This window comes from Lycium barbarum, chromosome 8 (genome assembly GCF_019175385.1).
Source record: "Lycium barbarum isolate Lr01 chromosome 8, ASM1917538v2, whole genome shotgun sequence".
NCBI classification, from domain to species: domain Eukaryota; kingdom Viridiplantae; phylum Streptophyta; class Magnoliopsida; order Solanales; family Solanaceae; genus Lycium; species Lycium barbarum.
In genome coordinates, this window is record NC_083344.1 from 90,076,958 (window position 1) to 90,149,046 (window position 72,089).

The window sequence follows — 72,089 nt, forward strand, 5'->3', positions numbered from 1 at the left end:
TGATCGTGGAGTTTTGCAGGCTAATGGCAGATGGGTTAATTGCTATGCCTTTCCTAGCATATCAGAGGCTGAGGGTTCCGATGAGTCATTACAAGTAACATCTCAGTCTGTTACCGGATAGTTTCTGTGTTGTTTGATTCGAGTTCTACTTTCTATTATGTGTCCATGTACTTCTCTATAAGTCTTGATATGATTTGTGATTTTCTTGATGCTCCTATTCATATATCTACTCTAGTTAGAGACTCGGTGGTTCTAGATAGAGTATATCGGTCTTGTACTGTCACATTTATAAGTTATGGTACGTGGGTTGGTTTAGTAATTCTTTATATGGTAGACTTTGATGTTATTTTGGGTATAAGTTGGCTAGCTCCTTAATATGTGATTTTGGACTGTCATGCCAAGACAGTCATGTTAGCTATGCCGGGTATGTCTAGACTTAAGTGGAAGGATACCCCTAGTCCCTCCCCAAAGAAGATTATTTCTTTCCTTCATGCCAGGAAGTTAGTTGATAGAGGTTGTTTAGCTTATATGGCATATATTCGTGATACTAGTGTTGATGTTCCATCGCTTGAGTCAGTTCTTGTGGCGTGGCATGCCAATTTGCAAAGGTATTTCCTGCGGACTTGCCAGGTATGCTGCCCGACCTTGATATTGATTTATGTATTAACTTAGAGACAAGTACTTGCCCTATTTCTATTCCGCCATATCAGATAGCACCAGTAGAGTTAAGAGAGTTGAAGGTGCAGCTTCAGGACCTTTTGAGTTAGGGGTTTATTAGGCTGAGCGCCTCTATTTGGGGCGCTTTTGTGCTTTTTGTGAAGAAAAAGGATGGGACTATGCAGATGTGCATTGATTACCACCAGTTGAACAAATTTACCATTAAAAATAAGTACATCATTCCTCATGGTGATAATCTATTTGACCAGCTTCAAGTGACTTTTGTGTTTTCTAAGATCGATTTGAGATCGGATTATCATCAGTTGAAGATTCGAGCGGAAGATATTCCTAAGATACACACACACACACACACACACACACACACACACACACACACACACACATATATATATATATACATAATGACCATGCTATAAAACCACACGACCCACGTCGAGTATCTACGAGCCTCTAAGAGATGACATCTACAACTGTATACAAAAGAATCATCATAGGCACCTCCGGGACAATGGAGGGATTTCAGTCAGCTAGCAGCCTCTAAGAATCCGGAGCGAGATCTCCTCCCTGTCTACCTGTGGGCATGAACACAGCGTCCAAAGAAAAAGGACGTCAGTACGAATATTGTACTGAGTATGTAAGGCAGGAATGAAACAAACAAACATAATAGAAAGATCATGAGTCATGGGACAAAGATATAACCTGCACAAATGTCATAGGCAATCGTATTACTTTCATATCTCATATTTTACATAATCATAGTATACATGTTATCACATCCCATACATCATCACGTACGTCATCATATACATCATCACAACATAATCTGTATCGTCACCCGCGTCCGGGTAACCCTCATACGCCGCCCACTAGTGGTGATCATGCCCGGCCCTCTCGGCTCGGTGTAAACATCGCAGCCCGCATTAGCGGTGACATGCCCGGCCATATAGGCGTGGTGGAATCATACGCAGCCCGCATTAGCGGTGACATGCCCGGCCGTATAGGCACGGTGGAATCTTATCATCACAAAGTCGATCATAACACATCACTATTACACATCTCATAACATAGCATCATCTTATCATCTTATTGTCATAACATACATTAGCATTAAGAGCATTCATTAGGATTTAAGACAACCATACTATGTCGGGGTGACGTAAGGTCATGAACCCCCCGATTGTATTATGGACATTTATGAGTATCATGCCTCGCCTTGAAGGGAATAAAACATAAGGCGAGTGTTAACAATAATAACATCATTAGCATTGTAGGAACATCATGCCACAATTTCTTGAGTCTCTAGACTCTAGCTCATTGTCATCACTATCATGCTCATAGGGGATTTAATATATAGAAGGACTCTTAAGCTTCATCTTATAGAAGGATTTGTGGAAAGCTTGAAGGATTCATACCTTTTGAAAGAAGAGTTAAGCCTCACATACCTTTCTCGTTTAAGCAATTTAGCGTTTGCTTATTCTCCTTCAATGTCACGCCTCTACCTTTAAAAAGAGGATTCGTACGATCGTTAGTTAGCCAACTATAAGAATGCACTACTATTTCTAGAGAAAATTGGGCAGCACTTCCTTTGTTTATACTACTTTTCCCATGTTCTATTTCAACTCCCAACATTTACAACAACACTCATAATATAGCAATCACAATTATCATTCATATACAATGGCCATGATCTACCATTTCTCTTCATTTTTCCCCACATTTATGGTTTTAGGTTCGCTACCGTATTTTCCCATGTATCACACTTATCTCATAGTCTACATGTCCTTTATAACATATTCATACTCACAACACACTAACATTCATAATTCAATTCAACTACCACTCACTTATGACACTATTCACTTTTGAATGACCCATTTGCTATGTTCTTCTACAATTCGGGTATCTTAACCTTCCAATACCTTAAACAACATGAAATGGTCATGAAACTTACCTTGGATGATGGTTGAACAAGTCTTGAGTGGAGTTCTCCCTCTTTCACCAAAACTCTATTTCTCCTCTTCTTGGTTTTCTTAGTTTGGATGACTTCTACTTGAGTTTCATAGACTTTGATTCATGGATTATGTGTTATTGATCTTAGTTTCCCTTGGGTTTCTCTTGTAGTGGAGGAGTAGGGAAGGTTCTACAGGTCTCTTGAAGTATAGAGTGAGGAGGGAATGTAATATGAAATGAAAAAGACCCCTCATACTTCAACTTAAAAGCTGCCCGACCCTCACTATACGGACCAACATACGGTCCGTACTATTTATACGGACCGCATGTATGGGCGTACATTTGGTCCAGAATGTTATCTTCATTTTGGCCAATTATACGGTCCAACATACGGCCAGTATAATTTATACGGTCCGTATGTTTGGCCGTATAATGCCAACTGAAGCGACTTATGTTTTCGTCGACTCGCTTGATCTCCGATCCTTATGGAACCTTCTTAACACTTGTTTAACACCTCGATACCCATCTAAAGGACGTTATTTCTTATTCCTAAGGCCTCATTATGCCATCACTAAATCGTTGCTTGTTATTCTTATCCGATACACAACGTATGATTCATTTTCCTTAGCAACTTTCTTTCCTTGCGTTGTATGCCTTTAGAATCTCGTCGAGGGTCATCTAATACTCTTTATCACTCATCAAAACATTGCATACGCTACGCTCTTGGTTAGCTTATTCACTGTACATAGATGGGGAATTTTCCAAGGTGTAACATTCTCCCCTCCTTTTGGAACATTCGTCCTCGAATGTTAAACACTCGAGATTCTACAAAAATTTCGCCAGAGTTTCCCCTGTAACTTGGCACTACCAACCTGTCACAACAACCCATAATATCATTGCCTCACAGGGCTACACCACAATAGCATCATATCTATGGCCACACACGACCAAAAACATAAAGATAAAGCATACATACCTTATATTGTCGGCGTTTCATTTTGTATCTCTCCTGGGAGTTGGAATAAGTGCGGATACTTGGACCTCATCTTCTCTTCTGCCTCCCAAGTCATTTCTTCCCGATTGTTTTTTTGCCATAGGACTTTGACTGAAGCTACCTCTTTATTTTGAAGCTTTCGCACTTTCCTATCCAAGATGGCAATATGCACCTCTTCATAAGTTAACCTTTCTGTTATCTGCACATCGCCTATCGGGACAATCCTTATGGGATCTCCAACACACCTGCGGAGCATCGAAACATGAAAGACTGGATGGACTGATTCAAGCTCCGAAGGGAATTCCAATTCATATGCTACCTGTCCCACCTTGCGAATGATTTTGTAGGGTCCGATGTACCTAGGACTTAGCTTCCCCTTCTTGTCAAATCTCATTATCCCTTTCATTAGCGACACTTTCAAGAACACCAGATCATTAACTTGAAACTCCAAGTCTCGTCGGTGGTTGTTCGCATAGGACTTTTGGAGACTATGGGCTGTTAACAACCGATCTCGAATCACCTTGACCTTTTCTACTGCTTGTTGGATCAATTCAGGGCCCACTAATTGTGTTTCTCCTATTTCGAACCATCCTATTGGAGATCTACATTTCCTTCCATATAACGCTTCATACGAAGCCATTTGTTTACTAGAATGGTAGTTGTTGTTATATGCAAACTCAATTAATGGCAAATGATCATCCCAACTATCACCTGTTACACCCCGCGTTTTCAGAGCAGGAGTATGACATTTACCTCACCGTAGTAAGGGAGTGTCGGAGACGTCCCATAATGTTTTGAAAAGCACAAGTCATGGAAAGTACGTAACAACGAAGAAAGAGGGTGAATTACGATCTCGTAAGTCGTAATCGGGAAAGAGTATTTTGAAACACGAGAACATGATCATTATTAGTATAATAAGTGATAAATATCATGTATGGAGAGTTTCGGAATATTTCGAGATCGAGCAAATTGAAAAAAATAAGTTCGATGAAAATTTGAGAAATGCTGGAAAGATATTTAGTCAAATTTGGAGGGGTATATCTCCATGTATATTTGGAGTTTTAAGGCGTTTCAAAAGCCTAAAATGAAGTTCGTCGAGTCTAGTTTGTAATGCAACAAACCGCTCATCGATAGGGCGTCGGAGTAGAGAATTATAGACGTTACAAACTGAACTGTCGCGCAGAAACAGAGCTGCTACAGCACTGCTACAGTACCGCTACAGTACTGCTACAGTACTGTAGCTGCAGTACGTCGGCCCACCCTCTATAAAAGGGCTAAAAACCCCCATTTTGATCACAAAAAATGCTACAAAGTTCCAGAAAATTCAGCCATTAAAAGGCTCTTAATCTGACATAAAAGTGAAGATTTTGGGCAAAAATTCAAGCTACGAAGTACTAATCGAAGTCCGGGCAACGCATAGTCACAAATATGATTTCATTTTGGAGTTGGAGTGGCTTGGAAACAAGTAAATGTTGAAGATTTGGCTACCTTCATGAAAAACAAGGTATGAATTTGTTGAATCTCTTTCTCTATCAATATGAATTAAGAAATAATGGCAAGAACAAGGTGATAGTTTGTTGTATTGATGTTGTTAATTTGTGGGTTGAGATTTGAAGAGAAATTGGACGAAATATACATATATCTATCTTGTAGGATGTTGGGGATGTTATTATTGATGTTGTTAGTACTAATTTCAACTTCTTTACGGAAATAAAGTTATTAAATAGTTGTATCACAAGTGGGTTGGTTGAGAAATTTGGAAAATAGTGTGTGGGTTGTTTTATGGCATATGTTGGTGTTGGAAATGATATTACGACTATTGGTATTGTTGAAGAATAATGAGCAAGTTATATTTAGTGTTTTAGTTGTTGTGTTGTAGATTGCATATAGCAAGTAAAGACTTGATAAGTGTGGTAAAGTATTGGTAATTGGAAGATTATGTATATTGAAGAATAATGTTCTTGCATGGATAGTATGTAATGATATTGGTATGATGTCGTTGGAATATATACTATAAGGTTGTTATCGTGTTCATTGGAGTCGGAAGGTTTTGAAGAAGGTAATAAATTGAAATCATGCATCTTGGATGAAATATGTGAATTGCTAGTGCGATTGTTGATTATGTTAATAGTTTGGCCGGGTTTGAATTCCCGGATTGTGTTGGTTGAGAATTTGGCTATGTTGAATGTTGAGGATGGTATATTTACAGAGGAAATGCTGCCGAAATTTCGGTAGCCAAGTGTTTCCTTAAGATTTCAACTCTAAGTATACTAATGAGAGTTTTGGTAAAAACGACCAATTTGCAGATTTTAACGAAATTGTGACGTGAATTTGGAATAGCAAAAGGAGCGGAAAGAGGTATGTAAGGCTTCACCCTTCTTTCTATGGCATGTCTTAGGTGTAATAAGTCGGGTACGAGCCTCGGGGACAACTCTGTTCCCCGGAATCCGCACCTAAAGTTTTCTCCTTTTTGTTCAATAGTATTGAATTAGAAAGTGTGCCAATTGTGGGAAAAAACCTCCTAAACCCTTAGCACTTGTATAAATGGGACCCGATTACCCTAAGATCCTCACAATGTAACGCTATGACACGTAATATATGTAAATCGTATACGCTACCTCATCCGTCCCGAGGTGGGCCCGTTACTCTCGGATTTTCCTTATAGTCTTGCTTGACTTACTTGAAGTGAATCTAAAGGGAAACTTTAATCCCGATTTCGTTACCAAATGATAAGTACTATGACTCCTCTAACGAGGGTACTTCCATGACGATAATGATAACAATGATGTTAGATAAGAGGATATGCCTATGATACGTCCTACCAGAACGACTCTATGACTAAGATGACTAAGCTAAGTATCTTATGTAAACATGAAAATGATAAACTAATTTTCGAATCCTATTTATATTCCCTAGCTATGACTTCACTTTTTAAAGACTTCCAAGCCTATGAACTGTCATCTATGACGCCCACGATTTCATTCTACGTTTACTTTAATACTATTCTCCGTTGACCATCTCATCTTAAAATATTCGTCCCTTCGAGGTGAGACAAGAGCGATCATGAGTATTCCATAATGTACTCGGAGGTCACCGACCTTACGTCACTCCGATGGCTACATGATTTTCCCTTGGGCTCCCTTGTGTGCTTATATGATGTATATTTATATAAAACATGTATATTTATATAAGATATGTATATATATATATATATATAAAACATGTATATGTATATAAGATATATATAAGTATATAAAATATGTATATGTATATAAGATAAGTAAATGTATATAAGACATGTATATGTATACAAGCTATGTATATGAATACAAAAATATGTGTACGTATATAAGATGTGTATATGCATACAAAGTACATATATGCAAGCTATGTATATAAACCTGGGCTGGGGGGAAGGGATACATGGGGGAAATGGGAAGAGAAACATGTTTCATTGCTACCTGATCAGCTGGCTTATCATCCCAGACGCAGGATATATGGGTGAGCCGGTGTATATCGGCGCTATGTGGGTGAGCCGACATTGCTCGGCGCTATGATATGACCTACCATGTCATGACCAGACATGCTATGATAAGATATGCTATGGTAAGCTATACTATGACATGATATGCTATGATCTACCACGACAAGACATGATATGACAAGCTATGCTATGCTACGATACGCTATGACATGCTATGCTAAGGTGAGACATGCTATGACACGCTATGCTATGACACGACACGCTATGACATGCTATGCTATGATATGATGAACTATGATATGATATACTATAGCCTGACATACTATGACACGATATACTATAACGCGATATGCTACGACAAGACAAGATAAGATATGATACGATATGATAATACATGACATGGTATAAGTTCTATTTTCTATGTCCTATGACTCCATGACATTATTAATTATACACTATGTTATTGCTTGTGTTATCTTCCGTGTCTTAAATACTCGGTACACTATTCGTACTGACGTCCCTTCTTGTGGACGCTGCGTTTCATGCCGCGCAGGTCAGCAGACAGGTGGACTTGATCCTTAAGAGCTCTACCAGCGGTACTCTACAGCGCTCCAGTTGTTCCGGAGCCTCACTTCAATGGTACTATTTTGTGTATGTATTCTCGGGCACGACAGTACTCGGCCCTTTCTATGTATAAGCGTACTATGTCTAGAGGCTCGTAGACAGATATGTACAGTCAGTCAGGTACAGTTAGATATATGGTGTTTTAGCATGTTAATGTTGTTGTATAAAGTGATAACGAAGTTTACTAGTCTATGTTCATAATGACGCTGCTAATGTTAATGTTCAAAAAAAAATATGGCACCGTTCATACGGCTTGCTAAGAGGTAAAGGCAAAACGATAGACAAGGGGTGCTCGGTACAAGTATCGGGTACTCGTCACGGCCCCTAGTTGGGTCGTGACATCACCGAAATCCAACACACACGCCCGTAGCATATCTTCTAATGTTTGAATGGTACGCTCGGCCTGCCCGTCAGTTTGTGGATGAAATGTCGTGCTAAACTTCACTTGCGTGCCCAAACCTTCTTGAAAAGACTTCCAGAACTTAGCTGTAAACTGTGCTCCTCTATCCGTGATAATAGACAATGGAATACCATGGAGTCGCACAATTTCCTTGAGATACTGTCTTGCATAGTCTTCTGCTGAGTACGTGGTTCTAATTGGAAGAAAATGGGCTGCTTTTGTCAATCTATCCACGATCACCCATATAGAATCATGTTTACCACGGGAACGAGGTAATCCCACGATGAAATACATGTTAATCACTTCCCATTTCCAGGTGGGTATTTCTATCGCTTGCAATAAGCGTCCTGGCTTCTGATGCTCAACTTTTACTTGTTGGCAATTTGGAAATTGTGCCACAAATTCTGCTATGTCTCTCTTCATGCCATCCCACCAATACATCATCTTGAGATCATGATACATTTTGGTTGAACCTGGGTGAATAGAATATCGAGAGCAATGTGCTTCTTCTAGAATTCGTCGGCGCAATTCCGCCACAGTCGGCACACACAACCTGCCTCGGTATCTAAGAATTCCATCACTAGAAACTTCAAACGGAGACTTTTCCTTTCCATGCGATGCGTCTCTATAATGACATAACTGAGGATCTTCATACTGCCGTTCCTTCACTTCCAGATCCAAGGACGAAATTTTGGAATCTTTGATACTAATACCTGCATCACCTGAATCAATTACACGCACTCCAAGATTAGCCAATCGATGAAGTTCTTGAACCATCTCTTTCCTTTCTGGAGGGATTTCACATAAACTGCCCATTGATCGGCAGCTAAGTGCATCGACTACTACATTCGCCTTCCCGGGGTGGTATAAAATGTTAACATCATAATCTTTTAATAATTCTAACCACCACCTCTGCCGCAGGTTCAACTCCCTTTGCTTGAAAATGTACTGGAGGCTCTGGTGATCTGTATAGATATCAACGTGCACACCGTACAAGTAATGTCTCCACATTTATAAGGCATGAATGACCGCAGCCAATTCGAGATCATGCGTCGGATAGTTCTTTTCATGTTTCCGCAATTGTCTCGAGGCATATGCAATAACCTTACCATGCTGCATCAATACGCATCCCAATCCGACACCTGAAGCGTCACAATACACAACATAGCCATCTGACCCTTCTGGAAGTGTTAAAACTGGAGTTGAGGTCAACCTGTTTTTCAACTCTTGGAAACTACGTTCACAAGCGTCATTCCATTGGAATTTAGCCGACTTCTGGGTTAACTTCATCAATGGGGCTGAAATAGATGAAAAGCCCTCTACAAACCTTCTATAATAGCCTGCTAAACCCAGAAAACTACGAACTTCTGTAGGCGTCGTAGGCCTTGGCCAAGTCTTCACTGCTTCAATTTTCTGAGTGTCAACTCGAATACCGTCATTGGAAATAACATGGCCCAGAAATGTCACAGAATTCAGCCAAAACTCGCATTTCAATAATTTTGCATATAGTTCCCGAGCTCGAAGAATACCAAGAACGATCCTCAAAATGATCTGCATGTTCCGCGCGAGAATATACCAGAATATCATCAATAAATACAATCACAAATAGATCCAAGAGAGGCCTGAATACATTGTTCATCAAATTCATAAATACAGCCGGAGCATTAGTCAACCCGAATGACATCATTCGGAATTCATAATGTCTGTATCTCGTTCTGAAGGCCGTTTTAAGAATATCCGCTTCTCTAACTCTCACTTGATGGTAGCCCGACCTTAAATCTATTTTTGAAAACCACTTGGCACCTTGCAATTGATCGAATAGATCATCAATCCTTGGAAGAGGGTATCTATTCTTTATTGTCACCTTGTTCAATTGCCAGTAGTCGATACACATTCGTAGAGATCCGTCTTTCTTTCTCACAAACAAGATCGGTGCTCCCCACGGCGATGAACTGGTTCTAATGAATCCCTTCTCGAGCAAGTCTTTCAGCTGCACCTTTAGCTCTTTTAATTCTGCCGGAGCCATTCGATAAGGGGGAATAGAAATAGGCTTTGTGTCCGGCAATATATCAATAGCGAAATCAATTTCCCTTTCTGGTGGAAGACCTGGAAGTTCATCTGGAAATACGTCCGGAAACTCATTCACCACCGGAACTGACTGGAAAATTGGTGGCTTTGCCTCGGTATCATGAACCCGAACTATATGATAAATATAGCCCTTGGCTATCATCTTCCTTGCCTTGAGGTAGGAAATAAACCTACCTTTCGGAGATGCTGTATTACCCTGCCATTCAAGCATGGGCTCTCCCGGAAATTGGAATCGAACCACTTTTGTGCGACAATCAACATTTGCATAATACGAAGCCAACCAATCCATACCCATGATTACATCGAAATCTACCATTTCTAACTCAATCAAGTCAGCTTGGGTCTGACGATCGCATATCACAATAACACAATTTTTGTACACTTGTCTTGCTATCACAGGATCACCAACTGGGGTGAGTACCTCAAAGGGTTTAATTGACTCGGGTTTCACCCCAATACAACCAGCAACATATGGAGTAATATAAGAAAATGTAGAACCCGGATCTATCAACGCATACATATCACGGGAAAATATAGACAATATACCTGTGACTACATCCGGAGAGGACTCGAGATCCCGTCGTCCCGCTAAAGAATATACACGGGGCTGAGTGGCACCCGAAGTAGATGCTGCCCCTCGGCCTCTGCCTCGGCCTGTTGTCATTTCAGGAGTCTGCCCTGCGGGGCATGCTGATGAGGAACCCGCTGCTGAGCCTGTGGGCTGAACCCCACCTCTACCATATCGCGAGGGACAACCTCGCATCAAATATCCAGTCTGCCCACAAACATAACAACCATCAGTGTCTTGACGACACGGCCCTGAATGTAATTTGCGGCACTGACTACATCGCGGAACTGGCGGTCGTCTCTAACTGCAATCACCCCCAAACTGAGAACCCGGAGCTCTGACCTTGTCCCGACGGAAAAGAGCGATCAAATCCCCTGTCCGCGAACCGGGGAGGTGCACTAGTCGCTGACTGGCCTGAATGCCGGGAATAAGCCTGCCTCGATCCCCCTCTATAATCACCACCTGTGCCCTCAGATCTAGCCCTTTTGTTTTGCCTCCTATCACTGTCGTGATCGCCTCTTTGTTGTCGTTGTCGCCCCTCTAAATTCTGAGCATGGGCCTGTATCCGGGAAATGTCCATCCCGTCTTGCAAGGAAGCCGTCAGAAAATCTCTGAATAAATGCGGTCCCAGACCACTCACAAATCTATGTACCCGATCTCCCATGTCGGCCACCATAGTCGGAGCATATCTAGCCAAAGAATTGAATTGCATGATATACTCCCGGGCACTCATGTTCCCTTGTCTCAAATTCGGAAATCTATCTGCTCTAGCTCGACGGACCTCGGGTGGAAAATAGTGGCGAATGAAAGCATCTACGAACTCTTGCCAAACCGGAGGAGGCGCATTCTCCCCTCTTGATAACACCCAATTGTTGTACTATAACACCGCCACATCCCGGAGTCTATAGGATGCCAACTCCACGGATTCGGTTTCGGAGGCATGGACAATCTTCAATGTCCTCAATATTTCATCAATAAAACCTTGTGGGTCTTCCTCCGGCTTTGACCCGAAGAATTCCGGGGGATTTAGACTCATATAATCACGAGCCTTTGTACTTGGTGCCCGGTCACTTGAGCCCACATGTTGTCGTTGTGCTTGTGCGGCAACCAATTGGGTCAATAACTGAATAGCCTTGGTCATTTGTTGACCCAAAGCAGCTGGCGGAGGAATTGGAGCTCGGGCTCCTCCTTGCTCTTCCACATTAGGCGGGGTAGAAGAAGTATTTGACAAGGCCTCGTTGTGCGATTCGCTTTCCTCTATATTCATCGGAGGCTCTCTTTCTACCCGTCTCTTTGCTGTAGGCTTGCCCTTCTAGGCGGCTGTAGCTTTTCCCTTTGGCGGCATTCTGAAATCATAACACACTATTAGAGAGGATAACATCGTATACACGACTCTATCGCACGATCTCATAGAAGAAAGATGGTCATTTTTCCTAAATGCCCCGTAGCCTCTTGTTTATTGATGTGGCGCGCTACACACCATAAACAAGACTCTACTAGACACGGCTCGTAGACACTTCCTAGGAACGAACTGCTCTGATACCACTTTTGTCAAGACCCGGCTAGGGGCCGTGACGGGTACCCGGGGCTAACCACCTAGCACCACTCGAGCCATCGCTTATTAAGCTTATTTAGCAATCATTTATTCAATTCATGCTTAATTTATAATAAAATCCATTTTCCTTTAGAAACGAAATGATTTTATACATACGAGCCCTTAGGCTAGCAAAATAATATACACATATATATATTTATACATAATGACCATGCCATAAAACCACACGACCCACGTCGAGTATCTACGAGCCTCTAAGAGATGACATCTACAACTGTATACAAAAGAATCATCATAGGCACCTCCGGGACAATGGAGGGATTTCAGTCAGCTAGCAGCCTCTAAGAATCCGGAGCGAGATCTCCTCCCTGTCTACCTGTGGGCGTGAACACAGCGTCCAAAGAAAGAGGACGTCAGTACGAATATTATACTGAGTATGTAAGGCAGGAATGAAACAAACAAACATAATAGAAAGATCATGAGTCATGGGACAAAGATATAACCTGCACAAATGTCATAGGCAATCGTATTACTTTCATATCTCATATTTTACATAATCATAGTATACATGTTATCACACCCCATACATCATCACGTACGTCATCATATACATCATCACATCATAATCTGTATCGTCACCCGCATCCGGGTAACCCTCATACGCCGCCCACTAGTGGTGATCATGCCCGGCCCTCTCGGCTCGGTGTAAACATCGCAGCCCGCATTAGCGGTGACATGCCCGGCCATATAGGCGCGATGGAATCATACGCAGCCCGCATTAGCGGTGACATGCCCGACCGTATAGGCACGGTGGAATCTTATTATCACAAAGTCGATCATAACACATCACTATTACACATCTCATAACATAGCATCATCTTATCATCTTATTGTCATAACATACATTAGCATTAAGAGAATTCATTAGGCTTTAAGACAACCATACTATGTCGGGGTGACGTAAGGTCGTGAACCCCCCGATTGTATTATGGACATTTATGAGTATCATGCCTCGCCTTGAAGGGAATAAAACATAAGGCGAGTGTTAACAATAATAACATCATTAGCATTGTAGGAACATCATGCCACAATTTCTTGAGTCTCTAGACTCTAGCTCATTGTCATCACTATCATGCTCATAGTGGATTTAATATATAGAAGGACTCTTAAGCTTCATCTTATAGAAGGATTTGTGGAAAGCTTGAAGGATTCATGCCTTTTGAAAGAAGAGTTAAGCCTCACATACCTTTCTCGTTTAAGCAATTTAGCGTTTGCTTATTCTCCTTCAATGTCACGCCTCTACCTTTAAAAAGAGGATTCGTACGATCGTTAGTTAACCAACTATAAGAACGCACTACTATTTCTAGAGAAAATTGGGCAGCACTTCCTTTGTTTTTACAACTTTTCCCATGTTCTATTTAAACTCCCAACATTTACAACAACACTCATAATATAGCAATCTCAATTATCATTCATATACAATGGCCATGATCCACCATTTCTCTTCATTTTTCCTCACATTTATGGTTTTAGGTTCGGTACCGTATTTTCCCATGTATCACACTTATCTCATAGTCTACATGTCCTTTATAACATATTCATACTCACAACACACTAACATTCATAATTCAATTCAACTACGACTCACTTATGACATTATTCACTCTTGAATGACCCATTTGCTATGTTCTTCTACAATTCGGGTATCTTAACCTTCCAATACCTTAACCAACATGAAATGGTCATGAAACTTACCTTGGATGATGCTTGAACAAGTCTTGAGTGGAGTTCTCCCTCTTTCACCAAAACCCTATTTCTCCTCTTCTTGGTTTTCTTAGTTTGGATGACTTCTACTTGAGTTTCATAGACTTTGATTCATGGATTATGTGTTATTGATCTTAGTTTCCCTTGGGTTTCTCTTGTAGTGGAGGAGTAGGGAAGGTTCTACAGGTCTCTTGAAGTATAGAGTGAGGAGGGAATGTAATATGAAATGAAAAAGACCCCTCATACTTCAACTTAAAAGCTGCCCGACCCTCACTATACGGACCAACATACGGTCCGTACTATTTATACGAACCGTATGTATGGGCGTACATTTGGTCCAGAATGTCATCTTCATTTTGGCCAATTATACGGTCCAACATACGGCCAGTATAATTTATACGGTCTGTATGTTTGGCCGTATAATGCCAACTGAAGCGACTTCTGTTTTCGTCGACTCGCTTGATCTCCGATCCTTATGGAACCTTCTTAACACTTGTTTAACACCTCGATACCCATCTAAAGGACGTTATTGATTATCCCTAAGACCTCATTATGCCATCACCAAATCGTTGCTTGTTATTCTTATCCGATACACAACGTATGATTCATTTTCCTTAGCAACTTTCTTTCCTTGCGTTGTATGCCTTTAGAATCTCGTCGAGGGTCATCTAATACTCTTTATCACTCATCAAAACATCTCATACGCTACGCTCTTGGTTAGCTTATTCACTGTACATATACGGGGGATTTTCCAAGGTGTAACAGAAAGGACTTTGTGGTTTATTGTGATGCTTCTCATTTTGGGTTGGGTGCCGTGTTGATGCAGGGAGAGAAGGTTATTTCTTATGCTTCCAGGCAGCTAAAGATTCATGAGAAGAACTACCCTACCCATGATTTGGAGTTGGCCGAAGTTGTATTTGCTCTGAAGATTTAGAGCCACTATCTCTATGGTGTCCATTGTGTATTCACCAACTATCAATGTCTTCAGCATGTGTTGACTCAGCGGGATCTTAATTCTAGGCAGTGGAGATTGATTGAGTTACTTAAAGATTACGACATTACCATTTTATTTCATCCTGGCAAGGCAAACGCGATAGTAGATGCCTTGAGCAGAAAGTCAGCTAGCATGGGTAGTTTGGCTCACTTTATTGCTTTGGAGCGTCCGTTAGCCATGGAGGTTCAGACTCTGGCTAATAGTTTTGTGAGGCTGTATATGTCCGATTCGGGTCGGGTGTTGGCTTGTGTTGAGGCGAGACTATTGCTTCTGGACTAGATTAAGGCAAAATAGTTTGAGGATGCAATATTATGCGAGATTCATAACAAGGTGTTTAGTGGTGAGGCCAAGAAGGCCATGATTGATAGTGAAGGGGTCTTGAGGATCAAGGGACGTGTTTTCGTTCCTCGTATTGATGACTTGATTCAGACGATTTTATAGGAGTCCCACAGTTCTAGATATTCTATTCATCTTGGTGCTAACAAGATGTATCATGATCTAAGGCAGCATTATTACTGGGCTAGGATAAAGCGTGATATTGTTGAGATTATTTCTTAGTGTCTGGATTGTCAACAGGTTAAGTACAAGCACAGAAGACCCGAGGGTACACTTCATAGGATGCCCATTTCTGAGTGGAAGTGGGAGAGGATAGTTATGGATTTTATCGTTGGTCTTCTAAAGACCTTGGGAAAATTTGATTCGATTTGGGTTATTATTGATAGGTTGACTAAGTCTGCTCATTTCATACCAGTTTAGATTACCTACACTGCTCAAAAAGCCCATATTTATATCTGTGAGATTGTTCATTTGCATGGGGTCACTATTTCCATCATATCTGATAAAGGCCCACAGTTTATGTCCTGATTTTGGAGGACTTTACAGGCTGAGTAAGGTACTAGATTGGATTTGAGTATCGTTTTTCACCCTCAGATAGATAGTTTGAGCATATGATTTAGATTCTCGAGGATAAGCTCCGAGCTTGTGTGATTGACTTTGGTGGTCATTGGGACCAGTTCTTACTATTGGCAGAATTTTCTAATAATAACAGTCACCATTCGAGCATTGATATGGATCCATTTGAGGCTCTTTATGGGAGGAGATGCCGATCTCCTATAAGATGGTTTGATGTCGTTGAGGTGAGGCCGTAGGGTGCTGATATTTTGAGAGAATCTTTAGATAAGTTTAAGGTGATTCAAGATAAGATTTTAGCAGCTCAGAGTAGACAGAAGGATTATGCGGACCAAAAGGTCCGAGATCCTGAGTTCATGGTTGGGGAGCAGGTTTTGTTGAAGGTCTCACCTATGAAGGGTGTGATGAGGTTTGGGAAGAAGGGAAAGCTCAGTCCTAGGTTCATTATTTCGTTTGAGATTCTTAGCCATGTGGGTAGCTTTTGAATTGGCTTTGCCTCTTGATTTTTCAGGTGTTCACCCGGTATTTCATGTGTCTATGCTGAAAAGATACCACGGTGACGATTCTTACATCATTCGTTGGGATTCAGTCTTACTAGATGAGATCTGTCTAATGAGGAGTAGCCTATTACCATTTTAGATAGAGAGGTTCATAAGTTGAGGTCTAAAGAGATAGCGTCGGTGAAGGTTCAGTGGAAGAATCATCCAGTTGAGGAGGCTACTCGAGAGACCTAGTCTGATATGCGTAATAAGTATCCCCAGCTTTTCACCCAGTCAGGTACCTTCCCTCTTGTTTCTTCCCTTGTACGTTCGAGGATGAACGATTGTTTAATTGGTATCTAATATAATGACCCGTTAAGTCGTTATATGCGTTTTGGCTATTTTACTCCTGCTGAGCCGTTTCTAAGACTAGGAGCGAGTTTAGTGAAAACTTAAGGAATTAGAATCCTTGAGTGAAGGAATTTGACCAATAGTTTACTTTTGGGTAAATAGAACTTGAGGTCCGTAAGGTCAATTATGACTTGGCGGGGTGGATGGTTCGGTTTTGCGAGATGGTTGATTGTATTTTGTGCACTTGTTTTATTCTGTTTGGGGTTGACTTAGTAAATTAGACCTCTGTTGGGAATTCCGAGGCCACGAGTGAGTTCGTAGCACATTTTTTTTACCTATGTGTGCATATCAGGCTTGTGTATGTGGGGCCTCAGATTGATGTTGGGATTTTGGGAAATTTTGATGAAAAACCAAAAGTTTTTGGTTTTGGTGTAACCGCCGTAGCGGGCGTGGTGCCGCCATAGCATAGTGTTGACTCCCACCACGGTGAGTTGGGTTTAGGGGAAGTCCGCCATAGCGGGTAGTGGGCTGACATTCTACGGCGCAATTTGGACCGATATGCCAAGCCGTGTCTTTTAATGAGGGCCGCCAAAACGGGTGGTATGACCGCTATAACGAGACCGTTAGGACGAAAATATCGACTGCTGGAGCGATCGTCTGGAAAAAGTAACCCATTTTTATATTGCTAAGTACGAGTCATTAGCCATAAACACCCTAAACAATTCCCAAAGCAATAGAGGTTATTCATTTCATTACTTTGGTGGAAGCATCCTTGAGGGTAAGTCTTAACCATTACTTTGTTCACTTTCATTCCTCCATTAAGTTCTTATGCAAGTTCTAGGTTCTCTAATGGTGTAAGAAAATTCTAGAACCCTAGATTCAGTAAACCCTTGTTAAAATAGTGGATTATTGACTATATTACTGTTCATATTATCTAGAAGTGTAGGTTGTCACCTTTTAGGATGGAATTGCTTAATTATTTGGGATTATATGTTGAGACTTAGGGTTTCACCTAAATTGGAGGGTTTTTGCCTAAATTCTGATTAAAGAGTTTAAAATGACTAGAAACCTACAAATTGGAGGATTATAATTGTTTGGACTGAGGGTAGGATAAATTCACCCTTAAATTTTGGTTTCTCCCTTTTGGATGGTTAGGGGCATTTGGGTATTATTTCCCAATACTTAGCATTATATTGCTAGACTTTGAGCATTCCAAGGCGTTACGCAAGGGTAAAGCTCACGAGGAATAGCTTGCGTTCATTCCGGCTCTGCATTGAGGTAAGTTATGGTTTACTTGAGTTAGACTTTGATTAGTAGCTTGTATATGTAGAAGAACTGATGGGAGAAAGCATGATTAGGTTTTCGGGCATGCAGTGTGGTTGGATACTACTTAAGTTGGTATGACTTTTGATTATGTGGGCTTGTCGCCATTACTTTATGTATTGAACATGTGGCGCATTTGTTGTGAATTGGAAGGAAGGGATTAATATATACTCTTCTTGATATTTCAGATAGCTTGTATGATCATGCTATTGTTGAGTTGATTTATCTGATCTTGATATGAATTGTGGCATGAGGACTTGTATTCATTGACACTGACATTATTGATTGATCATGCTTCATATTGAGTTCTGGACTTGAACCTTGTTGAGATTCATCTTGTGATCGGATACAAATATATATATATATATTACATGGAGTGAGGATGTGGCCTGTTTATAGGCTCGTGATTCAAGGCCAGTTCCGGAGTAAGTGGTACATGGACACCATGGGTCCCCTGCAAGTCATGACTATTGTGCGAACAATGCCCTTAGCATGTGTGTACGGTTGAGATACTATCATTGATTGCATTGTTTTGGACTTAACTCATTCTTCTGACATGTTGCTTCCATAGTTTTTTTTATTGAATCCTAGATTATTCATGAATTCTTGTTCTTCTTCTCCAATCAGGAGTAGCTAAACTCTCTTATTCTAGGATGGTAGCAAAGACATGATAGTTGGTTTGACGACAATTTCTATTTGTTGAATTTCCATCTTTTGGGTTGTTTATTTATTCTTGTGCTTAATTGTTTAATTACTTGATCATTAGTTAAACACTATCTGTGGCGTGTGAATTGAACTTGGGAGAGAGAATTTGCATAGGTAATAAGAATAAATAGGGCTTGTTCGAATGCACTTTAGGACAATCATTTCGCTATTGAGGATAGAGATATACCCTTTAGCCTTGCTTAGTTGGTTATAGAGATTTAAATGAGTTTAAGTTATTTTCTAATGATCATAGAGATATAGACGCTAGAGTAACTTGAATAGATTTGTGAGCAATTCCAGAGATACTCATAAAGTAAATATCAACCCGTGAACTAGTAACCCAGGAAATAAGATAGGTAGAATTATCAGAAGGCTAACTGGATTGTCGAAAACCATGACCTAGAACTCTTTCTCATCTGATAAATCAAAAGAAATTTGTCCAGTCTTATTTTATTCCAAATCTCTTGTTTTATTTAATTACTTCAAATAGTTACTTTAGTTACAGAAAACATCTTGATTCCACTCTCCTGAATACTTACGATTGAATTTGAATTAGTAAACAGTAGAAAAGTATAAGTTTCTATGGATACGATATCTGAACTTAAATCTTATATTACTTATTCGACCACGTATACTTGCGTGTGTGTTTGGGAGCAACAACCTTTGTCGTCGCCATCTTTTTGACTTAATGATAAATGCTTTAACAAAGTTCACAAGGAATCTACGGTGGCTACTGTTGGCATGTGAGGATTTTGGTAGAAGAGGCTTAATGATGAAAAAATTTTATGAAGTCCATGTTAACTTTTTGGTTTTTGCATGTCATTTCAGAATAATTACTCCACAAAACTTTTATCCTCGGAACTGATAACTTTCTACTATTTTTTACCGCAGCACTACAAGTTTAAGTCTGTGCGAGTGACTCGTATGGATCAACTTCTTATAAATGGAAAAGCACATTCAACAAGCTAGACTGGAGTTGCAAGAAACACAAAAACAACTCACATATCAATGTACTGAAACTCTACTGAACAACGAGAAAGACATCTTGCAAAACTTAGAAAAATGGTCTTTACTTGAAGAAAGTGTACTTAAGCAGAAAGCTAAAGCTACTTGGATCAAGCTTAGGGATTTAAACACTAAGTATTTTGCTGATGTAGTCAACGAAAGGCCTCATAGGAAACAAATTAGTGAACTCACTTCGCTGGCTGAATTAAGGTTGACAGATTCCAAAGATATCACTGATGAGATATTGTTGTTCTATAAAGGCTTAATGGGAACTGCAACCACAACTCTCCCTGCTGTTAACAAGATCATAATGCAAAAGGGTCCTATGCTCAATGAACAGTCTTTTGGCACCCTCTGGATGTTCAGCCATTTTAATAATTGTTGCCAAATTTCATTAGAAATGCTACACCTGCAGAAAAGATGGTCAATAGTCTTATTTTCTTATTCAAATAGTGGGCAAGTTTAATTTGTTGTCACCCCCCATTAGTATGGTCTGTCCCTTATAGCAAGTCTCCTATGAGCAGCAAGTCTCAATATGAATATCCATTGAGGCAGCCCAACGTTTTTACTAACTAATTTCCTCTATGTCACTTTTGGGAACTGTTCCCTGAGCCTGATGTAAAGTTGTTTAATAAAGAATGTTTCCATAGCCATCACCTCAGCCACATCATATCCAGCATTTATAAAGTACTTTGTAGCCTTTAAGATTTTTTGAGTAATCTATGAGGCTTGTTTGGGTATGTCTATGAACATGAACATGTTATTATTCCTTCCATAATAGCAATGTATCCATTTTACCCACAATTTGTCTTTTTTGGTACACAAGTTCCATAATAGTTTTCCAATAGCAGCCTTGTTCCATACAGAGATATCCAATATATTCAGGCCACCAACAACCAAAGGATAACACTATTTCCTAAGCTAGTAAGGCCTTCTTTGACATTTCAGTACCCCCAGTCCATAAGAAGTTTCTGCATGTAGCTTCAATTGTTTTGACAACCTTCTTGGGTAGCACAAAAATCAGAGCCCGAAAGACTTGGATGGAGAACAACACTGATTTAATTAATTGGGCTCTACCAGCATATGATAGAAATTTTGTAGTCCATGATTTGATTCTGCCTAGCATTTTTTCAAGAAGGGGTTGGCATTGCACAATTGAGACCCTCTTAATACTTTATGGCACCCCCAAATACCTTATAGGTAACACGCTACTGTTGAACCCTAGTACATCAAGAATATGTTGTTGCACCTTACTTGAGATACCCCCACAAGAAACTAAACTTTTGTTAAGGTTTGCAACTAATCCAGAGCATTTGGAGAAGTCTTGAAATTTTTCATATAACAACTGTATTGAAGTAATATCACTCCTGCAGAACAATAAGAGGTCATCTGCAAATCCCAATTGTACGAGGTTTAGTCTACTACACTTAGGGTGGAAATTGAATTGTGGTTGTTGTCCCACTGCTTCAGTAGTCTATATATATATACACACACACACTTAAATACTCCATAGCCATGACAAAAAGGAAAGGAGACAGGGGGTCACCTTGTCTTAGACCCTTCTTTGCCTATAAAGGTGGAGCTGGCTGCCCATTAATCAATATGAAATAGGACACTGTTTTGACACAATTCATGATCCAGTCAATGAATTCATCAGGAAAATTCAATCCAATTAATACCTACTCTAGAAAGGGCCATTCCAAGGAGTCATATGCTTTTTGCATATCTATTTTATGCATACACCTTGGAGATATCACTTTTCTCCCATAGCCCTTCACTAGCTCATGACTTAGAAGAATGTTGTCTGTGATCACCCTGCCTGGAACAAAAGCTGCTTGACTGTTACCAATAATGCTATCCATGACTGTTTGTAGTCTGCTAGCGAGCATTTTAGAGATCAGTTTATAAAGTATGGTATAGCAAGAAATAGGTCTGAACTCCTTCACAGTTGAAGGATTTTCGACTTTTGGATTAAGTGTAACTATTGTACAATTGGTAGCTCTGTACATCTTCTTGTTCAGAAAAAACTGCATCACAGCTTCACTCACTTCTTCACCAGTCATAGGCCATGCCTTCTAAAAAAAATAAGCATTAAACCCATCACACCCTAGGGCTTTTATCTCATCAATAACATTCAAGGTTGAGATAATTTCATTCCTGTTTATAAGAGCCTTGAGTACTAGCTGTTGTTTTCTTGTGAGTGTGGGTCCATTGTTCATGAAACTAGGTTGAATCCCAGGTAATTCACTAGCACAAGATCCCAATAAAGTTCGGTAGAATTCAATGATCTCACCCTCAATATCTTGAGGGGTTTGAAGTAAACTACTAGTAATCGATGTCAAACTTTTAATAGAATTGTGACTACCTCTATTCTTCATTTGTGCAAAAAAAAAAAAAAAAGCAGAATTTAAGTCTCCAAGTCCCAACCGTTGGACCCTGGATTTTTGTCTCAAAATACTTTCGTCAACCAAAATCCATTTCTCCAGACTTGATTTCAATTCTTTTTCTGTGTTAAATATGGTGGAATCGGTTAACTGAGTTCTGAGCTGGCATTGAACATCCTGCAGTTGTTGTCTGATCGTTTGGATTCTTATTTCTACATTGGAAAATTCTTTTGGAGTTTAATAGTTTCATACCACCCTTCATGTGCTTAAGCTTCTTCCACACTCTAGCCATAGGACTCCCAAAAACTTGATGTTGCCATCTAAGAGCTACTGTTTGTTTGAAATCAACATGATTTCCTATATGGTTGAAAAATTTGAATGGTCTGGCACCTCTGTTTTGCATTTCTACCATAGGTACACATAAGAGGGAATGATCTGAGAAATGTGGATCCCTCACTTCCACCTCCAGATGAGGCCACAAAGTGATCCATTCTGGGTTAACCAATACCCTGTCAATCATACTAAGGACATGCGAATTAGTCCAAGTATAGTGCCTCCCAGTAGATTTGAGTTCAGTTAATCCTGTATTCAGTATCATAGTCTCAAAGTCAAGAATTTCAGCATCCATTACTAGAGTACGTCGATCTTTACCTCTAAGAATAGAATTGAAATCCCCCTTTTTCAACCAAGGTTGTTGGACCATATCATGCATATTTTCCAAAGCAGACCATAGTCCTTTCATAGTGTCTATAGTATGAAACCCATAAATAGTAGTAAATTCAAAGGACAATCCCCTACACAACTTTGTAACATTATAATGGATGATTTGATCTTCAGTTCTGATAATATTGACACCCACAGCCCCCGGATTCCACAATAGCCAGATTCTGCCTTTATCATTGGACTTGTAGTTGTCATGCCATTTCCATCCTGGTCACACCTTATTTATGATTTGTCTTGATTTTTTTCTGGTCACTCTGTGTTCTACATAGCTATAACTCTTATATGTTCCTTCTTAAATATTTTGGGGAGTTCTTTGTGCTTATGCAGCTTATTAAATCACCTTACATTCCATGTACTTTCATTTGGGATGGCGTTGAGGAATAGGACTATTCAATCTAACACCTTTACTTCCCTGTCCTTTGTCCACTAACACAAATGCAGCCTGAATCATGTGTTGTAATGTGTTCTCCATTACAAGATTAGCACAACTAGTGGATGCTACAATCATATCTTCAATTTTTACATCACCAGCAACTTTAGAAGGAGATTTACCTCTCGTCCTTCCTGGAATAGTGGGATCGGGGCCATGTTGTGGTTGTGGAATTTCCTTCCTTGGTGTTTACTGAGCCGGTTGATTACCTACTGGTTTGTCACCTTTGCTCTGCCACATTTGTTGAACCTTCCCAAGACCTGCTCTGTTATTTAGAACAACTTTAGTAGGTGCAGCCTTATTGGTTGGAGCATCTTTAGTAGGAGCAGCCTTCATATTAAGATCAGGTTGTTTAGTCTGCTTTTGAGCTTAGTCCTCACCACAACTGTTTCCAATGTTGCAGCATTTAGCACAATAGTGGGGCCTCCATTCGTAGTTAACCACTTGCATAAACTCTTCATCCTTAGGACTAAGCACCTCCACTTCCTTAGGCAATGGAATAGTAACGTCCATTTCAATTAAGACCCGAGCATACGAGATCCTTTCCATCTTCGAAGTACAGTCATCAGTACACACTGGGGTTCCTAAGCAGCTTGCAATCACACTTAGACATTCCATTCCCCAATAATTTTTTTTTTTTTTTTTTTTTTTTTTTTTTTTTTGACTAGCACCGGGTGTCCGAGTCTCTTTGAGCCCCGACTAATCCCGGGGGTGCACAGGCCCTCGGCAAGGAGTTTCCCGCAAGTGCACCACGGTTAATTCAGGGTTTCCCCAGTCCGATGGCCCCCAGAAATTGTTTGCACCCAGCGGGTTTCGAACTTGAGACCTTGAAGGGGAGCACCCCAAGGCTCAAGTCAATTGCCACCAGGCCAACCCCTGAGGGTTCCATTCCCCAATAATTAAGAGGCAGATTAGGGAATTTAACCTATAATGGGATTGTTTTCAGGACCTCGTCATTAAAATTGAACTTAGCACTCCATGGTCACATTATTACAGGGTTATTATTGATCGTATGAGGCCTTGACATCCAGTTATCATCCCTATCTTCCACCCTATGAAATTTCATTACACAGTACCCGTCATTGTGATAGAAGATTTTAGGCTTGTTTTCCAAACTCTTCAGGCCTTCAATGAATCTAGAAATTGCTGCGATGGTTGGTTCAGCACCAATAGCATAAAATATCATAGCTGCTTTCCATTATCAGGTTCACGTTCAATTTCCTCCTTACCTAGCTTCCTAATTTTAACTCCATCCTTGATAGTGAGAGGAACGAATCGTAGCTCCATTCCTTTTGATGCCATCTGATTACCCTCGAATAAATTGACCCATGGCTTGTCTATCATTTTGGGTATGTTCATGTTCAATCGCTTTTGCGCACCTACAATAACTGGTTCCTGCTTTGTTGCTCCTCGCACCCCAACGACTACTTGAGACTGGTCCACCGGAGTTTTGGCAGCCTCCGGGTTCTGGGTATCCACGATTTCTGCAGCCTTCCCTTCCAATCCACTAGTCCTAGGGTTTGGGGGCGGGGTATCATTCGCTCTAGAGCCGGAGGAATTAGGGGTTTTCGTAGTGTTGTTCGTCGTCAGTGGCGTGACAGCAGTAGCTAGGTCTGCACTTACCACCGTAGCTGGTGGTTCCTCAGCTGCCTCATCTGGTTGAGTTGGGGATTTTACCTTCAAATTGCTTGCTCTTGCAGTTCCACGCTGACAGTTTTTCTTTTTATTAGAGTTCGATTTGTTAGCATTTCTTCTCGGCCGTCCTTTCGGCATGCTGATGGCAACGAAAGCTTCACCACTAATGGGTCGGTGTAGTTATTATTGGTGTTGTAAGTTTATCGTGTTGATAATGAATTCTTTTTATGGATTTCAAATTAATTATGATATTCTAATATTTGATATTTAAATTTTAAACTATGTAAGAAGAATGAAACACGTCGTACATTTGTCATTCTGATATAAATACTAAATGCGAGTAGCACTTTATTTTCTATAGAGAAAAGATATAAATTGTCCTCTCCAACTTGTTCGCTAAACTCACTTTATCATTGTAATTTTATAGGCGTTTAAGTACCCCTTAAATAACTTTCAAGTGAATTTAATACCTTCTCATAAGATGATATGACAAGCAAAGTGGTTCCACTCTCCACAATCTATGACTATATCAGCTACAGTTGATAATTAATTCCAAACTCCATAGTCGGTCTAATTACGCAGCTCAAATTCGGCCCAAATCCTTTTCCAATTTTAGGATTGATGAATTAAATTCAGCAAGCAAATTATCTGTCGGATGAAATTATATTCAGCAGCAAGAAGATTGGAGTATGGAGTGGACCTGAATCAACAAGACCAACACCGGCAAACTCCAACAGATGCTCAACAACCTCGATAGTGGGGTTTTTCAGCTGGGGTAGTTGATGGGTTGTTTACGTGGTTAGCAGTGGAGGTCAGCGGTCGTTTCTTATGAGGTGGTGGTTCTCTATCACTACTACAATGTTCTTCACTTTGTAAATCCCTATATACTATACACTCAATGAAAAGAAAAATATGGATATTTTGCTGCTTCAACTTGTGGGTTGTGGGGAAGACAATGGCTGAGAGGAAAAGAATTTAGAAAACATAAAACATGACTATTTTGACATGTGGAGGTGCATGTGGAACACATCATACCATAAGAGGGGTTTTGTACTTTTGGAGAGGTATTAAATTCACTTGAAAGTTATTTAAGTGCTAAATTAAATTTTGCGGACAAGTTTGAAGGGAAATTTATGTCTTTTCTCTTTTATGTATTATGTTCCTCTTTATGTGAATCTTGTATAGTTTTTATTAAAAGCCAATTACAATTTTACTAAAAATATATTCAGTAGGAAATAAGAGCAAATTATACTAGTGACTTTTCATCCCATTTGTTTTAATAATCAAGATTTTGCCTTATTTGGTTAAAGAAGGTACCACTTGGTTTGTGCTTTTAGTTTTTTCATCTAATGTTCGATAGTCAAGATGTTGAGTTATTTGTTTTAAAAGATATCTTTTCCTTTTTTAATTTCTCATTATACACCCGCTTTGAAATCTCAACTGAGAAATGATAAGGTTAATTTGGGACTGATCGTGGTTTATTGCCATGTGGACTGAGAAAAAAAAATCTATGTGGACATAAAATGTCATGTCATATATTTTGTTGATCAAATAATTATAGGGTGACTTTTGATAGGGTTAATTTGGGTCTGATCGTGGTTTATTGCCATGTGGACTAAGGAAAAACAAAAATCCATGTGGACATAAAATGTCGCGTCTTATATTTTGTTGGTCATATATTAATAGGGTGACTTTTGAAGTGATATAGATAAAGTTGAGGTGTTACCAAAAATAAAATAAAATAGAAACATGACTTTGGTAGATAATTATCCATAGTCGGCTGACTTAGTATCTCTACTATATAATGTCATATGTATATCACATTAGACACATAAGTGAATTGCTTCTAGTTCTACAATTTGTGATACATGTATGGAGAAGCTATAACAAAGAATAACTGAAAACATAGAGGAAAAAAAAACAAGATTGATCCTTATTGTATCATCAACTGGATTTGCTACCCCGTTCAGAAAGGAATCAATGAATGTTTTGTATAGCTGGTGAAAACAATATCCCGAGATACGCGAGTCAACAGTACAAGCCTCTTCATGTTGGGTATCTTCATAGTAATAAGCAAACATTTCTGGGATGATAACTCTGATCATCAGCATAGGCTGGTTGCAAGTGCAGGGTCAAAATATTGCAGAAATTCCTAAAGACCAAATCTCACGACTAAACTCCAAGATATTTTAAATTCCACAGGTAAAACTTCATAATAGGTTTTTTGATGTTTCGCTTGTTATACATGACATTATAGGACAGTAACCGTCAAAATGGCTTGGCCCATAAGGCCGGCCAAATCCAAACGTCTGAATTGGTGAGGCTAGACGGGCAATTCGCACGAATGCCTCTATTTTGGGGTGGTCTTCAATTTTCTCTCCTCAAATTGTTGTCTTTAATTTTTGCCCTTCGACGCTTTAAGTAACAAAAAAGTGGCCGAAAATATTCCTGATATCGAAAAATAAATTTATGACCTAATTTCGCTTAGAAAATTTGCCTTTTCGGGTAAAGTTACATAGAAAACTATGCCTCGTCTGACATAGTGGCATAGTTATGTAAAAATTAAGTTATCTACAGAACTTATGCAGGAAAAGGTATAGTTTTATGTAACTTTTCCTGAAAAGGCTCAATAAAACTTTGTCTTGCAAAATTAGTTACTACACAACTTATGCCAAATAACTTAATTTCTACAGAACTCTACCGAACAACGCATAGTTTCTATATAACTTTCCCTGAAAGACATAGATTCTATGAAACTTTCCGAAATTATTATTTTTTCGACTCTACTGGGGATCGAACCCAGAATCTCTGGTTTCATAGACCAGCGAATAAGGATACATTGGCACACAAATTTTTATTAAATGAGAAGCAGAGGCAAAAATTAAAGACCAACGATTTGAGGGGAAAAAATTAAAGACCAGTCCATATGAAGGCCAATCCGCGCAAAAAAAAAAGGGGGGGGGGGGGGGGGGGGGTTGAGAGGCTAGACTAGGAATTTTCAACCCATTTTAGACCTAAGGCTATTAAGCCCAGCCCCATTCAGTCCTCCGACCTCATGAGGCTGGGCTGGGCTGGCCCTTGAGGCCAAACATAAATAAAATAATTAATTAACTTTAACATGAAAAATATTCTTCCGTCCGAATTTTTAAGTGTCTTAGTTGATTGGGCACAAAGTTTAAGAACTAAAAATAGGACTTTTGAATTTTGTGGTCCCAAATTAAAAATGTGTAATGTACTAAAATGTCATTTAAATTTTGTGGTTTTATACATGTCATGTAGAATGTTTGAATTGTCAACTTACTAAATATAGAAAGATGCATTCTTTTTGAGACATACCAAAAAGAAAGTAAGACACTTAAATTGGGACGGAGGGAGTATAAAAATAAAATAAGATTAAGGAAAAGTAAAAATATATTTTTCGCGCGTAACAAGGTAGGTTCTTATAGAATTGGATTTTTTTTTCTATTTTAAGACTTCTAACTATTAGCCAGACATGTACTCTTGACTTTAGCGCTCTTATATATTTGACCCTATTAGTGCTTCTTATTTTAAAGTATGGTTGCATAAAACTAATGCAGGGTTGTGTGTATTATTTGGACAAACTGGAAATATATAGTGGCTTGAAAATCATATTCATTAATCAATATCATGATGAATTCAAAAAAGCTATATTCTTTCTTTGCATAAAATTCTGTATTTACCTCAAGCTCCTTTAGTAAAGTTGACGCATCGTAAAATTCTTATATTTACCAAAAATACTAAAGTTCACGCGCTATCAAAATGTTCAATACTGCAGTATAATCAGGAATATTTAGAGAAAAATGTGACGACTTTAGCTTCTCACATGAAATTAAAATTACAAATATAAGTTTTAGCACATTTTGTTATTTAATCTTTAAGAATTTTTTAAAAAAATATATAAATGTAATTCACATCTGACATTTAAAAGTTTTTCTTCCTCCGAAAAAAGTAATTAGCGGACCAATGGAATTATTTGGTTTTTAGCTCACCAAAGATATTTACTGTTCCGTGCAGATCCTTTTACTAGTACTACATCGTATCTTGTGTGATTTTGTTCGAGGCTTTGGTTGATTCGAAACAAGATGAACCAACCACATGTGCTCGTGGTGGCAGATCATGTTTTTTTACTTATGTTTTACTTCGGGTTGCCTCCATGTTTTTCTTTGTATTTTGAGACTCTTTAGATGTTCATTGACAACGTATATTGGGTTATGGTTCGATTTCTTTTTTGTACATTTGACTTACGGTTTGCTTCTGCTGTTATTTAAGATATTTGGAGACTTGTTTATGCCTTAATGATTACATACAAGATGAATGGGCCAATTACTGGGTTCACGTAACGTGTAATAGGTCTTTAAGTGTCGGTGGCGACTCATAAAAATTGATCGTGACAAGAATGTTATAGATTTTATTGTTTACTTGTGTATATAAACCTCTTAACTAATATTCAATAAAGAAAAAACTCGTCGATCAGTACACTGCTTATTTGATGGACTAACTGTTGATTAATGAAATTACAACCCCCATAAATTGGTCCTCCTTTCACTCATTAGGTTTGTCGTATATTTTCTACATGTATTCCATTACTGATGGTAGTGGTAACTTGAAGTTAGGGTAAGGAGATAGGAACTAGTTTCTCAACTAATGCTTCCGCTCACTTTTGTGATAATCTCTTGCGTTTCAGGTATGTTTTCTCTAACGCTTCTCCACAAGATTATCATTTTTAAGATCTTGATTTGTGATTTAATTTATGTATAGCAAGAATATATATGCAAAAGGTATGTTTACACTTCTAGCTAATTTTTCGAAGACTTTAGTACATGAGATTTTTTTGGATGGAGAATTTCCCACATGACTTGTACATGAAACTCACGATTCTTTTGTTTTGATTATGTGCTTTGATCATGCATGAGTAAGAGAGTTGACATTTTGATGAAAAAATAAGTTTTTTTAAAAATTATACAACCCAAAACAACATGTTGCACTCACATAACCATATTTTCAGTTTTTTTTGCGATTTTCAATTTCTTTTCTTGTTCAAAACCAGAAAAAGCACCTCCAAATGACTTCAAATATTTTAGACAACCCCCTTAAACTATTTTCGACAAGTTTTAGAACAACACCTTGCTCCAAATTTCTCACAAAAAAAAAAAAAGATTCAAAATTCAAACTCACTTCTTCAAGGTTGTTCAACAATTATGAATTACCTTTCTAATAGAATTTTCACAACCACGATTTGAGCTCCAACTATAACAACAAATCAAGTTTGTTAACTAACAATCAATAAGACTCGCAATTTTCATATTCAACTTTGAAGATGTGAACTTAAAATTTTCAATAATGGATTGTTTACCCTGAATTTAGGTAATCAATTGAATTTATAAGTGAGGTATAGGATATGTGGATGAACTTTAATCTATTTTGGGTTTATGAGAAATATTCATGGATTTGCGTGCTATAGCATATGTGTGTGAATATATGCGTTAATGAGTTGAACAAAGATACAGGAATGTATGATTAAGCTGATTATATTGGATGAATAAGCATAAAACACCAATGGTCCGGACCAAAAGAGAGAGCTTCAATATATATTATCTATTACAATGTTCTTGATCTCAAAAACGTTAACCCTTAAAAGTAGGGAAATGCCTCTTATTTATTGTTTTGCCTTATGGACATTGCATACAACATAAAGCTCCTTTAGAATAAAGAAAACCCTAAAAGGATAAGGTTGGGTCGTACGGTTTGACACCCGTACGATTAGCAGTACAATGTGGCAGAACGGTCTTGACTCGCGGCAATTTTGTAACTGATCACCCGGACTAACGGCCACGATCAACTCGGCCATGGAGAAACCGGACTAACGGCCACGATCAACTCGGCCATGGAGAAACTGGACCAAACGATTTCCTTCACTTTCTTCTGATCAACCACTTCTAGTGCAATACCTCCAGTCCAAAAGAAAGCCTTCATGCTCGTGCTTGTTTCTTTCTTCCCTCGATTCCCGATCTCACCGGTTTAGCATAAATCTGATTTTTACCGTATACAGATAGTCCCCACACTTTCCGGACCGTAGTTTTACCGGAGTAATGGGAAGCGGATGAGTCACGAAACCGGTGGTTCCATAAGCTCGTTCTTATCTTTTCATTTTGGCGGGAACAGTTGCGTCACGTCCCTCTGCCATCAGCCACGTGTCTCATCCCGAACGACCAACTTTGGAAACCGCCGTAATGCACGTCGTTTCAAATGACTTCTCATTAATTGTGGGGCACGTGGCATCCCCCGGTTGGCTGGCTTCTGTAACCGTTTCAGTCCCCATGCCTATATAAGGCCTTTAACCCTCTCATTTTACCACTTTCACTTCTACTTCTTACTTCTCCACCTCTGATCGTCTTCCTCTTCCATTTTCTTACTTATTTTTTATTGCCAAAACAGATCAACTTTGTCAACTTCTCCATTGTTGTTCTTTGATCGAAAGTGCTATTGCGTTTCTCCTCTCACTTTGCTATTTTGAAAATCTCTCAACTATCTCTTCACTTTTATTATTTTTTGTAACTTGTTCCTTCTCCCTCGTTCGAGTTCACCGAACCTTCTTTTTTTATTATCTAATTCAAATGCCTGCCAACACCGAAACCACCTCCTAGGATGTTCCCTCGGTTTCTTCTCAAGGAACCGAGCCAACATCACAACCCAAAGGAAAAACCATCGTTGAGCCCACTGCTTTGGACATTGTACCATCCAAACCCAAGTATAACAAGGAGTTTGAAGTTGAGAAGCCTCCTCCGGTTGCTGATAAAGGGTTTGATGTAAGGCGGTACCCGTCGTCCATTACCGAGGACAAACTTGATCAAATCTGGGCTGATTGCGAATGGGATAACCGTCCGGTGCAAGTGTTCGCCCCCGGGCCTGACGAATCTATCACCGACCATAGGGAAGGCTTCTTGTACGTTTACACCTATCCCTTTACGCTCAAGCTCGACCCTCCGATCGACCTGGTTATTTTGGATATGTGCCGGACATATAATGTAACCTTGGCCCAGATTGGTCCGATAGTCTGGAGGACCGTGGCATGCCTCCGGCTGTTGGCCAACAACGTAAAGAAGGAGTTTACGATGGCTCACTTCATCTGATTATATTCCCCGAGGTTGTTCCGAGGGGGTGTGATAAAGCTCGCCAAGCGAAGCCGGAACTCGATCTTTTCGAAGATGGATGAAGACAGAGACCGAGATTGGCTAGAGCGATACGTCCAGGTGAGGACCGCGAACATTATTCCGGCCAACTATATGCCCTTTTTGGAGAGGTGGAATAATAATCGTAAGTTTCTCCATTCTTTTAATAGTTACCCTTGAACGCTTTGTCAAATGCTTGCCCTTTCGTATTAACACGATTTGTCCCCTTCTTTATACCAGCCGTGGCATGGATACCTCCGGCTGTCCGGAACATGAATGAATTGGTTGATGCTCTCCTTAGCCAACACACCCACGAAGCACGGACATGGGGAATCCTGTCGCGCGGCCGATGGATCGCCCAAAACCACGATAATATTTTGCTTGATTTGGAACACATTATATGCTCATCCTTTTCTTTTCCCTTTTATAACATCTTCGGTATTCAGGTTTACCCAAGGGCTCGATGGACCCAAGACCGGAGCCAGCAGCCGAGCTAGCTGCGCCGGCTCCTGAATTTGATTCAGCGGGTACATCCTGTATCATTTCTGCCGCCAACAAAAGGCGGAGAAAGCCTTCGGACAAAGGGCAAAAACCGAAGAAGAGGGCAAGAAGCGTCGTTCGGACTCTAAGAGATGAAACAGAGCCCGATTTCCTCGTTCGGAGGATTGGTGTGACCCCTTCCGTTGCTTCTGTTCCGGAGGAGGATACCACCATTCCACCACTTCCTTCAGCCGGGGAAGGACCGTCAGCTCCGGCATTGCACACAGGTGGGGAAGAAGTGTTACACCTCGAAAATTTTTCCGTTGATGCACAGTGAATAGGCTAACGAAGAGCACAAAGTATATGGTATTTCAATAAGTAAGGAATGACATTTGGTGACCCTAATTTATATTTCAAAGACATTCGAGGTAAGAGGAGAAAGTTTGCCAAGAGAAGGCAAGGCATACGATATGTATCGGAAAGGATTTACGAGTAACAAGTTAATGATGCTTTGGAGAAGAGTTATAACATCCCTTATATTATTAATGAGGTGCTAAACAAGTGTCAAGAAGGTTCCATAAGGATTGGAGATCGAACGAAATGACGAAAACCATTTCAGAGAAGTGGAGTTACACGACTAATTATACGGTCCGTATAAGGGGTCCGTATAACTCCCAGCAGGGAGATGATTTTCTGGTTGGTGAACCACGGCCACTTATACGGACCGTATAAGTGTCCGTATAGTACCCGACGGGCTGATTTTTAGTTTTTGTATAAATAGATGCCTTGGGTTCTTTTACTTCATTTTTCATCTTCTACAAGTATTGAGAGCTCAAAACCCTTCTCTAAGCACATTCCACTCAAGTTCAAGAGAACACAAAGATCAAAAGACTAGAATCAAGTGTTTATGTGTTAGAAAGCTTCCAAGGGTTAGAGGACCACAAAAGATTCCATTGGAGGTGAACTAGGGTTTTGGTTCAAGTGAAGTATTTCCACTCAAGGTTCATTACTACACCATCTAAGGTAAGTTTTATGGTATTTCTATGTTGTTTAAGGTATTGAGACATTTAAAGACTTGGATTGTAGAAGAATATAGAAAATTGGTCTTGAATGTGAGAATAGTGATGTTTGTGAGTAGTAGCTTGGGTTGAGTAATGATTCTTGATATGTTATGATTATAATCATGTTATAAATGATATTGAGAATATGGGATAAACATTGTATATGAGCGAATGTAATAGTGTGCTATGACCATGGATATGGATGATTGGAAGTGAATTGACAAGTAAGGATAATGTAGGTGAATAAAGACCATTGTTATGATGTTGTGAATGTTATTATTGATGTTTGGGAGTTGATAAATGATATGGAGGAAGTCGTATAAATAAAGGAGATGCTATCCAATTTTCTCTAGCTTTAGTCATGTATGCTAAGCTATCGATTTTCTAATGATAGTATAATTCTAATGAAGGTAGACACATGAGCATTGAAGGAGAACGTGCAAGTGATAGAATAGTTGAACCGAAAGGTATGTAAGGCTAACCCTTCTTTCATAAGGCATGGTTCCTTGGCCAAATATCTAATCTTCTATGAGCCTATGATGTCCTCCAAATGATTCTATCTTTTCATATAAGCTCATGATCCTCGATATGTTACGATTGTACTAAATTCCTCCTATGATGAGTAATCCTCTAGGGATAGATGTAATGAATGACGATAGTAATGATGCTAAATATGCTTATGGGCTTTTATGTATATGTGCCTATGTATGGCTATTATGAAACCCCGAGCTTATATGGCCGGGTAGAATATATATATATATTGCGCGCGCACCACTGCAGTTGGGTACGGACAACCCTGAGCCTTGGTAGGGCCAGGTATGTATGACCCTGAGCCTTAGTAGGGCCAGGTATGTGAAACACCGAACCTTCATGGTCGAGTATGCTATGTAAATAATATGTATATGAATATGAATATGTACATGAATACGAAAATGGATATGAAATGTAAATGAGTACGGAAACGGATACGGATGTATGTACACAATCACGCATTAGAAATGGAAAGTCCCTATGAAAAGAAAGTAAGTGTTTGTGACGATGATACTACTATCTCCCATCCTATGATATTTCTTATGTTGTCTATTATGCTTTCATAATGATGCTGACCATGCTTTGCATACTCAGTACATTCTTCATACTGACGTCCTTTTATTTGTGGACGCTGCATCATGCCCGCAGGTGGCCAGGGAGACAGGCTTGATCCATAACCTTATTACTCAGGGACTGCATAGCAGAGCTCCATTTCATTCGGAGCTACAGCTTTTGGTATTTATTCTTTTGTGTACATATTTATGGGCATAGCGGGGTCCTGTCCCGCCTATATGATATGACATACTCTCCTTAGAGGCTCGTAGACATGTGTATATGGTTAGATGTATTTGTCCATGTCGGCTAGTTTTGTTAGCCTCGTCGGCTTATGTACATTGATATAGGCATTGTATTTGATGGTGATACATACATACACACACACACACATATATATATATATATATATATATCATTGCCCAATGGGATTAGTATGAATAATGGATGGAAAGTATGAATTAGCTATGTGGCTCACCTAGATGTAAATGTGAAAGTATGATAAGAGGTGCCCAGGTGGGTTAGCACCAGGTGCCTGTCCCGGCCCTCCGATTAGGTCGTGACAAGAAGTTCTTTACCCGACTCCTCTAAGGTCGATTGAATATGTTGATTTTTCAGGTGATGTTTCATCCGAGGAGGCCCCCTACAAAAGACCAGAAGGTCCGGGCATGCACCAGCTGCCAAAGCCGATCAGAGGGCTGAGCTGGTCCCCGAGACCGAGGCTCCAATGGATGCTGGTCCACTGCCCAGTGACGAAACTGTTGCGACCTCCGAGGTCCCTGCCTCTACCGAGGCTGCTGAGGCTGCTCCGACTTCTCCCACTCTAGCTTCGAGGTCGGATAACTTTGATGATATGTTCTTGGATACTCCTCCTACTATCGGGGAAGCTGCCGATTTCGGACATCTCCCTATCCCTCAAGTCACGGAGGCAGCTAGCCGGTCCACTGAAACTGGTGCAAGGGATAGCCTGGTGCGCATCTTCCCGACCCCAAATGTGGAACCTAGGAGGACAAGATCGGCCGTGATTACCATCCCCGAGGACTGCAGTTTTTTATCGCGTCCTGTGGGGGTTACAAGCTACCTAAGGCCCCTCGTCTCGGACTCGGATAAGCGGAAGATGACCGGGGTCCCCTGGCAGAGTCTTATGAACGAGGGTATGCACGCGGGTAACCGGGTAAGCTTATCAGCCTATCTTTCCATAATTCGATGTGAATTTTTCCGTCTCGTTTTATCCAAGTTTAATGTCTCGTTTCTTTCACAGAGCGTGGTGCTCATCAATGAAGCCTTCATTCGTGCTCACCAAGAGGTTGACGACCTTAGGGGCCAGCTGAAGGAGAAGTTCCAACACCTTTTGCAAGTAAAGCAGGATCAATTGAACCGAGCTGCTGCCCTTTCCAACGTTCAACCCGAGCTCGAAGCAACGAAGGTCGAAAACCTTCGGTTAAAGGATGAGTTGGACGAGATAGTCGAGAAGAACCGGCTTCTGGAAGTGGACAAGGTCGGCCTTAGCCAAGATAATGCTCGTTTTTCTTCGAGGCTTGGTGAACTCGAAGCCACTATCTCTCAACTCCGGGGGGGAACTTGACTCGGTCAAGACTGATGCCGTGAATATGGCCGAGAGGCATCGGCTGCTTGAATCTGAGAGTGCTAAGTATAAGGAGAGGATGAGGGTATTCGAGCAAAAAGCCGAGGATAGGGCCCGGATATGCGATGAGCTGAAAATCGAACTCGAGAAGACAGCCTGTTATATCCCGTATTTTTGCATATTCGAAAAATTCGAAATAATTTTGACTTGTAAGAAATAAGTCCATAATTTGATTTTTTATTTATTTAATATATATGTGTTGTTCATGAAAAATGTTGATGTGGAAATATGGAGGAAGGTCAAGGGCAAAATGGGGAATTTTGGAAATTAGTTTCGGGAATTACAAAATAAGACCCATAACTAATTGGGCTCAAAAGAAATGAAAAAAATAAAGAAAACAAAAGGCCCAATTCATGTGGGGTGGCCGGCCATGGAGGAAAAAAAATGGGCCAAGCCCATGTAAATTATGTCCATGAAATAAATAGATATAAAGGGGGATTTTCTTCATTATTGCTTAAGAACTTTCAAGAACAATAAAATTAGAGCAAGAGAAAGGAAGGGGTTCGGCCAAGTGAAGGAGAAAGAAAAAAATTTTTGCCCATCAACCTTTGATCCAAAAATCTAAATTTTCTAGTATTCCTACTAAGCTCAAGACCCTCTTCAACGTGATACAATTATTTTAGCAAGAAAATCACTTTGGTGGCAAGTGAAGAATTTGAAGAAAAGGTAAAAATTCTTTTTTTTTTGTTATGGAAGATATATATATATTGTAGTATATGGAAATGAATGTGAAGTATGAAATTTGTGTGTTGTGGGTGTGTGGGTGTGTGGCCGTGTGTGTGGGTGTAGTGAAGGAAGAAGAATTAAATTTATTTAGTATGTTAATCATGTTGTTGTGGCCTTGTGATGTAAATAGAAGAATAATGGTTCAAGATTGACATGAAAATTAGTTGTAAGTTGTTGTAGGAAATTATGTGATTTCATTATAGTTTTATGTAATTATGGGAATGGAGTTGTTAAGGTGCAAATTGTTGTTGTTGATGATATTGGAAGATAAAAATGTGTTGTGAATGTTCGTGTCGAAGATTGGAGGTTTCGGGTGAGGTATGGTTTTTGGTGGGATTGTCGGAATATTGTGTAGATTGTTTGAAATGTCCTTGAATTATGTTTGAATGATCTTGAGCTAGTAAATGAATATGTAAGTGGCGATATTGGCTTGAAAAGACGTAGTTGAATCGAATATGATACGCTATGTAGAGAAGAAAGTTATTAATGTTAGAATGCGTGTAAATTGATTCTTGATGACTATTATTATGGTTGTTGGTATTGTTGGTGTGGTTGTTGATGAATTTGGCCGAGTTAAATTCTCGGGGATGTTGAATTTACAGGGGAGATGCTGCCGAAATTTCTGTAGACAAGTACTAGTTAGAATTGGCTTTCTACGTACTTGTAGCTAATGATTGGTAATTGATAATGTTATTGTAGATATTAGGGAGCCCGAGACTTGAGTCGGGATTTGATTAGCGAACGATCGAGGTATGTAAAGCCTACCTTTCTTTCTTTTGGCATGACTTTTTTGGAATGAACAAATAACGTATAAGTATGCTCCTAAAGAAAATCATATTCTTAGAGCCACTAGGATGGCTAACATCTTTGACCTCCATAAGTTATAACATATGGTTGCATACATATTTTATGATGTTCAAAGATTCTATTTGTTATGTTTCGAATGTTGTTCGAAAGAAAAACGAGAAGACTAAAGCCTTTGATGAATACTTCGATATGAAAATATGGTCTTAAAGTCCCCATTTGATTTGATCCATAATGTTATCCGCAAGTTTCCTAATATGAATATGTGATCCATAATGATGTTCGAAAGTCTTCTAATATGAATGATACTTGAATTTCCAAGTATGACTTATTAAATATTTTCAGAAGGTTCCGTACTTCGAAAGTTTGTAACTCTCTCATACTAATTCCGATTGACCCGAATCTTATTTTTTTTTAGCCTTCAGATGTTTGTAAAAATATTTGGCTATCGAGTTTGAAATTTATTTATGTACTTATATGCATATGGTTTCCGCACTACTCCGCTCGTGCATACTATTATTACATCGTTCGACGGATCCCGGGCTGGTTTTGTGATCGTGCGCACTATGTTATATATGATGTGTTACGGTTCCCGAGACCTCGCCATAGGGCCGGGTACCGCTTATATACGACGTTATGATGTGATATGGCATATGATATGTTCTGGTGTTGTGATATGTTATGATGATACGATATGTTCGGGGATTGTACGGAGATATAAAACCTTCTGGAGTACGATGTGTTGTGGCGCCAGCGTCGGAGTGGTGACCACGTTCCTGAGCCCTATGCATGATTTTTTTTAATTTGCATTATATATATATTTTCAGCACAGGTTTTGATATACAAATTCTATATCCATTTTCTGTACTCCTCACTTCAGTTATGATTCGGATTTCTTTATTTCATGCTTTGCATACTCAGTACATATTTCGTACTGACCCCCTTTCTTCGGGGGCTGCGTTTCATGCCCGCAGGTACAGGCGTTCGTTTAGGTGACCCGCCAGTGTAGGGTACTTATTCTGCTGTTTGGAGTACTCCTTTCGATCCGGAGCTCATATTTTTTGTACATACCTTCTGTTATACATGTTCTATATATATGACTATTTGGGTACGACGGGGCCCTGTCCCGTCATATGTTTCTGTTATGGTTTGTAGAGGCCTGTAGACATATATGTGTGTCATGGGTCATGTTTGTTCGTTTATGTTTGTGATCTGTGCCTTAATGCGGTCCTGTTTGCTATTATGGCCAAAACGGCCCATATGTTTGTATATGTTTGTATATCGGGGCGATGTGTATTTCGCCAGCCTACCGATTTTGGTATGATATTTCTGTACGGGCAACCGCTTAAGATGATGTCTGTTATCAGTAACCGTATAAATAATGAATGTTAAGCTTGAATAAGTCCTTGATATGTCGATCTGGTACGTAAGTCTGTTTGGGTGTCCAAATAGGGCACCAGTCACGGCCCACGGGGCTGGATCGTGACAAAGTGGTATCAGAGCGCGGTTTGTCCTCGGAATGTCTACAGGCCGTGTCTAGTAGAGTCTTGTTTATCTGTGTGTTGTGCACCACATCTATAAACAGGAGGCTATAGGACATTTAAGGTGTTATCTTTCTTTGGATCTTAGATCGTGCGATAGAGCTGTGCTATTAGGATGATTTATTTCTGACTGATTGTCATGTTTACAGTAATACCTCTGAAGAAGGCGACGGCTGCCCAGAAGGGAAAAGCAGTGGCAGGAGAGACCAGCCAGATACAGAGAGTTACTCGGGCTCGTGTTCAGACTATGCCCGATAGTGCACCCCAGTCAGAGGGTTCTGCTACACCCCCACCAGAGGAGCCTGGAGCGGCCCCACTATTAGCTCCAGAGGCTCCAGTGCCCGAGCCTCCAGCTCCTCAGCCAGGGGCGGAGGACAGGGCGATGAGAGAGGTTGTTCAGTTGTTGACGGTATTAGTAGCATGACAGGCTCGCAGACGCGGGCTAGGGGGTGATAATGGTGACAGACGTGACAGTTTGAGGGTCCGTGATTTCTTGACCTGTAATCCCTCAGAGTTCTACGGGTCTAAGCCCGAAGAGGACCCTCAGGATTTCATTCGACAGATGCAGCGCACACTGAGACTGGTCAGGGCTTCTGAGACTGAGTCTGTCGAGTTAGCTTCACACAGATTGCGGGATGTAGCGATTAATTGGTACGAGTCTTGGGAGCTGTCCAGAGGTGAGGATGCTCCTCCAGCCATGTGGGATGAGTTTGTATCCGCCTTTCTCAGCCACTTTTTTCCCCCAGAGTTGCGGCGGGCGAGAGTTGACAGATTTTTGCAGCTGCGGCAGAGAGGTAGGAGTGTCCGAGAGTACAGCTTGGAGTTTGATTCTCTGGCCAGATATGCACCTACCATAGTAGCTGAGATGGCTGACCGGATGCATCGGTACGTGATAGGGTTGGATCGCTACTTGATTGACAGTTGTATGGCGATGGCATCGCAGACTGGTATGGACATTGCCCGGTTACAGGCTTATGCGCAAGGGATGGAGGACCGACACAGAGAGGATCAGTCGGGTAGAGATTGTGATAGGAGGCAGCCCAAGAGGGATAGATCAGCCAGTTATTCAGGGGAGTCTCGAAGCGGGCAGCCTCAGCAGAAGTATAGCAGATATCCCCCTCAGTCAGGCCGGAGTACACGTCCATAGTCTACAGGTAGACGATTTGACGGTGCATGGTATTCTGGGACAGGCCAGAGTTCCAGAGCCTCGGGTTCGCAGACGAGCAGGGGTCCCAGTCAGTCTAGGCCACCCATGCCCCGGTGTTCTTATTGTGGGAGGTCGCACCTAGGAGAGTGCTATAGAGCTACGGGTGCCTGTTTTTCTTGTGACCGCCAGGGCCATATTATGAGAGACTGTCCGTTGGCGGGTGGTTCCGGTGGTGCAGCCCAGCCGACGGGATCAGCTGCTGGTTCGTCTTCCACTTCTTCAGTTATGCGCCCTGCGGGGTGAGGTATGCCAGCACCAGCGGGCCGCGGTAGAGGCCGTGGCGGGGTTTCTGATTCTAGCGGTCCTTCGAACCGCATATATGCATTGGCTAGCCGACAGGATTAGGAGGCGTCGCCAAATGTAGTCACATGTACATTATTGGTCTTTTCTAGAGTCGTATATGCATTGATTGATCCAGGTTCTACTTTATCATATATTTCTCCCCTCGTTGCTAGTAAAATTGGGATAACACCTGAACCTATAGAGCCGTTCAAGGTGGCTACACCGGTTGGGGATTTTATTATAGCGAGACAGGTATATAAGGATTGCTCTGTGACTATATGTGGCCGTTGCACTAAGGCTGATTTGGTAGAATTAGATATGATGGAATTTGATGTTATTATGGGCATGGACTGGTTAGCCTCTTGTTATGCTAATGTAGACTGCTAGAAAAAGGTAGTTCGCTTCCAGTTTCCAGGGGAACCACTTATAGAATGGGCAGGAAATACAGCATCGCCGAGAGGTAAGTTTATTTCATACCTCAAGGCCAGGAAGATGATTCAGAAAGGGTATATTTATCATTTGGTCCGTGGGCATGATACTAAAGCAGATATACCTACTCTCCAGTCAGTTCCGGTCGTTAATGAATTTCCAGATGTATTTCCAGACGAGCTTCCAGGTCTTCCCCCTGAACGGGAGATAGACTTCACGATAAATGTGCTGCCAGATACTCAGCCTATATCTATTCCTCCTTACAGAATGGCACCTGCAGAATTGAAAGAATTGAAAGAGCAGCTGAAAGATCTATTAGAAAAAGGCTTTATCAGACCCAGTACGTCACCCTGGGGAGCGCCGGTGTTGTTTGTAAGGAAGAAAGACGGGTCGCTGCGGATGTGCATTGATTACCGACAGCTGAATAAGGTGACTATAAAGAATAAATATCCCCTCCCCCGAATTGATGATTTATTTGATCAGTTGCAGGGTGCTAAATATTTTTCGAAGATAGATTTGTGTTCGGGCTATCATCAGGTGCGGGTACGGGTGGCAGACATTCCAAAGACTGCTTTCAGGACCCGGTATGGGCATTATGAGTTCAGAGTGATGTCTTTTGGGCTAACTAATGCTCCGGTAGTGTTTATGGATTTGATGAATCGGGTATTCAGGCCGTTTCTCGACATGTTTGTGATTGTATTTATTGATGATATTCTAGTTTATTCACGATCAGCAAGGAGCATTCAGATCATCTGAGGACAGTACTTGGAACACTTCAACAATAGAAATTATATGCTAAGTTCTCCAAGTGTGAATTCTGGTTAACCTCAGTGGCATTCTTGGGGCATATCGTCGGAGCAGATGGTATTCGGGTCGATACACAGAAGATCGAGGCTGTACAGAATTGGCCTAGGCCTACGACACCGACTGAGGTACGTAGTTTTCTGGGATTGGCCGGATATTACAGGAGATTTGTGGAGAATTTTGTTTCTATTGCAGCACCATTAACAAAGCTAACTCAGAAGGCAGCAAAATTTCAGTGGACCGATGCTTGTGAACGCAGCTTCCAGTTGGAGAAGGAAAAATTGGTTACAGCTCCAATTCTAACTCTTCCAGAGGGGTCAGATGGGTATGTTATCTATTGTGATGCTTCCGGTATTGGGATAGGTTGTGTATTAATGCAGCATGGTCGAGTTATAGCCTATGCTTCCCGGCAGCTCAGACCGCACGAGAGAAATTATCCTACTCATGATCTGGAATTAGCCGCGGTGATTCATGCTTTGAAGATATGGCGGCATTACTTATATGGGGTTCATGTTGATATCTATACGGACCACAAAAGCCTTCAGTATATTTTTAAGCAAAAGGAGCTGAATTTGCGGCAAAGAAGATGGCTTGAATTATTGAAAGATTATGACGTCGATATTTTGTATCATCCTGGAAAAGCTAATGTTGTGGCAGATGCACTTAGTCGCAAGTCTATGGGCAGTTTGACCGACGTGCAGCCAGAGAAGAAGGAATTAGTTTGTGAAATTCATCAGTTAGCCAGCCTTGGAGTCCGTTTGGCCGATTCTGGAAATATTGGGGTTTCTGTCCGAGAAGTTGCTGAATCATCGATTATGGAAGAGGTAAAACGGCGTCAGTTCGAGGATCCTATTTTGGTACAGTACAGAGATGTGACCCTTAATAAAGAAAAGACCCAGTTCGAAATTTCACCTGACGGGGACTCAAAGCACTTTCCAGTTGTGATGGGGTTGCATCAGGGATCAGCTCTTAGTCCGTTTTTATTTGCCTTGGTGATGGATAGATTGACGCGACAAATTCAAGGTGAGGTGCCATGGTGTATGCTTTTCGCGGACGACATAGTCCTGATCGATGAGACTCGTAGCGGAGTTAACGCTAAGCTGGAGGATTGGAGACATACCTTGGAGTCTAAAGGATTTAAGCTGAGTAGGACCAAGACAGAGTACTTAGAGTGTAAGTTCAGTGAGACACCTCAGGAGGTTGGCGTGGAAGTTAGGCTTGGTGCTCAGGCCATCCAAAAGAAAAGTAGTTTCAAGTACCTTGGGTCTATCATGCAGGGCAGCGGGGAGATTGACGATGATGTCACACATCGTATTGGGGTAGGGTGGATGAAATAGAGGCTAACTTCCGGAGTGCTATGTGACAAGAAGGTGCCACCACAACTCAAGGGCAAGTTCTACAGAGTAGTGGTTAGACCGGTTATGTTGTATGGGGCGGAGTGTTGGCCAGTTAAGATCTCTCACGTTCAAAAGATGAAAGTTGCCGAGATGCGAATGTTGAGATGGATGTGTGGGCACACTAGGAGTGACAGGATTAGAAATGAGGCTATTCGGGATAAGGTGGGAGTGGCCTCGGTGGAAGACAAGATGCGGGAAATGCGACTGAGATGGTTTGGGCATGTGAAGAGGAGAGACATAGATGCCCCAGTGCGGAGGTGTGAGAGGTTAGCCATGAATGGTTTCAGAAGAGGTAGGGGTAGGCCAAAGAAATATTGGGGAGAGGTGATTAGACAGGACATGACGCAGTTACAACTTACCGAGGACATGACCTTAGATAAGAGGGTGTGGAGGACCCACATTAGGGTAGAAGGCTAGTAGATAAGTCTCGTTATCTTTCCTTATTAGTAGGCGCATTAGCGCATTATAATTTCTTGTGCTCTGATTTATGTTATTATTTGCTACTTTCTGTACTTTGATTACTCTATTTTATCTGTGCCGCTGTCGTTATTTGCATTTCCATATCGCTTTGAATTCCTTGATTATTCTGTTTTACTGTGTCGCTTGCATTATTTCATTGCAATATCGTTTTGAATCTTTTAACCTTATCTGACTCCCTTTTTATGCTTCTATTGAGCCGAGGGTCTCTCGGAAACAGCCATCCTACCTTGGTAGGAGTAAGGTCTGCGTACATTCTACCCTCCCCAGACCCCACGATGTGGGATTTCACTGGGTTGTTGTTGTTGTTGGGGTATTACTATATGGAGGCAGGTTATGTGTACCTGACGTTGCAGGGCTGCGGCGACAGATTATGGGAGAGGCACATTATGCTCGGTATTCTGTTGATCCTGGATCCACTAAAATGTACCATGATCTCAGATGTTTATATTGGTGGGATGGTATGAAATGAGATATTGCAGAGTTCGTTGCTCAGTGCCCAAATTGCCAGCAAGTTAAGATCGAGCATCAAAAGCCCGGTGGATTGTTACAGGAAATGGAAATCCCAGCTTGGAAATGGGAAATAAGCAATATGGATTTCATTACAGGTTTACCGCGCACTCCACGCAGGTATGATTCTATATGGGTTATTGTTGATAGGCTGACAAAATCAGCCCATTTTCTTCCGGTCAGGACTACTTATTCGGCTGAGGATTATGCCAGATTGTATATTAAAGAGATAGTAAGGCTTCACGGAGTTCCTATATCTATTATAACTGACAGGGGTGCTCAGTTTACAGCAAATTTCTGGAGGTCATTTCAGGAAGGATTGGGGACTCAGGTGAGTCTTAGCACAACATTCCATCCTCAATCTGACGGACAGGCCGAGCGTACTATTCAGACACTGGAAGATATGCTACGGGCCTGTGTTATTGATTTCAGAGGTAGTTGGGATGATCATTTGCCGCTTATTGAATTCTCTTATAATAATAGCTATCATTCCAGCATCCAGATGGCACCGTATGAAGCCCTATATGGTAGAAAGTGCAGATCTCCGATTGGTTGGTTCGATGTGGGTGAAACTAAATTGATCGGGCCAGATATGATTCAGCAAGCAGTTGATAAGGTGAAACTTATTCGGGAGCGGTTGTTAGCAGCCCAGAGTCGACAGAAATCATATGCAGATATACGACGTCGACCTTTGGAGTTCCAAATTAGTGACTGGGTATTTCTGAAAGTGTCGCCCATGAAAGGTGTAATGAGATTCGGCAGAAAAGGAAAGCTCAGTCCGCGATATATTGGGCCTTATCAGATTATTCGAAAGATAGGCGAGGTCGCCTACGAGCTAGACTTACCATCTGATCTGGAGGATGTACATCCGGTATTTCATGTATCAATGCTCCGTAAGTGTATTGGCGATCCTTCTAGAATATTCCCTACAAAGCATATCCAGGTAACAGAGGAACTGTCCTATGAAGAACAGCCTGTAGCTATTTTGGATCGTCAGGTGAGGAGACTGCGCACCAAAGATGTACCTTCTGTTAAGGTCTTGTGGCGAAACAATAACAGAGAAGAAATGACCTGGGAAGCAAAGGACGAGATGAAGAAAAAGTACCCTCACCTGTTTCCTATGCCTACAGGTAATCTAAATTCCGTAATTGGTTGTGTTAATTGGTAATGACTTATATGTGCTGTTTATAAAAAGAAACTCCCCCGAAATGCTTGTAAGACCTTATAAGGCAAATTTAACATTCGAGGACGAATGTTCTAAAGGGGGGGAGGATGTTATATCCCGTATTTTTGCATATTCGGAAAATTCGAAATAATTTTGACTTGTAAGAAATAAGGCCATAATTTGATTTTTTTAATTTAATATACATGTGTTGTTCATGAAAAATGTTGATATGGAAATATGGAGGAAGGTCAAGGGCAAAATGGGGAATTTTGGAAATTAGTTTCGGAAATTACAAAATAAGACCCATAACTAATTGGGCTCAAAAGAAATGAAAAAAATAAAGAAAACAAAAGTCCCAATTCATGTGGGGTGGCCGGCCATGGAGGAAAAAAAAAATGGGCCAAGCCCATGTAAATTATATCCATGAAATAACTAGATATAAAGGGGGCTTTTCTTCATTATTGCTTAAGAACTTTCAAGAACAATAAAATTAGAGCAAGAGAAAGGAAGGGGTTCGGCCAAGTGAAGGAGAAAGAAAAAAAATTTTGCCCATCAACCTTTGATCCAAAAATCTAAATTTTCTAGTATTCCTACTAAGCTCAAGACCCTCTTCAACGTGATACAATTATTTTAGCAAGAAAATCACTTTGGTGGCAAGTGAAGAATTTGAAGAAAAGGTAAAAATTCTTTTTTTTTTGTTATGGAAGATATATATATATTGTAGTATATGGAAATGAATGTGAAGTATGAAATTTGTGTGTTGTGGGTGTGTGGGTGTGTGGTCGTGTGTGTGGGTGTAGTGAAGGAAGAAGAATTAAATTTATTTAGTATGTTAATCATGTTGTTGTGGCCTTGTGATGTAAATAGAAGAATAATGGTTCAAGATTGACATGAAAATTAGTTGTAAGTTGTTGTAGGAAATTATGTGATTTCATTATAGTTTTATGTAATTATGGGAATGGAGTTGTTAAGGTGCAAATTGTTGTTGTTGATGATATTGGAAGATAAAAATGTGTTGTGAATGTTCGTGTCGAAGATTGGAGGTTTCGGGTGAGGTATGGTTTTTGGTGGGATTGTCGGAATATTGTGTAGATTGTTTGAAATGTCCTTGAATTATGTTTGAATGATCTTGAGCTAGTAAATGAATATGTAAGTGGCGATATTGGCTTGAAAAGACGTAGTTGAATCGAATATGATACGCTATGTAGAGAAGAAAGTTATTAATGTTAGAATGCGTGTAAATTGATTCTTGATGACTATTATTATGGTTGTTGGTATTGTTGGTGTGGTTGTTGATGAATTTGGCCGAGTTAAATTCTCGGGGATGTTGAATTTACAGGGGAGATGCTGCCGAAATTTCTGTAGACAAGTACTAGTTAGAATTGGCTTTCTACGTACTTGTAGCTAATGATTGGTAATTGATAATGTTATTGTAGATATTAGGGAGCCCGAGACTTGAGTCGGGATTTGATTAGCGAACGATCGAGGTATGTAAAGCCTACCTTTCTTTCTTTTGGCATGACTTTTTTGGAATGAACAAATAACGTATAAGTATGCTCCTAAAGAAAATCATATTCTTAGAGCCACTAGGATGGCTAACATCTTTGACCTCCATAAGTTATTCCATATGGCTGCATACATATTTTATGATGTTCAAAGATTCTATTTGTTATGTTTCGAATGTTGTTCGAAAGAAAAACGAGAAGACTAAAGCCTTTGATGAATACTTCGATATGAAAATATGGTCTTAAAGTCCCCATTTGATTTGATCCATAATGTTATCCGCAAGTTTCCTAATATGAATATGTGATCCATAATGATGTTCGAAAGTCTTCTAATATGAATGATACTTGAATTTCCAAGTATGACTTATTAAATATTTTCAGAAGGTTCCGTACTTCGAAAGTTTGTAACTCTCTCATACTAATTCCGATTGACCCGAATCTTATTGTTTTTTTAGCCTTCAGAAATTTATTTATGTACTTATATGCATATGGTTTCCGCACTACTCCGCTCGTGCATACTATTATTACATCGTTCGCCGGATCTCGGGCCGATTTTGTGATAGTGCGCACTATGTTATATATGATGTGTTACGGTTCCCGAGACCCCGCCATAGGGTCGGGTACCGCTTATATACGGCGTTATGATGTGATATGGCATATGATATGTTCTGGTGTTGTGATATGTTATGATGATACGATATGTTCGGGGATTGTACGGAGATATGAAACCTTCTGGAGTACGATGTGTTGTGGCGCCAGCGTCGGAGTGGTGACCATGTTCCTGAGCCCTATGCATGATTTTTTTTATTTGCATTATATATATTTTTTCAGCACAGGTTTTGATATACAAATTCTGTATCCATTTTCTGTACTCCTCACTTCAGTTATGATTCGGATTTCTGTATTTCATGCTTTGCATACTCAGTACATATTTCGTACTGAACCCCTTTCTTCGGGGGATGCGTTTCATGCCCGCAGGTACAGGCGTTCGTTCAGGTGACCCGCCAGTGTAGGGTACTTATTCTGTTGTTTGGAGTACTCCTTTTGATCCGGAGCTCATATTTTTTGTACATACCTTCTGTTATACATGTTCTGTATATATGACTATTTGGGTACGACGGGGCCCTGTCCCGTCATATGTTTCTGTTATGGTTTGTAGAGGCCTGTAGATATATATGTGGGTCATGGGTCATGTTTGTTCGTTTATGTTTGTGATCTGTTCCTTAATGCGGTCTCGTTTGCTATTATGGCCAAAACGGCCCATATGTTTGTATATGTTTGTATATCTGGGCGATGTGTATTCTGCCAGCCTACCGGTTTTGGTATGATATTTCTGTATGGGCAACCGCTTAAGATGATGTCTGTTATCAGTAACCGTATTCATAATGAATGTTAAGCTTGAATAAGTCCTTGATATGTCGATCTGCTACGTAAGTCTGTTTGGGTGTCCAAATAGGGCACTAGCCACGGCCCAAGGGGCTGGGTCGTGACACAGCCGAGGCTAATGACCTTCTCAAAGCCGAGCTCGAGTCAGCCACTTAAATCCAAAGAATCCTCGATAAAGAAAGGGATGAATTAGTGGCCAAGCTGGCCCCGGCTGAGGTCGATTTGGCAGAAGCCCTTAGGAGTGTGGAGGCTGCCGAGGCTCACACCAAGATTGCGGTGGAGTATGAACGGTGGAAGTCTCGGAGAGCCACCCTTGAGCAAGCCGAGCATGACTTTGCGGATCTCCCGGCCCTGATACTCGAAGCTAAAAGGTCCGAAGAAGAAGCTAAGAGGGCCCTCGATACTGACTCCGAAGATTCCGAGCGGACAGTATCCGAGCATTCTGGATCCAGCCATACCGGATAGACCAAGGCCTATACTTAGCCTTTATTTTGTCTTTGCCTTTTCGGCTTGATTTTTGTTTTTCAACTTCGTAGGAATTTCAGGTGTAAAAGACCTCCATATATGAAATGTGCATTTTTCGTTCCGATTCTCTTTATTCTTTTGCTTGAATGCTTGTTATGACTTTTGCCCGAATTGTCGGTCCGTTTTAAGGACAAGCAGAGACTCGGAGTCATTTTTTCGGACTGTGCCTGAATATTAGCTTTTCTCTTCGCCCGGTACGTTTTGTCCGGGAATTTGATCGGGTGGTCTGCCTGTAGGACTTATTTATGCTTTGTGAATTCAAACGTCTCCGAATCACGTTAGGCATTTCTAGGGCCGATATTTTTTTGGCCTTACCCATTTGGGGTGTTTACAAGATTTTGGCTCGGTTTAATGTGACCTTGTTGCCTTTATCAAATTTCGACTATAATCCCCGGTATAGGGTATTTAGTTAAAAATAATGCAGAATTTCGGTGGTAATCACCAGGGTAGGCCGTTTTAACAAGGAGATACATCCGTAATGATCTTAATATTGCAAGTATTTGCATGTACATGATATGAAGACTTCGTCTGTTTCCTTCTATTTTTGTCGTAACTAGTACTAAGTGGACACGATCGTTCTGATCATTTGGTCCTTACATCAAAACCTAATACAGAAGGTCCGACTTTAGGCGAAGATGGGAAATACAAAAATCTCGAGGATTTTTCCGGGGTAGCATCTATTAGCGTTCACTTGCTTTGTTGAGCTCCTCCGTTTTTGACTAATCGGGGTAAACCTCGATGTGGGTATAGTAGTCCCCTAGTGCTTATCCGAGCTGCAAGATCGGGTAAGTACTATCAAGTCCCCACTCGTAGGGTGTGGCCCCGAGTTTTCGAGCATTTTTCCTCGTCTTTATCTAGTAACACGTTGTACTTGTTGCCTCATTAAAAACCTTGTCGGAAAACCCATTTTGGGACAAAACCGTACTAAGGAAAAGAGTGCAACACGTGTTTTAAGACCTAGCACCTAACTTTATCTGGTACTCGACTTCCTGCAAAAAAGAAAAAGTTAATAAATAAACACAAAGTGTTCATACCTTAGAAGTAGTATCTCTTCAAATGAGCCACATTCTAGTTATTGGGCAACCGTTGCCCGTCCATGGATTCCAGTTGATACGATCCTTTGCCCGTTACCTCGGTTATCTTGTACGACCCTTCCCAATTCGGACCCAGTTTTCCATCGTTGGGATTCTTGGTGTTCAAGGTAACTTTCCGAAGCACCAAGTCCCCAACTTGAAAATGTCGAAAATTGGCCCTTCGATTGTAGTACCTTTCCATTATCTGCTTCTGGGCTGCAATACGGACCAACGCGTTTTCGCGAAGTTCATCCGTGAGATCGAGTTTTATGGCCATGGCTTCCTCGTTTGACTCCTCGGTGGTGTACCTGAATCTGAGACTTGGTTCACCAACTTCTACGGGAATGAGGGCTTCGGCCCGTAGACCAACAAGAAAGGTGTGTCTCCCGTGCTTGATTTCGATGTGGTTGTATAAGCCCACAATACCTCCGGTAGTAGTTCCCTCCAGTGATGCTTTGATGTTTCAAGTCTTTTCCTCAGATTTTGAATTATTGTTTTATTCGTGGATTCCGCATGTCCATTCGCACTCGGGTGATACGGAGTTGATACGATTTTCTTGATCTTCAAGCCTTCGAGAAAATCATTGACTTTACCGCCAACGAACTGAGGACCGTTATCACAAGTTATCTCGGCCGGGATGCCGAAACGACAAATAATGTGGTCCCATATGAAGTCAATAACTTCCTTTTCTCTAATCTTTTTGAAGGCCTACGCTTCAACCCATTTGGAGAAATAGTCAGTCATAAACAAAATAAAACTGGCCTTATCTGGTGCCCATGGCAATGGACCAACAATGTCCATTCCCCACTTCATGAAGGGCCAAGGTGATATCACCGAGTGCAACGACTCCCCGGGCTGATGAATCATCGGGGCATGTCTTTGACACCCGTCACATTTCCAGACAAAATTCTTCGAATCTTCCTCCATCCGGTTCCAGTAGTGACCGGCTCTGATAATTTTTCGGACTAAGGCTTTAACACCGGAGTGATTGCCGCAGGTCCCCTCATGTACTTCTTTCATCACATACTCAGAGAATCCGGGACCCAAACACTTGGCCAGGGGTCCGAAGAAAGACACTTGATACAATTGGTCGTCTACCAAGCAGAACCAAGCTGCTTTTGTCCTTAGTGACCGTGAGTCTTTTGGGTCACTCGGGAGCTTTCCATCTTGCAACTAGTCGATATATTTGTTGCGCCAAGTTAAACCCATTGTGTTTATTTCAACATGTCCATTTTCTATCGCCGAATTCATCAAGTGCACCATAGTCCCGGGGTTGATTTCTTCCCCTTCGACTGAAGATCCCAAATTGGCCAATGCATCGGCTTCGCTGTTCTGCTCCTTGGGTACATGCTGCATGGTCCATTCTTTAAACCGATGTAGTATCACTTGGATTTTTTCCAGATACCTTTGCATCCGTTCGTCCTTAACCTCGAAGACGCCATTCACCTGGTTAACGACTAAGAGAGAGGCGCATTTTGCTTCAATTATTTCGGCCCCCATACTCTGAGCTAATTCCAAACCTGCAATCATAGCCTCATACTCGGCTTCATTGTTAGGCAATTTAACAGTTCTGATGGATTGTCGAACGGCATTCCCGGCGGGAGTTCTAAGGACGATTCCTAGCCCGAAACCTTTGAGGTTCGAGGCCCCGTCTATGTGTAACGACCAAATACCCGAAGCTTTTACCGAGGTCAGCAGAAGTTCTTTCTCAACCTTGGGTATCATAGCCGGGGTGAAGTCTGCCACAAAATCGGCCAAGATCTGGGACTTGATGGCCGTCCGAGGCTTGTATTCGATATCATATCTGCTAATCTTTATAGCCCATTTAGTTAGTCTACCTGATAATTCCGGTTTATGCATGATGTTCTTTAGAGGGTAAGTAGTCACTACACATATCAGATGGCATTGAAAGTAAGGATTGAACTTTCTAGAAGCACTTACCAATGCCAATGCCAACTTTTCTAGGTGGGGATAACGGTCTCCGCATCCCCTAAAGTTCTACTCACATAATATATAGGGAATTGTGTACCTGATTCTTCTCGGACCAAAACACCACTTACTGCTATCTCGGATACGGCAAGGTAGAGAAAAAGCTGCTCGTCCGCTTTCGGTGTGTGCAGTAGAGGCGGGCTGGACAAGTACCTTTTTAATTCTCACAAAGCTCTTTGACACTCCGGTGTCCAAAGGAAGTCATTCTTCTTCCTTAGTAAGGAGAAAAAACGGTGGCTCTTATCCGAAGACCTTGATATGAAACGACTCAGCACCGCTATCCTTCCGGTGAGCCTCTGCACTCCTTTGACGTTATTCACCACCTCAATATCATCGATGGCTTTGATCTTATCTGGGTTGATTTCAATCCCTCGGTTGGACACCATGAAACCCAAGAATTTGCCCGACCGGACACCGAAGGCACATTTCTCCGGGTTAAGCTTCATGTTGTATTTTCGGAGCACATCGAAGGTTCCCTGCAAATGTTTTAAATGGTCCTCTGTTTCCAGGGACTTGACAACCATGTCATCAATATAAACTTCCATTGTTTTTCCTATCTGTTCTTTGAACATCCCATTAACTAGGCATTGGTAAGTTGCATCGGCATTTTTTAATCCGAAAGGCATGAAATTTAACAGTAAGTCCCGTACCGGGTAATAAAGGATGTTTTCTCTTGATCCTCTGGGTGCATCCGGATTTGGTTATACCTAGAGTAGGCGTCAAGAAAACTCAATATCTCATGCCCGGCCGTCGCATCAATCATTCTATCGATGTGAGGCATCGAAAATGAATCCTTCAGGCATGCTTTGTTTAAATCCTTATAATCAACGCACATTCTAAATTTATTATCTTTTTTCGACACCACCACTACGTTAGCCAGCCAATCCGGGTATTTTACCTCCGAATAGAGCCTATTTTCAAAAGCTTTGTTACCTCATCCTTTACGAAGGCGTGCTTCGGTTCTGCCATAGGCCTCCACTTCTGCTTCAAAGGGGGAGATCTCCCGTCGAGGTTGAGCTTGTGAGTTGTTACTTCCGGTGGCACACCTGTCATATCTATATGGGACCATGTGAAACAATTGGCATTAGCTTGAAGAAATTTAATTAACTTGTTCCTGAGCTCCGAGGTTAACCCCGTGCCCAGGTATACCTTTCTATCCGGTAGATATTCAAACAAGACGACTTACTCCAACTCCTCTACCGTATACTTAGTTGCATCCGAGTCATCTGGCAAGACGAATGATCTGGGTACACCGAAATCATCCTCTTCATGCCTCGGGTCCAACCCATTCTGCTCCGTTGTCGAACCCGTGTACTTTAGTTGCTATTTAGAGTCCTTGCCCCCGGTTAACTCATCTTATTTTTTATCTGATTTTTTGGGAAGGGGTGACGCTTCCTCGACCGCGAACATCTCCCTTGCAGCGGGCTGTTTACCTCGAATGGTTTTTATCCCCTTCGGGGTCGGGAATTTCAAGCAGCTGATGTAATGTCGATGGCACGGCCCTCATGCTATGTATCCATGGTCTACCCAGCAATGCATTATACTTCATATCTCCTTCGATTACATAGAACACTGTTTGCTGAATAGGGCCGTCAATGTTGACCGGCAAAGAAATCTCCTCCTTCGGGGTTTCACTCACCATATTGAACCCGCTGAGCACTCGAGCTACCGGTACGATCTGATCGAGTAGCCTTAGCTGTTTAACCACTCTCCACCGGATGATGTTGGCCGAGCTACCTGGGTCAATCAAAATACGTTTAACTTGCGATTTAAAAATAAGAATAGAAATTACCAATGCATCATTGTGCGGTTGAATGATGCCTTCTGCATCCTCGTTGCTGAAAGAGATGGAACCTTCGGGTATGTAGTCCTGGCTGCGCTTCTCACGTACAATGAAAACCTTAGTCCGTTTCATCACCGGCCCTTGAGGAGCATCAGTACCTCCGATTATCATGTTGATTATATGCTGAGGTTCCACTGGTTCGGACCGTTTGTGAGATTCCCTTTCCTTGTAGTGGCTTCTAGCTCGTTCACTCAGGAATTTTCGAAGGTGGCCATCCTTCAGTAACCGAGCCACCCCCTCTCTTAGTTGGCGACAGTCCTCAGTTCTGTGCCCATGGGTTCCATGATATTCACACATCACGCTCGGGTCCCGTTGACTCGGGTCCGATCTTAGTGGTCTCGGCCATCTCGCTTCTGTGATACGGTCAATAGCCGAGACGAGGTCCGAAGTGTTGACATTGAAGTTGTACTCCGATATCTTTGGCAAGTCATTGTTACTGGCCGAGCTTCCGGCATCGCTCCTAAATGAGAGACCTCGATTATTCGATGGGCACTCGGTCCGTTTATCACCCCGATCGGAGAATTAACTCGGGCCAACCCTTGATTTTTCCGACTTGAAGCTTGGCTTTTCCGAATTGGAGTATGGCCAATACCTTTCCCTGGATGGTCTGGACTCTGGCTCGTAATTTTTCCGCGATCTCTCAGAGCTTTTGTTGATATTCGCGGGCCCCAGTGGAAGTTTTAGTTGGTCATGCTCAACCCGAATCTTTGATTCGTATCTGTTATGGACATCCGCCCAGGTCACAGCCTCGTATTCCAGCAAGTTTTCCTTTAGTTTGAACGAGGCCGTCGAGCTCCAATGATTGAGCCCTTTGGTAAAAGCTTGTGCTGCCCATTCCTCCGGTACCGGAGGGAGCTCCATCTGTTCCTTTTGGAACCGGTTGACAAATTCACGCAATAACTCATCATCCCTTTGGGCTATATAGAAAATATCTGCCTTACGGGCCTGCACCTTTTTGGCACGAGCATGAGCTTTTATGAACAAATCCCTAGCATTTCGAAAGAAGTGATTGAATGCTCGGGCAGATGGTCGTACCAAGTCAATGCTCCCATCGACAGAGTTTCCCCAAACTTTTTCAACAACACGGATTCAATTTCATCCTCTCCGGCATCATTGCCTTTTATGGCACAGGTGTATGAAGTCATGTGTTCATGCGGGTCCGTTGTGCCGTCATATTTCTGGATATCCGGCATTTTGAACCTCTTCGGGATCAATTTCGGAGCCGCACTCGGAGGAAAAGGCCTCTGAATGTACCTCTTCGAATCCGGTCCTTTCAGAATTGGCGGAGCCTCCGGGATCTGGTCCACCCTAGAGTTATATGTTTCCACTCTCTTCTCAGTTGAGTCTACCCGCTTCGCCAATGTTTCGAGCATTCTCAGAACTTCAATGGATGAACCAGCTCCGGATCCATTACTCTCGATCATCCGTGTTTCGCCCCTTCTGGGTTCGGTAACACCTTTCGTCCTCTTCGAGGCTATTTTATCATTTTTGCTTTGCAACTGGGCTATTGCGACTCCTTGTTCGGCAATAGCTGCTCTCTGTTCCTGCAACATTTCAAAAATTATACGTAAGTTAATATCATCTAGGGTATTCGGCACTTTCGGACCTTGTGCCCGGGACAAAGTAATTGAATTGTGAGTATTTAAGGGATCGATGGCCGGCTGGGCGGCATTCTCCTAGTTCACGGTGTTCTGTCGGTTGAGGCCCTCCCTCGAATCAATGGAGTTTGGGTCAATGGGTTCTGCTGGTAAGCCCCGTAGGCCACTGTTCTCATTTTCGGCCACAATCTCATTGTTGTTGACGTGACAAGACTGCTCACTACTTGCCATTTGGTCCGTTTTTACAGAAATTAGCAAAAGATTTCTTTGAACCAACAGGTAGAAGAGAAAACAAGACGAAAAAACCACTATTATCCTATGCCCCACGGTAGGCGCCAAACTGTTTTCCCCGAATTTCGATAATCAATTGAATTTTTAAGTGAGGTATAGGATATGTGGATGGACTTTAATCTATTTTGGGTTTATGAGAAATATTCATGGATTTGCGTGCTATAGCATATGTGTGAATATATGCGTTAATGACTTGAACAAAGATACAGGAATGTATGATTAAGCCGACTATATTGGATGAATAAGCATAAAACACAACTGGTCCGGACCAAAAGATAGAGCTTCAATATATATTATCTATTAAAATGTTCTTGATCTAAAAAAATCTAACCCTTAAAAGTAGGGAAATGCCTCCTATTTATAGTTTTGCCTTATAGGCCTTGCATACAACATAAAGCCCCTTTAGAATAAAGAAAATCCTAAAAGGATAAGGTTGGGCCGTACGGTCTGACACCCATATGATTGGCAGTATAATGTGACAGAACGGTCTTGACGCGTGACAATTTTGTAACTGATCACCCGGACTAACAGCCACGATCAACTCGGCCATGGAGAAATCGGACTAACGGCCACGATCAACTCGGCCATGGAGAAACCGGACCAAACGATTTTCTCCGCTTTCTTCGGATCAACCACTTCTAGTGCAATACCTCCGGTCCGAAAGAAAGTCTTCATGCTCGTGCTTGTTTCTTTCTTCCCTCGATTCCCGGTCTCACCGATCTAGCATAAATTCGATTTTTACCGTATACATGAATCACTGATTTTCATGAGATTTTCTCTTCCTAAACCTGAATCCGAATACAAATACAAGGTGATGGCTTAATGCTAAAATTCAAGCGAAAGAAAAGATCGAACAAGAAAGTGTTGTTTTAATGCTGGCTTAATTAACAGGTGAAAAGTTTTGTCGAAGTTTATACAATAAGGTTCAATTTGAGTATGGATTAAAGAACCTGAATCTTTTTTATAATCAGCTTGAGCAAGTGAGACGGAGCGTAAACATCACACAAAAAATGAATGTTTGTACAATCTTTTAGCAGATTGCCCTTCATACGGACTGGTCTTCAATTTTTGCTCCTCAAATCGTTGGTCTTTAATTTTTACTTTCTCATTTAATGAAAGTTTGTGAGCCAAAGTACCATTATTACTTGGTCTACGAAACCAGAGAGTCTGGGTTCGATCCCCAGCAGAGTCGATTTTTTTTTTTTGAAAAAATTGCCTTTTTGGCAAAGTTATATAGAAACTTTGCCTTGTCCGACATAAGTTCTGTAAAAATGAAGTTATCCGGCATAAGTTGTGTAGTAACTAATTCGCTCGGTATAAGTTTATAGAAACTTTGTCTTGTCCAGCATTAGTCCTGTAGAAATGAAGTTATGCCAGATAACTTAATTCCTACAGAACTTATGCTGGACAAGGCTAAATTTCTAGGCTGAATTTCTTTTTTTGTTTTTTCGATGTCAGAAGTTTTTTCGGCCACTTTTTTGTTACTTAAAAGGTCGAAGGACAAAATTTAAACACCAGCAATTTGAGGAACAAAATTTAAAGACCACTCCATCATAGGGGCATTCATGCGAATTGCCACCTATAACCGTAGCCCATTACATTTCGTAGCTACTATGATTATGTACAGATAATTAATGTGTTATCTTCATAGTTGTGCTGTGAATGAATCAAGGCTTGATTCATTATACGAATGTTGAGAATTTTGAATGTCCAAGTGAATTAAGCAACTTTATTTTCCTTAATTGAGTTAGGCAATACTACTACTGATAATTAAGAAGTAACGTGCTATTGTGTCGAACGTAGGTTGAGTTTATTTTTTCAAAACATTAATGTGGTTGTTGTTGTATAAATTTGTTTGGTAAGGACAAAAGAATATGCTACTGGCATTAATTTGAAGAAGACAACTAGTTAGGACTGAACGGTAAATAAAGGGTCCATTTTGTGGATCATTCAAGTTTTGAAATCTTGTAGTTCTTGTAACGACCCATTTGGTCGTTTTCGGTGTTTTACCTATTTTATCCCTATTGACCTTTCCCCTGGCTCCATTAGAGCGTGTTGGACTTGTGAGGATGGCTAGCGTAGTTCCCGAGGTGATCGGGATTGGTTTTGAGGAATTTAGAAGCCCTTAAGTTGAATAAGTGAAGAAGTGTTGACCCATAGTTGACTTTTGGGAATTCATGTTCTTTTTTTATTTTTGTCAATTGCATTAGGTCCGGATGGTTGATTATGACTTGTTAGGGTGGTTGATTCGGTTCCCAAGGCACTCGGAGGTGTTTTGGGCTATTGGATGGAAAACTTGTTTTTGGGGGTTTGGGGGCTGATTGGGTCAAGACAACCTCCATTGGAAATTCTAAGGGTGCGGGCGCTTGTAGCATTGTTTATGGTTGGTTTGCATATTTGGTTTGTGTTCTGGAGGTCCCGGGGTGATTTCGGGTATCAAAACTGAATTTGGAGAACATCAGAAAATCTGGTGTTCAATTTCTGGCTTCCTCTTTCGCGGTCGTGAAGGAGGGACGCGATTGAGAGCCAAGTGGATCATTGGCTCACACGATCGCGTGATGGGTCGTAAACGCGTGGACACGCGCCTTGGGGCAGGTTGTGTCGCACTAATACGTGAACGTGTGCAGAGCCTCACGATCGCGAGAGGCTCCTTCAAGCCGGGTCGCGTTTATCCTTCGCGACCACGTGGTCTCAGACCGTGATCGCGAAGAAGGAACTGTAGCTCCAGTGATAAAAATCCCAAAATCCGAAGTCTTCCTCATTTTCCATATTTTTCAAGTCCTTGAGCTCGTTTTGGAGGGTTTTCAAAGAGGTCTTGTCAATCTAAGTTTGGGGGTCAATTTCTAATCCTAATTTCACTATTTGCATTTGATTCTTATCATTAGTTGATGCTTAAAATCGTGTTTGGGTGGGAAAATTGTGGTTTAGAAATCATAGACTTAAATTGGGGGAAAAGTGAAATTGGTTGCCAAATTTGTGGCTTTTTGATTTGATCTTTGGGATACAAGTATTTTGGGTGTTGGTTAATCCGATTTTGAAATAAAGTTGCCATTTTGCCCATGTGGTCCCGGAGTTCCTTTTTAAAGGTTGTTTTTGAATCATATTTTAGTAATACGGGTATCATTAGGCTCAGATTCTAACATAGATTGAAATGTTGATTAGACTTCGACCGTTCGGAAGCTCTTCACTAAGGGAAGGCTCGTGTTGGATAGTTCGTGGCGCCCGCTCGACATTGAGGTAAGTTACGGCTTACTTTAGTTAGACTCTGATTAGATAATCGTATGTAAAAGTAGAAATGTAACGGGGATAGCATGATAGGCCTTCGGGCATGAAGTGGAGGTGATATCTAATTAGGTTGGTTCCGTCAACTGTTATGTGGGCTATGTTAGCCATATTTGATGTCTACGTGTAATCCTTGATTCAGATTGTCATGCATCATCGTAGTGGTAAGATTATGAGAAAAGGATAGTTCTTGGAAATGATGTGTTAAATGATATGTCAATACAGTTACTTACCTCCTGCACCCATGGTATTTAGCATCATGATATAGCTTTCTCATTCATTCATACATATGTTCTGTTGACGCTTATCATGGATGATATATTGAGTTGTGCACGCCCGATGGGAACTATTCTTAGTAGATGATATATTGAGTTGTGAACGCCCAATGAAAATTATTCTGGGTAAATGATATATTGAGTTGTGAACCCCCGATAGAAACTATTCCAGGTGGCCGATATGTTGAGTTGTGAACGCCCGATGGGAACTACTCTGGGTGGACGATATATGATCATTGTATTGCATTGCACTTAGTCATTCATATATTTTACTGATCATTTGGTGACTCATGTCTGTTTTGGTTGATTTCATGATTCCTTGACACTTTACTTGTATATGATACGTGATATACCTGTTTCCTCTATGTACAACCTGTTAGTTTCCACTTTGCATGTGTTATCTAATTATTGTCAGCCTATGATACTTACCAGTACAAGTGTTGTACTGATACTACTCTTGCTGCCCTTTTTGTTGAGTGCAGAGTAAGATCCAGGCTCCAGTTCTACGCCCCAAGGCCGATACGCGAGGGTGACATCCTTCGGTCAATCAGGGTGAGCTACTTGGTCATATGTGGCCCTTGAAGGACCCTATTTATTAACTTCTGTTTTTTTATTTGACAGACAGCATGTAGCCTCCGGGCATTTTCAGACTTGTATTCCAAACTATGTTTAGCGCTCTTGTACCCTTTGACCAGATTTGGGGATGTTGTGACATTTCTAGTTATGATAAGTATTTAAGACTTGATAACTTCTTCCTATTTAACATTTCCGCTTATTTAACTTGTTATTGGGAATGTTGTTCGCCTACTCGGGGGGATAGTGTAGGTGTCACCATGACTCGCGATTTGGTTCGTGAAAGTTCTATTGTATGTAATATGGTTACCCATATTTTTGAAGGGATAGGGTAGTAGGGTTGTTGAGGGATATCGCTGATTTGAGAAAGTTTATTTTATATCTCATATAACATACATCACATGGTATAAAAGTGTATAGCAGTCGCTAGTTATAGAGATGAATTTTTCTGCGATTTTCAGTTGCAAAATCCCCACCAAATGACTTCAAATTTTGTAGATGATGTCCTTAGATTGTTTGCAATAGTACACTAAGAGTCCGTTTGGATTGGCTTATAAGTTGCTTATAAGCTGTTTTCAGCTTTTTTGAGTATTTGGCTGACCAGCTTAAAGTCATTTTGTGCTTAAAATAAGCTCAAAAAAATAATTGGGCCCGTTTGACTTAGCTTATCTAAAGCAGTATATAAGCTGAAAACAGCTTATAAGCAAAAAAAAAAATAAGTTGGGCTACCCAACTTATTTTTTTTGGGCAATTCGCGCGAATGCCCTTCAAATGAGTTGGTCTTTAATTTTTGCCCCCGTAATGCGTGGTCTTTAATATTTTCCCTTCTAAGCTAAAAAAATAATAAGAAAAGACGTTACTACCCCTACCCATCACATATAAAAATCTGAAAGTCTGTAACGAACCCCAAACATCCAATTAAACCTATCCATCATTCCACCAACAAACCTTTCAATCGTTCCATCGTTCCAACATTTCACCGGAGAAATCTCCATTGATTTTGCTGTTACAACATCGGAAAAGATAAATACATAATATATAGCGTTTCAATTGAACGTAATTCAACTCAATTTGATGCTTTATTAAGTTTAGATTTGTTAATATTTGAAAATAACAACAAATCATCTTCTATGAACTAAACAATTGATATTCAGTTGAGATTCAACATTGCGAATCATAATTTTACTCAGCAACATAGAATTGATCAAATTTATTGCTTTGTTCTGATTTTGATTAGTTTATACGTTCCATTTGATTAGTATACAATGATCAATGACTTAGACTTGAAATTATAGTAACTTCAGTTGACAAAAAATAATCTGGCAAAGTTCTGAACAAGTATGCCGGAGGAGGCAGAAGTTCACCTTGCAAAAGAACAAAGTATGCCGCTAGAGTCAAACTTTCATTTTCATAAGCAAAACATCAAGTATACAAGTGTTAAGAACTAGAAAAGTATGCCGGAGGAGGCAGAAGTTTACTTTACAAAAGAACAAAGTATGCTGTTAGAGGCAACTTTTATTTTCATGAGCAAAACAAAAATTTACGCAAGTGTTAAGAACTAGAAAAGTATGCCGGAGGAGGCAGAAGTTTACTTTACAAAAGAACAAAGTATGTTGTTAGAGGAAACTTTCATTTTCATAAGCAAAATAAAAAGTACACAAGTGTTAAGAATTAGACAAGTCTGCCGGAGAAGGCAGAAGTTCACTTTACAAAAGAACAAATTATGCTGTTAGAGGCAAACTTTCATTTTCATAAGCAAAACATCAAGTATACAAGTGTTAAAAACTAGAAAAGTATGTCGGATGAGGCAGAAGTTTACTTTACAAAAGAGCAAAGTATGCAGTTAGAGGCAACTTTCATTTTCATAAGCAAAATAAAAAAGTACACAAGTGTTAAGAATTAGACAAGTCTGCCGGAGGGGGCAGAAGTTCACGTTACAAAAGAACAAAGTATGCTGTTAGTGGCAAACTTTTATTTTCATGAGCAAAACAAAAATTTACGCAAGTGTTAAGAACTAGAAAAGTATGCCGGAGGAGGCAGAAATTCACTTTACAAAAGACTAAAGTATGCTGTTAGAGGCAACTTTCATTTTCATAAGCAAAACAAAAACATTATTAACAAAACAACACCAAAAACACATAAGATTGCATAAAAATCAAAATTATTAACAAGACAACACCAAAAACCAAGCACACATAAATTAACTTAATTCATGAAGTTATGCCGGAACCGGCATAACTTTATGCCGGAACCGGCATAACTTCAGTTTACAAAATTACAAAGTATGCCGTGAGAGGCAAACTTTCATTTTTCATAACCAAAACAAAACATTATTAACAAAACACCAAAAACACATAAGATTGCATAAAAACCAAAATTATTAACAAGACAACACCAAAAAACCAAGCACACATAAATTAACTTAATTCATGAAGTTATGCCGGAATAAGCATAACTTTATGCAGGAACCGGCATAACTTCAGTTTACAAAATTACAAAGTTTGCCGTGAGAGGCAAACTTTCATTTTTCATAACCAAAACAAAACATTATTAAAAAAATACCAAAAACACATAAGATTGCATAAAAACCAAAATTATTAACAAGACAACACCAAAAAACCAAGCACATAAATTAACTTAATCCATGAAGTTATGCCGGAACAAGCATAACTTTATGCCGGAACCGGCATAACTTCAGTTTCAAAAACCAAGAACTCTGCCGGACCCGACATATGTTACCTCAGACAAACACATTCTTCACAAAAACCAGATTATTAAATAAAAACAATAGCAGCACCATAAAATAGCTGTTCACAGGCAAAACTTCAACGATTCAACAAAGAGAAAATCAAAACGCATATCAAAATCAACTAAAACATATTACGACATTCATAATACGACATTCAAAAAACCAAAATATATACATGGTGAATGAAATTAAAGTTCAAAAAATCATACAGACACTATAACAAAACACTATAATTTTAAATAAAAAATGATCAATTAAATATAAAAAACGATGAAGACAAGGATATCAATTCAACAAATAACAATTTAACATAAAAACAAATATTGAAACGAGCAAAAGATCCAAATTCGTACCTAAGTTTTAGAACACATGAGACAAAAACAAAACAGAGGAGGAAAGAAGAAGCAAAAAAAGAACAGAAAAGGGCAAGTGACGAAATAAAAAGGATTTTAATGGGATAAGCGTAATTTTATCAAAAAACTTTCATTAAACAGGCGGCAAGGGCAAAACTTAAAGAAGACATAAATGAGGGGCAAAATATAAAGACCAGCCCAAAAGAAGGGCACTCCGCGCAAAAAATTGATTTTTTTTTAGCTTATAAGCTGCTTAAAATAAGCCCATCCAAACAGGCTCTAAATAGCACCTGCTCCAAATTTCTCACTAAAATCGCGTTTAAAATTCAAACTCACTTCTTCAAGCTTGTTCAACAATGATATTACCTATTCTAGTTTCACTTTCGCCATCCGAAGAAATCGAATCTCAATGGATCAAAGCCCCCTCTAATTCCTTCCAAAATCAGTACTGTAATCACGATTTAAGCTCTATACACAATAACAAATCGAGTTTGGCAATAAACAACCAAGAGGTTGCTATATTTAAGAATAGAGATAAGGGAAGTGACCTAAGTTTCGTTTTATATATACAATATTATCAATCAAGGTAAAATTTAAAAAAATAGGACCAATTTTGGGGTCTTAGCGCATTGCCTCCCACTAGACCTTGCCTTAAAATGTTGGGGTCGTTTGGCAAGGTCAAATTCATAGGCAAAATATGAGGCACGTGAATCCGTAGTCTCTCAATAAAATTAGGTATTTTATGTATATATTTTTCAAAATTGGTATAATATTAGTTGTTGGCGTTTATGATACAAGAAGGATAAATGGTGCACTTAGTTGAATGTTGAGTTGTTTACCTTGTGGATTAGGGATTGATTCTCACTTAATACATTTTTCCCTTCTATTTTTAGTTGTGCACCCATGTTCTAAAAATCTTAGATTCGCTTTTGTGTAGGGTGTATAAAAATAGTACTAAATAGATGTGTATTAGTAATGCTCGAATTAGTAATAATGATGGGATTAGTTATATGCTGACATTGTTGTATTAATAACATGCATTGCATAATTTCAAAATGGGAAAAGGGTCAAATTTACCCTTCAAGTATGGTTTATAGTTTAAATTTGCCCTCCGTCAAAGTTTGGGATCAAATTTGCCCTCACCGTTAGGATACTCGGTAAATTTGCCTTTATATGGATAGAAGTTTGACTTGGACTCCACAACACAAAAAAATTAGCCACGTCAGATCTACGTAGGTCAGATCCAATACCACGTCCTGCCACGTTATTTTACAGTGCACCCGCTAGTCCCACTCGTATTTCTCCACTTTACGATGAATTCAATTGGGATGAAATCCCAAAAGAGAAAGAAACTAACAATTACCCATATGAAGATAATGATTTTGCTTTCGATTTCAGTGAGCAATTGGAGAGAATTGCTTTCTCAGCAACTGATGATGATCTCTTTGATTGTGGAAAAATCAAAACTTTGAAACCACCACCAAAGTTTCAGTGTGAAGGAAAATACATGAAACCACCACCAAAGTTTCAGTGTGAAGGAAAACACATGGATTCTCTAAAATCCCCAAAAAAATCGTTTAAGAAAAAGATTTTGACCCATTTGTTGCAACTTCAGAAAAACAGAGTCGAACAAAGGAACCACAAAAGATTACAAAATGGGGAAGAAGATCACAATTTGGAAAGGGACAAAGAATTAAGAGTATGTTTTATTATTTGATCATGAAAGCAATCAAGAAACCGCGAAAAAGTCAGCCTCCTACGTGGAGCCTATGTGGATTTGACGTGGCTAATGTTTTATGTTGTGGAGTCCAAGTCAAACTTTCATCCATATAAGGGCAAATTTATCAAGTATCCTAACCGGAAGGGAAATTTTAATCCCAAACTCTAACGGGGAGGGCAAATTTGATCTCAAACTTTGACGGAGAGCAAGTTTAAACTATAACTCATACTTGGAAGGTAAATTTGACTCTTTCCCCATTTCAAAATAGTACTGAATAGGGTATTAGAATAGGAATAGTACATGTATTGTTAATGTCACGGTTTACTATGTATAAGTATAGTATTGAATAAGGTGTACAACTATAAGTACAGTACTGAATATGGTGTACAACTATAAGTACAATACTGAATATGGTGTACAACTAATTAATATAGGTATTAGTTATACATAGATTGAAAACACTATGAAACAAGAGATTAAATAATATTAAGGTTAATACCATTATTATTTTCTTTAATACCTCCATATGCAGCGTATAAGTTGGGGCATCACCTGGAAGTTCCAACTTCAATTTCTTTGGTCTATTTTTCGAGTCAATTTCTCAAATGGTCACTTTACTTAATCAAATTATCTATTAAAGTAATTTATCTATTTTTTGTTCCTTATATGGTCATTCAAGTTTATACATTTGTCTTACAAAGTAACAAGGGCTAAAAGTCACTTTAAAAATAAAAATAAAAAAGGGCCAAAGTAGTCTCTTAAATTTGAATTGTCAATTAAAATAGTTCTTATTCTTTAACATAAAACACTAACGACCTTTTAATTATACAAAATAATACAATTTTAGTTCAACTGTAACTGTGGTATTAAAAGCAATGAAATATACAAAAGGTTGTGACTGATAACTTTAGAAATGAAAAAAAAAAAACGTTTTCATTTATTACTGCTAAAAAAGAATATGAAATAGCCTATGTGTACTCTATTTGCTTGAAATAGCCTTAGGAGTTCAACAAAAAAAAATAATGTCTTCTATTTATTCATTTTATGAGTAATCTTTATTTTGATAAAATGGTTTAAACTAGTTGTTAGTTTCTTCTACATTAGAAATTATTTCCAGAAAATTCATAATTAATAAGGAAGACGATGAATTCCTTAAAAAAAAAAAAAAAGGTCCTGATAGGAAAAAAAAAATCATAGGTAAAGATTAGTCATAAAAGGTTACGTAAAGGAGAAAAACATAGATGCTTATTGAATGAAATCATCATAATAATATAAATCATCCGACATTACACAAAATGAGGAGATTCTATATCATCATTGTGTGCTAAATGTTTTTAAAGTTTTCAAATATTATTTTTGCCAATCTTTTAATATTATTTGGGTGAAAAAATTTCCCCCGTCCAACCCTGCAAAAAATTAAATATTTCTCCCAAATTTAAACTTAAGAGACTACTTTGGCCTTTTTCTTTTATTTTTAAAGTGACTTTTAGCCTTTGTGACTTTGTAAGGCAAATATATAAACTTGAATGACCATATGAGAAACAAAAAAAAAAAAGATAAATGACTTTACTAAATAATTCGATTAAGTTGAGTAACTATTTGAGGAATTGACTCTCTATTTTTATTATTGGTCGACTCAAACTCTGTTGATTGGTTCTTTCGGTGTGTTCACATATGTCGAGGTATTTGTTATCCTTGTGTGGACTTGTTAGAGTGCAAAATGAAACAATTAGCATGTGTTGAACCATCTAAAAGACCTTAAAATACTTCGAAATTTTCTGTGATATTACCTCAATTTTTTCACTTGACCGGGTCAATGTGTGATCAGTGAATCCGGAGCCGAGGGTAAGTCCAAATGAGCACGAGTATGTTCGGTCTTTTCTTCACACCGGGGTATCGTACTGAATGCAATTGACCCGAGACAAGAAAAGCGTGTCCGTTGGTCCGGGTACGCCGATCCAAGATCAACGTGTCCGTTGGTCCGGTTAACCGGTTGCGATTTTGCCACGCGTCAAGAAACCGGTCTGCCATTTGCACTGACGACCGTACGGTCCTACCTTATCTTTTTTAGGGTTTCTTTATTCATAAGGGCTTTTGTGTTGTATTCATGGCTCATAAGGCATACCTATAAATAGAGGACATTCTTCCCCTTTTTCAGGTTAGCTTTTTTCAGATCTCAACATTGTAATAATCAAATATATTGAAGCTCTCTCTCTCTCTCAGATATTGGTTTGGATTTTATGTTCTTCCTTAGCTTTACTTATTCATTCAGTATAATATATTACCTAATATCTATATTTGGCATAAACCACCAATTACAATACACGTTCTCACAACAGTAACACACACACACACACACACACACACACACACACACATATATATATATATATATATATATATATATATATATATATATATATATATATATATATATATTGCAACAAAAAAATCCATAGACATTTCATAACAACCAAATAGATTAAAATTCATCCACATATCCTATACCTCACTTACAAATTTAATTGTTATTGAATCCGGGAAAAACAGTTTGGCGCCCACCGTGGGGCTAGGATAATAGTGGTTGAAAACGAGAACAACAGTGGGTTACGAAACCTACCTGCAGGTCCAATTGACCTAAACTTTGTTGATTCGAGAGAAGGCCTCAACGGGCAGAATACCGTGAATCAGGAGAATGCCGCCTTTCCGACCACTGACCCCTTGAATACTCATAACTCAATTACTTTGTCCAGAGCTCAAGGCCGAAAAACACCGGATACTCCGGATGAGATTAACTTACGTTTAATATTTGAAATGTTGCAGGAAAAGGGGACCGCCATAGCCGAGCAGGGGATTGCAATAGCTCAGCTGCAGAGCAAAAACGACAACGCAGCTCCGGTAGGGTCAAAAGGGGTCACCGAACCAAGGAGGGATGAAACACGGATAGTCGAGAGTAATGGATTCAGAGAAGGATCATCCACCGAAGTTTTGAAGATGCTCGAGACCTTGCCAAAGCGGGTAGATTCAATGGAGAAGAGGGTAGAAACGTATAACTCTCAGGTGGATCAGATTCCGGGAGCTCCGCCGATTCTGAAAGGCCTGGATTCGAAGAGGTACATCCAAAGGCCTTTCCTCCTAGTGCGGCACCAAAGTTAATCCCGAAGAGGTTCAAAATGCCGGATATCCCGAAATACGATGGTACAACGGACCCGCAGGAGCACGTGACTTCGTACACTTATGCCATAAATGGCAATAATGTCAAAGAGGATGAAATTGAGTCTGTGTTGTCGAAAAAATTTGGGGAAACATTATCGAAATGAGCGTTGACCTGGTACGACCATCTGCCTGAGCATTCCATCACTTCGTTCGAAATGCTCGCAGATGTGTTCATCAAAGCCCATGCTAGAGCTAAAAAGGTGCAGGCCCGGAAGGCGGACATCTTCCGAATAGCCCAAAGGGACGATGAATTGTTACGAGAATTTCTAAACCGCTTCCAAAAGGAACGGACGGAGCTCCCTCCGGTTCTGGAAGAATGGGCTGCACAAGCTTTCACCAAAGGGCTTACCCTCGGAGCTCGACTACTTCATTCAAACTGAAAGAAAACTTGTTGGAGTATGAGGTTGTAACTTGGGCAGATGTTCATAACAGATACGAATCAAAGATTCGGGTAGAGGATGATCAACTCGAACTTCCCCTAGGACCCATAAATATGAGCAAAAGCTCTGAGAGGTTGAGGAAAAATTACGAGCAGGAGACGCGACCATCGAGGGAAAGGTACAGGCCATACTCTCATTTAGAAAAATCGAGCTTCAGGTCGGAAAAATCGAGGGTCGGCCCCAGTCAGTTCTCGGGTAGGGGCGATAAACGGGTCGAACGCCCGTCAAACAATCGAGGCCTATCATTTAGAAGTGATGCCGGGAGTTCGACTAGAAACAAAGACGTACCGAGGATATCGGAGTACAACTTCAATATCAATACCTCGGACCTCGTCTCAGCTATCGGCCGTATCACGGAGGCTAGATGGCTAAGGTCAACGGGACCCGAGCATGGTGTGTGAATATCATGAAACCCATGGGCACAGAACTGAAGACTGTCGTCAATTAAGGGAGGAGGTGGATCGTTTATTGAAGAATGGCCACCTTTGAAAATTTCTGAGTGAACGAGCCAAAAACCACTACAAAGAAAGGAAGAGTCACAAACGAGCCGAGCCGGTGGAACCTCAACATGTAATCAATATAATAATTGGGGGAACGGATGCTCCACGAGGGCCGGTGATGAAACGAACAAAGGTTTCCATTGTATGAGAGAAGCACAACCAGGATTATATACCCGAGGGGTCCATCTCCTTCAGTAACAAGGATGCAGAAGGCATCATTCAATCGCAATGATGCATTGGTAATTTCTGTCCTTATTTTCAAATCACAAGTTAATCGTATTTTGATTGACCCAGGTAGTTCGGCCAACATCATCCGGTGGAGAGTGGTAGAACAGATGAGGCTACTCGACCAGATTGTACTGGTAGCCCGAGTACTCAACAGGTTCAATATGGCAAGCGAAACCATGAAGGGGGAAATTTCTTTGCCGGTCAACATTGACGGCACCATACAGCAAACGGTATTCTATGTCATCGAGAGATATATGAAGTATAATGCTTTGCTCGGCAGACCGTGGATTCATAGCATGAGAGCAATACCATAAACACTACACTAGTTGTTGAAGTTCCCGACTCCGGAGAGGATAAAAACTATCCGAGGCGAACAGCCCGTAGCAAGGGAAATGTTCGCGGTCGAGGAAGCGCCCCTTTTTCCAAAAAATCCGGATCAAAGAGATGATGAATTAATCGGAGGCAAGGACACCAAATAACAATTAAAGAATATGGGTTCGAAAGCTGAGCAGAAGAGACCGGACCCGGCTTGTGAAAAAGACGATTTTGGCGTGCCCAGATAATTTATATTACCGGATGACTCGGATGCAACCAAATCTCCCATGGAGGAGCTGGAACAAGTCATCATGTTCGAACATCTACCGGATAAAAAGGTATACCTGGGCACAAGGTTAACCTCTGAGCTCAGGAACATGTTAATTAAATTTCTTCAAGCTAATGTCGATTGTTTTGCATGGTCCCATATAGACATGACAGGTGTGCCACCGGAAGTCACGACTCATAAGCTCAACCTCGATAGGAAATTACCCCCGGTGAAGCTGAAAAGGAGACCAATGGCCGAGCCAAAACATGCCTTCGTAAAAGATGAGGTAACAAAGCTTTTAAAAATAGGCTCTATCCGGGAGGTAAAGTACCAGGATTGGCTAGCTAATGTAGTGGTGGTGCAAAAGAAAGGTAACAAATTTAGAATGTGTGTTGACTATAAGGATCTGAACAAAGCATGCCCGAAGGATTCGTTTCCGAAGCCTCAGATCGATCGAATGATCGATTCAACGGTCGGGCATGAGATGTTAAGTTTTCTCGATGCTTACTCTGGGTACAACCAAATCCAGATACACCCGGAGCATCAAGAGAAAACCTCCTTTATTACCCGATACGGGACTTACTGTTATAATGTCATGCCATTCGGGTTAAAAAATGCCGGAGCAACTTACCAATGCCTAGTTAATGGAATGTTCGAAGAACAGATAGGGAAAATAATGGAAGTTTATATTGATGACATGCTAGTCACGTCCCTGGAAACAGAGGACCATTTAAAACATTTGCAGGATACCTTTGATGTACTTCGCAAATACAACATGAAGCTTAACTCGGAGAAATGTGCCTTTGGTGTCCGATCAGGCAAATTTTTGGGCTTCATGATGTCGAACTAGGGAATTGAAATTAACCTTGACAAGATCAAAGCCATCAAGGATATTGAGGTGGTGAAAAACATCAAGGCCGTGCAGAGGCTCACCGGAAGGATAGCAGCACTGAGTTGTTTCATTTCGAGATCTTCGGATAAAAGTCACCGTTTCTTCTCACTACTGAGAAAGAAGAATGACTTCGTCTGGACACCAGAATGTCAAAAGGCTTTGCAGGAATTAAAAAGTTACTTATCAAGCCCGCCTCTACTGCACGCACCGAAGGCGGATGAACAGTTATTTCTATACCTTGCCGTGTCCGAGGTAACGGTAAGCGGTGTTTTGGTCCTAGAAGAAGCAGGTACTCAATTCCCAATATATTATGTGAGTAGGACTTTAGGGGATGCGGAGACTCGTTATCCACATCTCGAAAAGTTGGCCTTGGCATTGGGAAGTGCATCAAGAAAGCTGAAACCTTACTTTCAATGTCATCCGATATATGTATTAACTACTTACCCGCTAAAAAATGTCATGCATAAACCGGAGTTATCAGGTAGACTGACCAAATGGGCCGTAGAGATTAGCGGATATGATATCGAGTATAAGCCTAGAACAACCATTAAGTCTCAAATCTTAGCCGATTTTGTGGCAGCCTTTACCCCCGCCATGATTCCCGAGGTCGAGAAAGAACTTTTGCTAACCTCAGGAAAGGCTTCAGGTATCTAATCTCTACACAAAGACGGGACTTTAAACCTAAAAGGTTCCGAGTTGGGCATTGTTCTTAAGACTCCTGCCGGTGATGCCATTAGACAGTCGATTAGAACTATAAAATTGACTAACAATGAAATCGAGTATGAGGCTATGATTGCAGGTTTGGAATTGGCTCAAATTCTAGGAGCCGAAATAGTCGAAGCAAAGTACGACTCTCTCTTGGTCGTTAACCAGGTGAATAACGTATTCGAGGTCAAGGATGAGCGTATGCAAAGATACTTGGAGAAAACTCAGGTGATACTACACCGGTTTAAAGAATGGACCATGCAACATGTATCCAGGGAGCAGAATAACGAAGCCGATACATTGGCCAATTTGGGCTCTTCAGTCGAAGCAGAGGAAATCAATCCCGGTACCGTAGTGCAATTGATGAATTCGACGGTAGAAAACGGGCAGGCCGAGATAAACACAATGTGTCTAACTTGGGATTGGCGCAATAGATACATCGACTACTTGCAAGATGGAAAGCTCCCGAGCGACCCAAAAGAATCACGATCACTCCGGACCAAAGCAGCTTGGTTTTGC

The 72,089-nt window shown here is 40.5% G+C and overlaps 1 protein-coding gene across 1 annotated transcript; it reads right to left on the reverse strand.

Annotated features, from left to right (window-relative positions):
- Positions 1–20,453: 20,453 nt before the first annotated feature.
- Positions 20,454–22,249, reverse strand: LOC132607942 (uncharacterized). Its single transcript, XM_060322025.1, has 4 exons — positions 22,052–22,249; positions 21,615–21,946; positions 21,065–21,238; positions 20,454–20,484 (listed from the first exon to the last, which is right to left on the reverse strand). Exons 1-4 carry the CDS (start codon positions 22,247–22,249, stop codon positions 20,454–20,456), a joined length of 735 nt encoding a protein of 244 aa, XP_060178008.1.
- Positions 22,250–72,089: the final 49,840 nt, after the last annotated feature.

What these genes read in the sequence shown, in the direction of transcription:
- LOC132607942 (XM_060322025.1), bottom strand. Translation starts at nt 22,249, where the DNA reads ATGAAGAATAGAGGTAGTCACAATTCTATTAAAAGTTTGACATCGATT. An exon ending in AGAAAAGTGATATCTCCAAG is followed by an intron (nt 21,239 to 21,614) that starts GTGTATGCATAA and finishes ATTGTTCTGCAG; the next exon opens with GAGTGATATTACTTCAATAC. An exon ending in AGTAGCGTGTTACCTATAAG is followed by an intron (nt 20,485 to 21,064) that starts GTATTTGGGGGT and finishes ACTTTACATCAG; the next exon opens with GCTCAGGGAACAGTTCCCAA.